This window comes from Puma concolor, chromosome C1 (assembly GCF_028749965.1).
Source record: "Puma concolor isolate L17-30 chromosome C1, mPumCon1.1.hap2, whole genome shotgun sequence".
Taxonomy (NCBI): Eukaryota; Metazoa; Chordata; class Mammalia; order Carnivora; family Felidae; genus Puma; species Puma concolor.
This window is the reverse complement of record NC_141674.1, coordinates 188,754,000-188,825,837: the sequence shown is the minus strand read 5'-3', so window position 1 is coordinate 188,825,837 and position 71,838 is coordinate 188,754,000. Positions and strand designations below refer to the sequence as shown.

At 37.3% G+C, this 71,838-nt stretch overlaps 2 protein-coding genes across 3 annotated transcripts; one reads left to right on the top strand and one right to left on the bottom strand.

Moving 5' to 3' along the window:
• Positions 1 to 11,931: 11,931 nt before the first annotated feature.
• On the bottom strand, positions 11,932 to 47,392 carry STRADB (STE20 related adaptor beta). 2 transcript variants are annotated; one of them, XM_025912638.2, is made up of 12 exons: positions 47,254 to 47,392; positions 43,890 to 43,987; positions 39,484 to 39,564; positions 23,546 to 23,645; positions 19,581 to 19,702; positions 17,164 to 17,272; positions 16,013 to 16,136; positions 14,659 to 14,830; positions 14,258 to 14,362; positions 13,862 to 14,106; positions 13,202 to 13,244; positions 11,932 to 12,731 (listed from the first exon to the last, which is right to left on the bottom strand). In XM_025912638.2, exons 2-12 carry the CDS (start codon positions 43,899 to 43,901, stop codon positions 12,597 to 12,599), a joined length of 1,248 nt encoding a protein of 415 aa, XP_025768423.2. In that variant the 5' UTR covers positions 43,902 to 43,987; positions 47,254 to 47,392; the 3' UTR covers positions 11,932 to 12,596. The 2 variants fall into 2 exon arrangements, with proteins under 2 accessions (XP_025768423.2, XP_086575398.1); XM_086719272.1 differs by lacking the exon at positions 47,254 to 47,392 and adding an exon at positions 45,774 to 45,988.
• LOC147578622 (uncharacterized) lies at positions 45,761 to 63,853 on the top strand. Its single transcript, XM_086715222.1, has 4 exons — positions 45,761 to 45,793; positions 46,808 to 47,879; positions 48,912 to 49,024; positions 54,916 to 63,853. The coding sequence occupies exons 1-3, from the start codon at positions 45,761 to 45,763 to the stop codon at positions 48,938 to 48,940; spliced, it is 1,134 nt and encodes a 377-aa protein (XP_086571348.1). The 3' UTR covers positions 48,941 to 49,024; positions 54,916 to 63,853.
• Positions 63,854 to 71,838: the final 7,985 nt, after the last annotated feature.

Genomic DNA, 71,838 nt, shown 5'->3' with positions numbered 1-71,838 from the left:
TTGAGAGGGTGGAGAGAGGTGGAGACATAATTTGAAGCAGGCTCCAGGCTCTGAGCTGTCAGCACAGAGCCTGATGTGGGGCTCAAACTCACAACCTGTGAGATCATGACCTGAGCTGAAGTCGGATGCTTAACTGATTGAACCACACAGGTGCCCCTTCTCGCTCTTTTCTTTAAACATAAGTTGGCTTTTTATAAGTGATATACTTGGATTCCTTTCTCTTTATTTTTTGCATATCTGTTACTCCTTTATTTGTGGTTACCATTAGGCTTGTAAATAATATCTGCATATAGCAGTCTATATTAAGCAGATGGTTGCTTAACTTTGAACCCATTCTTTACTCCTCTCCTCCCCACATTTTAGGTATATGGTATAGTGCTTCCTTTTATTTTGTGAGTCCCTTCACTGATTTTTACAGAAATACTTATTTTTTACTGCTTTTTTGCTTCCTTCTTTTCTTACCCTTACTTATGGTCTTTCCTTTCCACCCAAAAGGGTACCCTTTAACATTTCTTGCAGGGCTAGTTTAGTGACCATGAACTCTTTTTATATTCTGAATTATAGCCTTGCTGGATAGAGTATTCTTGGCTGCAGACTTTTCCCCTTTCAGACCTTTGAATACATCATGCCACTCCCTTCTGGCCTGCAAAGTTTTTGTTGAAAAAAACAGTGATAGCTGTATGGGGTTTCCGTTGTATGTAACTGTTTTCTTCTGCTTTTAAAATTCTTTATCATTGCCTTTTGCCATCTTAATTACTATGTGTTTTGGTGTGGACCTCTTTGGGTTGATTTTGTTGGGGGAGGGAGGTTCTGTGTTTCCTGGATCTGAATTTCTGTTTCCTTCCTGAAATTAGGTAAGTTTTCAGTTATTATTTCTTCAAATAAACTTTCTGTCCCCTTTTCTCTTTCTTCTTCTTCTGGGATCCCTATAATGCCAATGTTATTATGCATGAGGGAGTCTCTGAGTTCATTAGGTCTGTTCTTATGTTACATAATTTTTTCTCACCTGCTCAGCTTGATTTCTTTCCATTATTCTGTCCTCTGGGTCACTCACTTGTTCTTCTGCCTCTTTTAGCCTGCTATTCCATCTAGTGTATTTTTAATTTCAATTATTATGCTCTTCATTTCTGTATTTTAATCTAGGTGTTGTCTAATTGATGCCCTCCCCTCTTAAGTCCCATGAGTATCTTTATGATCATTACTTTAAATTATCTATGAAGCATATTACTTATATCTGTTTCACTTAGGTCTCTTGCTGTGATTTTGTCCTCTATTATTTCATTTGGGACTACTCCTCTGTCTCCTCCTTTTGTCTAACTCTGTGTGTTTTTGTGTGGTAGGAAAATTGGCTACGTCTCCTGCTCTTCAGAGTAGTGGGTTGGGTGTCACTTTTAACAAGGTGGCACTGGTCTTCTTCCACAGGAGAAATGCACTGCTGCGGAAGTTGGGGCACACAAGGCACCTCTGTAAAGCATGCTTGGGGAGGGAAAATGCAGTTTTAACAAGGTACAGGAATCTTCTTCAGGAGGTGACCAGCTGTTGCCACTGAGACCAAGGTGCCACAGAGTGCAGAGTCGAGAGACACAATGTTGGCAAGGTTTGCATGCTGGTCTTCTGGGGGAGGGCAGCTGCAGCACCAGGACTGAGGCAGGCTTGGCTAGAAGAGGCAGGACCCGTGGAAGCACTGGGGCAGGAGGGTGGCAGGGTACAGTATAAGCAAGTTAGGCAGTGAATGCTGGTGCCATGCTGGTTCCCATATTTATGCTGGAGGATGGGGGAGGGAAATGGTGCCTACCATCTCCTTTCTTTGTTCCTGGAAAAGTTCCTTGCTGTACTCTGACATTAGTCAATAACTTTCCTTCCTGTATGCCCCAGACATTTTTCAAACTATTGCTTCTAATCTGTGTCTCTACAAGCTGTTTGTCATGCTGTCTCTTTATGTATGGGGACTCAACTTTCTGTCACCCTCAGGGCTCCCCCACAGTTTGCTCTCTGATTTTTGTTTCTTATATTAAAAAAATTTTTTTAACTTAAATTCATGTCAATGAACATATAGTATAGTGTTGGTTTCAGGAGTAGAATTTAGGGACTCATCACTTAACATTTAACACCCAGTGCTCATCCCAACAAGTGCCCTTCTTAATGCCCATCATTCATTTAGCCCATCCCCCTACCCATTCCCCTACAGGAAACCTGTTTGTTCTCTGTATTTAAGAGTCTCCTATGGTTTGCTTCCTTCTCTGTTTTGATCTTATTTTTTTTCCTTCCCTTCCCCTATCTTCATCATTTTTGTTTCTTAAACTCCACGTATAAGTGAAATCATATATTTGTCTTTAACTTATTTCACTAAGTGTAATAGTAATACACTCTAGTTCCATTCACATTGTTGGAAATGGCAAGATTTCATTTTTTTTTTGATTGCTGAATAATATTCTACTGTAGACATATACATCTTCTTTATTCATCAGTCGATGGTCATTTGGGCTCTTTCCATAATTGGGTTATTATTGACAATGCCACTAATAAACATTGGCATGTGCTCCCTTTGAATCAGCATTTTGTATCCTTTGGGTAAATACCTAGTCTTGCAATTGCTGGTTGTAGGTTATTTCTATTTTTAATTTTTTGAGGAAACTCCAAACTGTTTTCCAGAGTGGCTGCACCAGTTTGCATTCCCACCAACAGTGCTAAAGTGTTCCCCTTTCTGCACATTCTTTCCAACATCTGTTGTTTCATGAGTTGTTCATTTTCACCATACAGGTGTGAGGTGGTATCTCATTGTGGTTTTGATTTGTAGTTCCCTGATGATGAGTAATGTTGAGCATCTTTTCATGTATCAGCCATCTGGATGTCTTCTTTCAAAAAAATGTCTATTTGTGTCTTCTGCCCATTTCTTCACTGGATTATTTGTTTTTTTGGGTGTTGAGTTTGCTGTTCTTTATAGACTTTGGATACTAACCCTTTATCAGATAAGTCATTTGCAAATATCTTTTCCCAATCCATTTGTTGCGTTTATTTTTGTTGATTGTTTCCTTTGCTGTGCAGAAGCTTTTGATCTTGATGAAGTCCCAATAGTTTTTTTTTGCTTTTGTTTCCCTTGCCTCTGGAGACATGCCTAGTAAGAAGTTGTTGTGCCCAAGGTCAAAGAGGTTGCTACTGTGTTCTCTAGGATTTTGATGAATTTCTGTCTTACATTTAGGTCTTTCATCCATTTAGATTTATTTTTATGTATGGTGTAAGAAAGTGGTCCAGTTTCATTCTTTTGCATGTTGCTGTCCAGTTTTCCCAACATAATTTTCTAAAGGGATTATCTTTTTTCCATTGGATATTCTTTCTGGCTTTGTCAAAGATTAATTGACCATAAGTTGTGGGTTCATTTATGGGTTCTCTATTCTTTTCCATTGATCTATGTGTCTATCTTTGTGCCAATACCATACTGTCTTAATGACTACAGCTTTGTAATACACCTTGAAGTCCAGAATTATGCCTCCAGCTTTGGTTTCCTTTTTCAAGGTGGCTTTGGCTATTGGGGTCTTTTCTGGTTTCATACAAAGTTTAGAATTGTTTGTTCTAGCTCTGTGAAGAACGGTGGTGTTATTTTGATAGGGATTCCATTGAATATGTAGATTTCTTTGTGTAGCATGGACGTTTTAACAATACTTGTTCTTCCAATCCATGAGCGTGGAATGTTTTTCTTTGTGTCTTCTTCAATTTCTTTCATAAGCTTTCCATAGTTTGCAGCAAGCAGATCTTTTACCTCTTTTATTAAGTTTATTCCTGGGTATCTTATGGGCTTTGGTGCAATTGTAAATGGGATCGATTTCTTGATTGCTCTTTCTGCTGCTTCAGTATTTGTGTATAGAAATGCAATATATTTCTGTACATTGATTTTATATCCTGACACTTTGCTGAATTCATGTATCAGCTCTAGCAGTTTTTCAGTGGAGTCTTTCAGGTTTTCCATGTAGATTATGATGTCTTCTCTGAAGAGTAAAAGTTTGACTTCTTCCTTGCCAGTTTGTATGTCTTTTATTTCTTTTTGTTGTCTGATTGCTGGAGCTAGGACTTCCAGTACTGTGTTGAACAACTGTGGTGACAGTGGACATCCCTGTCATGTGCCTGATCTAAGGAGGAAAGCTCTCAGTTCTTCCCCATTAAGGATGATATTAGCTGTTTGTCTTCCATATATGGTCTTTATGATGTTGAGATATGTTCCTTCTACCCCTACTTTCTTGAGGGTTTTTATCAAGAACGGATGCTGTATTTTGTCAAGTGCTTTTCCTGCATCTATTGAGAGGATCATGTGGTCCTTATCCTTTCTTTCATTAATGTGATGTATCACACTGATTTATTTGTGGATATTGAACCAACCCTGAAGCCCGGGAATAAATCCCACTTGATCATGGTGAAAATTTTTTTAATGTATTGTTGGATTTGATTTGCTAATAATTTGTGGAGAATTTTTGCATCCATGTTCATCAGGGAAATTGGTCTGTAATGCTCCTTTTTAGTGGGGTCTTTGTCTCATTTTGGCATCAAGGTAATGCTAGCCTCATATAATGATTTTATAAGTTTTCCTTTCATTTCTATTTTTTGGAACAGCTGCAAAAGAATAGTTATTAACTCTTCTTTAAATGTTTGGTAGAATTCTATCTGGCCCTGGACACTTGTTTGTTGGGAGATTTTTGATCACTGATTCAATTTCTTTACAGGTTATGGGTCTGTTAAAATTTTCTATTTCTTCCTGTTTCAGTTTTGGTAGTTTATATGTTCTAGGTATTTATCCATTTCTTCCAGATTGCCCACGTTGTTGGCATGTAATTGCTCACAATATTCTCTTATTATTGCTTGTATTTCTGTGGCATTGTGATCTCTCCTCTTTCATTCATGATTTTATTTATTTGGGTCCTTTCCTTTTTCTTTTTGATAAATCTGGCTAGAGGTTTATCAATTTTGTTAATTCTTTCAAAGATCCAGCTCCTAGTTTCATTGTTCTGTTTGTTTTTTTTTTTAAATTTCAGTATCACTGATTTCTCCTCTAATCTTTATTGTTTCTCTTCTTCTGCTAGCTTCAGGCTTTATTTGCTGTTCTTTTTCCAGCTCCTTTAGGTGTAAGGCTAGGTTGTGTATTTGAGACATTTCTTCCTTCTTTAGGAAGGCCTGGATTGCTATATGCCTCCCTCTCATGACCACCTTTGCTGCATCCCAAAGGTTTTGGACTGTCATATTTTCATTTTCATTGGCTTCCATGTACTTTTTAATTTCCTCTTTTAAATTTTTGGTTAACCCATTAATTTTTTTAATATGAAATTTATTGTCAAATTGGTTTTCATACAACACCCAGTGCTCATCCCAACAGGTGCCCTCCTCAATGCCCATTACCCACCCTCCCCTCCCTCCCACCCCCCAACAACCCTCAGTTTATTCTCAGTTTTTAAGAGTCTCTTATGGCTTGGCACTCTCCCTCTTTTTCTTTTTTTTTTTTAGTAGGATGTTCTTTATCCTCCAAATATTTGTGGTCTTTCCAAATTTTTTCTTGTGATTGATTTCAAGTTTCATAGCATTGTGGTCTGAAAATATGCACAGTACGATCTCAGTGGTTTTGTATTTGTTGAGGGCTGATTTGTGACCCAGTATGTGATCTATTCTGGAGAATACTTCTTGTGCACTAGAGAAGAATGTGTATTCTGCTTTAGGATGAAATGTTCTGAATATATCTGTGAAGTCCGTCAAGTCTGGTGTATCATTCAGAGCCATTGTTTTTGATTTTATGCTTAATCTCTTCATTGTTGTAATTGGGGTGTTAAAGTCCCCTACTATTATTGTATTGTTATGAATAAGTTTTTTATATTTGTGATTAATTGGTTTATATATTTGGGTGCCTCTGTCTTGGGGGCATAAATATTTACAGTTGTTAGATCTTGGTGGATAGACCCCTTAATTATGATATAATGCCCTTCATCTGTTGTTACAGTCTTTGTTTTAAATTCTAGTTTGCCTAAGTATGGCTACCCTAGCTTTCTTTTGACATATATTAGCATGAATGTTGGTTCTCCATTTCCTCACTTTCAATCTGCAGATGTCTTTAGGTCTAAAATGAGTCTCTTGTAGGCAACATATAGATGGATCTTTCTTTTTTATCCATTCTGATACCCTATGTCTTTTTATTGGAGCAATCAGTCCATTTACATTCAGAGTGATTATTGAAAGATATGAATTTAGTGCCATTGTGTTGCCTGTAGAGTTGGTGTTTCTGGTGATGTTCTCTGATCCTTTCTAGTCTTTGTTGCTTTTGGCCTTTTGGTCTTGTTTTTTCTCCAAAGACTCCCCCTTAAAATTTCTTGCAGGGCTGGTTTAGTGGTCATGAACTCCTTTAGATTTTGTCTGAGAAGCTCTTTTTTTCTCCTTCTCTTCTGAATAATGGCCTTGCTGGATAAAGAATTCTTGGTTGTATATTTTTCCCGTTCACCACATTAAATATATCCTGCCACTCCATTCTTTTTTTTTTTTTTTTTAAGTTTATGTTAAGAGAGAGAAAGTATGAGCATGAGACCTGGGGAGGGGCAGAGAGAGAGAATCCCAAACAGGTTCCACGCTGCCAGTATAGAGCCCAATGTGGGACTCAAACCCATGAGCTCTGAGATGACCCAAGCCAAAGTCAAGAATCAGATGCTTAACCAACCGAGTCACACAGGCGCCCCTATCCTACCACTCCTTTCTGGCCTGCCAGGCTTCTGTGGACGGATTTGTTGTGAACCTGATCTGTCTTCCTTTGGAGGTTAAGGACTTTTTTTCCCTTGTTGCTTTCAGGATACTTTCCTTGTCTGTGTATTTTGTGAATTTGACTATGATATGCCTTGGTAATTGTTGGGTTTTTTTTTTTGAAATTAACAGGAGTTCCCTGTACTTTTTGAATTTTGGTGTCTGTGTCCTCCAGATTAGGGAAGTTTTCAGTTATAAAAACCTTCTGTCCCTTTCTCTTTTCATCTTCTGGAACTCTATTACATGAATGGTTCCTCTTTAATAGTCACTGATTTATCTAAGTCTTGTATCATTACCTTTTGCCATTGTATCCCCTCTTTTTTTCAGCTTCATTATTTTCCATAATTTTATCTTCTATATCACTGATTTGCTGGTCTGCTTTGTCTATCCAAGCCATCATGGAATCCATTTGAGACTGTATCTCAGTTACAGCATTTTACATTTTGGCCTGACTAGATTTTAGTTCATTTAATCTCTGCAGAAAAGGATTCTCTGGTGTCTTCTATGCTTTTTTTCAACCCCAGCTGGTATTCTTATAATTGTGGTTTTCAATTCTAGTTTATACATCTTACATCTTTGTTGATTAAATCCCTGGCCATTTCTTCCTGTTCTTTCTCTAGGGGTAATTGCTTCATCTGCCAAGATCTCTCAAATTATACAGGTTGTTGCATTAATCCTCAGGTCAATTACCTGTGTGTTCAAAATGCTTTGATGCTGATATAGCTGTGTTTCAGGAATGAGACAAACTCAGGGTCCCCTTACTACTCTGCCATCTTAACTGCCTCTGCCAAGTTTGCTGATTCTTAAAGTTGCAGGTTTTAAGTCTTGCTGGTTGTAAGAATTCACAAAATTTGGCCCTCTAGTCTTCAAAGCCAAATTCTACGGTGATTTGTCTTTGCTGTGCAGCCTCCCTGATTTGATAGTTTGTTTTGTGCCCTTGTCTGCACCTGTCTCTCCTTCTGGCAGCCAGACCTGCAGGGTTTAGCTCCCCTCCATGTCTCTACCCTTTCTACCTTCTTCAATGTGGCCTCTTCTCTACATTTAGTTCTGGAGTTTATTCTTCCAGTCTTTGAGTCATTTTCTGGGTTACACTGATGTGTTATCTGGTTATATACACAGCACAGGTGAGTTTAGGGCCCTTCTACTCTGCCATCTTTGCCAAAAGTCCTCTCTACTGGTCTTATAAGTGATTTATCTACCTTTATTATGTTTGTATGTGCCTGTGGAATTTTTTTCCTTTTCTAATTTTCTTACTCCTGTTTATAGTTTTTCTTTCCACTGAAAGATTAATTCCCTTTAACATTTCTTACAAGGCTGGTTTAGTGATGATAATTCCTTTGGGAAATTCCTGATCTCTCCTATTCTGAGTGATAATCTTGCTGGGTAGAGTATTTTTGGTTGCAGGTTTTTTTCCTTTCAGCACTTTGCAGACCAGGAGTGGCATATTATATATTCAAAGTTTCTGCTGATATATCAGTAGATACCCTTATGAAGTTTCCCTTGTATGTAGCTGTTTTCTTTTCTCTTGCTGCTTTAAAAATTCTCTGTCATTACTTTGGAGTGGCACTGGTCACTGTGGGGGCTGCTTGCAGGATGTGAAATCACAGGAGCCACTTTGAAGGGACTCTTGGTAAGTGGGACAGATTGGATGGGGTGGAGCCACAGGAGAAAGCACAGGTAGAGTGTGGTGTCTTAGCAAGCTAGGTGGAGATTGGTCATGCTGTTTCCTGCAAGTGTCCAGTGATCTAAGCTGGGGGGCAGTAGAGAAATGGCTCCTGTCAGCTCTTTTGTTCTTGAACAACTCTCCTAAAGATCCCTTACCCTTCAGCACATGTTCTGAAATTAGTAAATCTTTTTGCTGTGTACCCAGGTACTTTTCAAACTGCTACTTCTATGCTGTTTCTCAGCAGGGCTTTTTGCTAAGGTGTCCCTATTGCTCCCTGGCTCTCCTAGAGCTAAGCCCTAAGATCTCCAAAGTACCAGGAGGTAAGCCCTGCTGATTGTAAAAACTTATGAAGTTAAGCCCCATTGGTTTTTAAAGTCAGATGTTGAGGTGATTCATCACTGTCTGGGGGGCCTGCTGTGTGGTTGGTCCTCTCCTTTCTCTGTGCTTGTGGAGTCCCTTTCTTTTGTGGTTACTCTCACCAAGAGTTTGGGTAATGACCCCATCTCTGCCCCTCCTACATTTTTCCTTGTGGCCTCCTCTTGTGGCAATTAACTGTGGAAAGCTTGTTCTACCAGTCTTTGGGTTGTTTTCTGGGTTATACTGATGTGGCTATTATCCATATGTATCTATGGGACAAGCTGAATTTAGGCTCTTCGTACTCAACCATCTTCTCAGGCTCCAATACAATATTTGGGTCTTGTCAAACTTTGGTTCACTCTTGAGAAAAACTTCAATTTATAGAATTTTTGTCAGTTTCAATTTTTTCTAACATAAATCATAAAGGCTATGGGGCTTAAATAGAATTGGCTAATAGAAAATAGATTCTTGATCACTCATTTAATGGTATAATCAACTTAGTAATTTTGGGCGGGGGGGGGGGGTGAGACCAAGAATTTCTAGTTATCCTCAAGGCTGTTAGTATGTGTATCAATCAGCATGCAACTGGGAAAGTAACTCTGGATCTTTCAAGTAGAAGGAACACAGGGAACTGGTTTCATGGGTGATGGAACCAAGGCTAAGAAACCAAAAGAGATGGTGAAGCAATCCAAAGATTAGCAAGAGCAGGAAATGATACCATCAGATGGAATTGACAGCAAGAAGTGGTGTTACCAGAGTCCTAAAGCCAAAAGACAAAGAAGATACACCTGCTACCAGAGACACCACAAGAAACAGAGAAGTGGGACAAAAGGTGAGAAATACCACATTTCTTCTGTCTCCTCTTATGCTCTGATCTGCCACTCCTGCCTCCTTGGAAACCAGAGAGTACGAGTGTGAGGAAATATTATTCCCAATGAAGCATAGCAGGGGAAGAGCGAATAAATGGATTTGAGAGCTGACAATTGACCAATAGTACTGACCTGGCTTGTAATAAAGGAACTATTTACTAAATGAAACTGAAATCCCTTTACCTCATTGAACTTATAATGGCAATACTGTAACATACCAAGAGTCAAAAATTTCCATAGAAATCAAAATTATAGACATCTCTCAAATTTTTTCAAGTCTTTTTTAAAAACAAAAAACCCTCTTATCCTTTATTCAAGGAAGAATTCCTTAAATATTAAATGTCTACAATATGCCAAATACTTGGCTAAACCCTAGGAATATACTAGTGAATAAGACCATATTCTCAAGGAGTTCACAGTCTACTGGGGACATAAATATACAAATACAGAGTTGTGTAAGTGCTGTTTGGGGAAAGTACTATAGAAGATCATAGGAGGGCATTTTAACTAAGGTGACTGTACTAGTTTGGTTCTTCAGAAAGCAGACACCAAGATGAGATTAGACATGTAAGACATTAGACACCAAGGTAGAATGATGACTCCCCTGTCCCCATCCCAAACATATCAACATCTTAATCTCAGGAACCTGTATTTTACCTTACATGGCAAAAGGGACTTTGAAGCTGTGATTAAGAATCTTGAGATGGGGTGAGATTATCTTGGATTTTCTGAGTAGGCCCAATAGAATCACAAGAGCCCTCAAAAGAGACAGGCAGAAGGGTCAGGTGATCACTGAACAGAAGCCAAATAATAATGCTGGTTCGTGAGGCAAAGGCAGGCAGGTAGGTAGTTGCTAGAAGTTGGAAAAAGCAGATTTCTCCCTATGGCCCCTAAAAGGAATGTAGCCCTGTCAACCCATTTGACATTTCTGACTTCTAGAACTGTAAGATAATAAGTTTATAATATTTTATGCCACTCAGTTTGTGGTAATTTGTTATATCAGAGATAGAAAATTAATACAGCAAGGAGTCTATGGTGCAAAATTTAAGGCACGTGATCTCAGGGTGATGCTATCAATATCTATTATGATGACTAATTTTATCTGTCAATTTGACTGGGCCACAGGGTGCCCATTTATTTGGTCAAACACTACTCTGGGTATTTCTGTGAGGGAGTTTTTTTGATGAAATTGGCACATAAATCTGTAGACTGAATAAAGATTGCCCTCTTGATGTGGGTGGGCCTCATCAGTTGAAGACCTGAACAGAACAAAAAGGTTGACTAGGCCGACCCTACCCTGAATAAGAGATCATTCCTTCTGCCTAACTGCCTTCAAACAGGGCATCAGCTTTTTCCTGCCTGTGGACTCTGAAACATCAGCTCTTCCTGGGTCTTCAGCCAACCAGTCTTTGAACTGGAACTGCATCATTAATTTTTCTGGGTCTCTAGGTTGCCCATTCATCTTGCAGATCTTGGGACTTGTTAGTCTCCATGATAGTGTAACCAATTCCTTATAATAAATATCCTATTTTTGTTTCTTGGAGAACTCTGATACACTCACAGGAGATCTGAGAGGCACTGCTTCAGGGCTTCCAGATTCCATCTCTTGCACTAACATCAACTCTCCACCCAGATTCAGAACCTCCTCTATAGTTCCTGTGAGCCTCTCTTACCTGGAGGAAACAGGAGGAGGTTAGTGGAATAACCTATAGCCCCCACAACTACCAGGGCCTGTGATCTCAGGGCCTCAACTGGTACTCATCTCCTTTCCCTCCTCTACCTTGGCAGGTCTTCATGGCTTACTTGATGGAGTAACCTAAACATTCTTGAGGTGATCTGGCCAATAAACCTAAAAAGGTTTGTGTTTCAAATTGTCTATTCATTTTTACATTATTTGTCTCATTGTTTTAATTCTTTAGTCTTAAGACAATCATCTTAATCTTATTTAACATTACAGTAAAAATTATTTTAAGAAAATCCATTAACTAAGGTAGGTCCCAGTTTACCACAAGGAGTACCACATACTCCTTGAGATACATCTCTTTTTTGCTAATAAGGTAAAACCATTAATTAAGATCTCTATGCCCTTAAATGTTGTATCCCCTACCGCAGCAAGAATAGTCCTATAAAGGGTCAGAACATCATCTGCCTCATTGAATAAATTCCAGGTCGTCTCCAATTCTTTACATTATGTAAATAATCTAGGGGCTTCCCTTGGCAACACAAATTAGAATCTGTGTTTTAGCTTTGTCAAATCACAAAGAAAAAACCATAAACTCAATTTAACAAATCTTTATTGAGCTCCCACAGGGTGCATGAATTTAGGATCTATAACTTACATAAGTAGAAAAGTGTCACTTTAGCCTCTTAAAAATGAAAAAAAAAGCACAAATTACAACTTCTTTATCATTTAATGTGAGGCTCAGTTTGATATTTAACAGAATAATATGGGAAGTATAAACATTTTCCCTTCTACCAAAAAAGGGTTTTGATACCAGGATAAACTAGCCTGTTGGTCTAACAATAGCTGATCAAAAAGGCTAGAGAATCTGGAAGTAAAAAGTTTACTTGGAAGCACTGTCCTCTGAGGGCTCATTCCCCTGAGGGCAACAAAATGCTGAAAAAATTAAATGGCTCAAAACTTAAATTCAAAGATCAAGAAGAGGAATTAGTCACAGCTTGGGGAAAAAAATGAGAACAGAGGACACTAAATGTAACTAGAGTCATAATTCTGAAGTTTTTCTGGAGTTGTAATAGAACTGTGAGTTAACCAAAGAGGATATAAACTCATGCTTCTTTGAACAGAGTGGTTTTAAACAATAGATTCTCCAGTGCAACAATGGTATTTTCAAGTATAATTCTAGTATTTGTACCTAGCAATACAGAAGAAAAGTAGCAGAGAGAAAGTGTCAAGTATCTAGGACATACAGGATTTGGCAGCCCTAGAATTCCCAGTTTGAGTCTTTTTCATCAGGAAAATCACATTCTGGCTCAGTCCAACGTGACACTGGAGACAGTGCTATTGATGGCTTAGGAGGCAACAGTGTAAGTATTGAGTCCTGGCTTTCTTCTTTCATCTGTTAAAGAAACTCAAAGCTATTGGTACATATGTCAGCAATAAATGATTTTTTAAAAAGTCATGTTAAGTGTGTAAAATATTTTTTAGGTATTTTCACTAATAATGCCTTTGATCATCTGAAAACAGGAAGAAGTAATAACCAAATAAACTGATTTTTATCAGAATTATTTTTCCCCTTCATCATTTCTAGCCAGTATAAAAAACTGTCTCTAATCAAAATATAAGCTGAGGGGATAGTAACATTTAATGACATTCTGTTTTTTATTCATTTTGTTTTGCAAAATGGAAATATTTTAGAAAGCCTATAATTGAACTACTACAAAAGTTTTCGTATTTTTAACTTTACTTTGGTAAGAAAGTCATTATTAAGAATCTTGGTTACCAAATTGTCCCCTTAAGCTAACAAGATTAAATGAATTTTTAATAGTAACTAAAAATATCTAGACAACAGAAGATATATCAGCTTACCTGTTTGAAGAACACATGGGACAATAAACTGCTTGCAGATGGTCTGATATTTTTTTTAATGTTATAAAAAAAAATAGAACGTCGTATTAGACTGTGTATTTTTAGGTGTAAAAAAGTATTAGAAATTAGATTCAGAGCTATAAAACTCAATACTAAAAAAAGAAAAAGAAATATCAGGAAGCCCAATTCTTAACTTTAACCTTGACTAATGGAAAGAATTGAGAGAGAACATTTATGGGGCACTTACTAGTTATAAGGAAGTGTGCTAGGCATTACGGGGCTAAAAAAAGATAAGACACATCTTAAAGTACTAACATTAATGTATAGTTATGTAATAATTTACACTATTGTTACACAGAAACAACATTTTTGTACAGCTTGGAGCTTTCTAAAATGTATTAACATAAATACAGTAATTAATGTCCAGAAAGATGAATTGATTTTTACAAGGTGACTTAGGAAATGATACAGCTGAGATTGGAGCCCAAGTCTTCTGACTTCAGTATTATTCCCATTTGCTCATTGCCTCTATTTGCTTTTAGTTTTGATATTTTCTAGATTATAGTTTTTTGATCAAAAGATTGAGAAAAGAGACTTGAAAAGCTTCTATAAAAAATAAAACATGTAAGTTTGATGCTATTTAGAAGTGGCCAATATTACCTTTTCTCAGGATCTTGTTGCAAACAGAGCTGTACCAAGCTAAAGAAGGCAGGAGAGAAAGTTTTTGAGGATGGAGTTTGCAATCTGTCACTATTTACTGTTTGAGTTCCACTGGAGACAAGTACACTTTCTCCAATCCCAGAGTCTACACCTGATCGGGAATTCTTCATTCTGGATTCTGATTGAGGGAAGATACTGACATCCAATGGGCTGTAAGGAGGACCTTTCAGCTTCTGTAACAACATCTAAAAGAAAGAAAAGTTTCTTTCACCCTTTTCAGGGAAAATGTTAAAACAATAATAAAGATTCTAACAGCAAAGACATTTTAACAGAAATTATCTAGAATATAAGGGATCTTATGAAGGGAAATTAGTTTGGGATTTTAGTAGCATTTACCTGAGTCCTATGCATGTCCTGGAAAGGTACCTTCCCACTGGCCAATTCACATGCTGTAATCCCAACACTGTAAATATCTGACTTTACATTATATCCATGTAAATCCTGTAGAACAATTAATTTGAAGTCCTTTAGTGAAAATAAAATACAAAGTTATATATCTGTGTTTTTTTGAGAAAGGATGTTGAACAATGGAAAAAACTCATTAGGTGAGAAATCAAGATATACCTAATATATGGTATATACATTTTAAAATCCCTAACAATAATTTTGACAAGAAAGAGGAAAAGTCTTGCAGTAGGCCATTCACCAAGCCAAATCTAAGGGCACAATTGTCCTTTAGTCAAGCTCAGAAGACACTCAAGATGCACAGACAACCCAATGCAAAGGCCACACCTGACCTGTCTCAGTAGTTCTGGGCTCAGCCACGGCTGCACTGATGTGCTGAACTGTGGGAAATCATACACAGCCCTATGCCTCTGTCCATGCTTAACCAAACTATGCAGGTGGGACAGGCCAGAGAGGGTCACTAGGCCATCACCAGAAATGAGGATATGGCTGGCTTTAATACTCCTAGAACAAAAAGAAACAATCCTAAATACTAGGAAATTGGCCAATGAAGAATAAAAATCTGGTCAGAACAAATCCATGTATTCTCTTGGAAATTAAATACTCTTTATAAAACAGCACGCTTATATGTAAGTGTGCTTATACACACACATATACATATATACATACACACATATAAAATATTCAGGGAATTAGGAATCCTTTCAACTATTTAATATAGCATTAGAACAAGGGAAAATACAACTGACAGCTACATGTTTGGAAGTGATAATATTTTTTTTCAAACTTGGAATGGAATCACATTACTAATTTCACTATTTTAGGATACTGCTGTAAAATACCCAAGGAGAAGTCTAAAAAAATCAAGTAATATTTGAAGCATAAAGTTAGAATATAAAGTTAAATGCAGCATTATCCAATAAAAGGCAGCCTCCCCTGGTATTAACATCATTTATAAATATATGTCTTACATAAAAATTTCTTTTTTTAAATAAATTGTAAAAGAGCCTTGTTCAGTAAAATACTGAATTTGGAAACTAAGGGAGTCTGGTTAACTGTAGTAAAACCTTGATTAATTAGAATACGGTCTGTTAGAACTCACAGTTAACCAGAATGTTCCTAAAAATGAATAGTAAGAAAACAAGCTTTAAAGAGACTGAAACGAACTTTAAAAATAATTTAAAAAGAAAAACGTCCCAGTATATCTTAAAACAGCATTGTTTTTAATGTTCAATTAGTTCTGCATCTATAGTTTAAAAACAAGAGAACTGATACTTAGCATGATAATCTCAAAGTGCTACAACATATTTAAGAAATTAACGAAAGGTTTAGTTCCAATTTGTACATAAATTTGTAAATATGACATAGAGCTATAAAGCAGATAAAGCAGCTCTTTATATGCTTAAGAAAAACAAACAAAAGAGACAGCAAGGATCCCATTACATAGAGTTTATACTCCACCAGGAAAGGCTCTCCACCAGAACACTAAGCACAGCATTTGGCAAAGAGGATGTGGTGTGAACATTTTTGGTGAATGACCATAAAATGTAATAAGCATTTACTACTACTGGCCCCTTCCTCTCTCAATTTTCACTTATGAGTTTCCTATCTCTCCTAACACTCAACTGCTCCTTCCTAAAAGCTCCTTAAATGATTTCATTCTTTAAAATACAAATAAATAAATACCTGTGAATGCAGCCATTTTGGTGCAGATAGCTCAACCCTCTCACTGCTCCAAAGAGAATGTTTCTTATTAAAGTTTCACTCATTCCTTCAGGAAAGTAAGTCTTCAAGAGCTGACTTGCTGAACCTGAAAGAAACACCTGAAATCTTTAACTGAACATTGGTTTTGCTTGTAGCTATGTTTTAAATGTTCAACTATAAATACACACACACACACACACACACACACACACACCCCTGTTTTAGAGTCTACCTACTTTCCTATGCAAAGGTAGTTTTCCTTCAAGAATCTTTAAAAAGACTTTTCTAATGATACTCTAGAGATTAGAAAAGAGAATTAACAATTTTCAGTATTACTTAAAAAAATACTGTATTTATATATTTTTAGACCCAGAGGCAATTCATCAAAGTTATCCTAAAGATCAAAGCTCTAACTCTTAAGTACGGAGAACAAACTGAGGGTTGATGGGGGGGTGGAAGAGGGGAAAATGGGTGATGGGCATTGAGGACAGCACTTGTTGGGATGAGCACTAGGTGTTTTATGTGAGCGATGAATCACAGGAATCTACCCCCAAAAACAAGAGCACACTGTATACACTGTATGTTAGCCAACTTGACAATAAATTATATTTTAAAAAATAAAAAATAAAAATAAAAGCTCTAGAATCCATTTGTTTATTTGTGCAATATAATTATTGAACACTTTATGCAAGGAACTGTATGAGCACCAAAATGAAAAATACATACATGATCCTGCCCTCAAGAAGCTGAAGTACAGTGAAAGGAGACAGGTACACACACAGATGTTTATACTATAATAAAGTAAGTTTACAATGAGAGAAATAGGGACAGAGATGGTGTGCACAGGTGAAAAAACATTCTGCTTAAAGACTTATAGTGGCTCTCCATTGACAGAAGGGCAGGGAACTGAAGGGAAGAGAGAGCTTGTTCAAAGGCACACACTTCTTGGAGAAGCAGTAGTTTCATTGATCATCAGGTCAACATGAACCAGATATGGAAATTTATCATGAAATCTAGAATTGGCCACCAGATTTATAAATTAAAAGTAGTGAATCATAAATCTAAGATCCCACTCATAAGTATGGCTTCCACGCTAAACTCTGAGTTATTTTATATAAGACAAGTTTTCTTACCATAGGCCATAAATGGAGAAATAACCCAAAGCCAGCTGCCAACAGTGAAAACAGTCCAATAGGTTGTAATATTGGGGTGCCGGAAAAAGTGGGACAAAATCACTGCTTTCTAGGATAAACACACAAGAGACAAGACATTTAAAACAACTTGTTTTTGCCTTGTGATGAAAATAACAGTAGAGGTGGCAGCTAACACTCAGCAGAATTTATTGATACCAAGCACTGTTCTTGGTGCTGCCATTTCTTTAAATCTCACCAACAAGACATTAAGTATGTCATATGATCATTCCTATTTTACAAGAGAGAAATAGGAAATAAGAAACGTAGAAATAAGTTAGAAAACTTGTCCGAGAGCATATAATCAACAAAAGAAATAGAAGTGAGACGTGATCTCAGTCTGACTTCTGAGGTCATACTCTCAACATCTATACTATGTTCTTAAAATAGAAACATTTAAAAATACATAAAACTGTGAAGATAATCACTTCTAACACTAAATCTCAGAGAGAACCACTGTTAACATTTCAGCATAATTTCTTTCAATCTTTTTTTCTGTGCAATATACATGTGCACATGTAAATACTTTAAAAATAAGGACTATCAAAAAATGCTTTCCCTCTTTATATCAAAAATGATTAGTGACACAGCATAGATGGAGATGAAGTGTATTATTTTAAGTGAAATAAGTCAGTGAAAGACAAATACCATATGATTTCACTCATATGTAGAATTAAAGAAACAAAGCACATTAACATAGGGGAAGGGGTAAAAAAAAGAGAGGGAGACAAACTCTCAACTATAGAGACTCTTAACTATAGAGAACTGAGGGTTGATGGAGGGGAGGGGTGGGCTAAATGGGCAATGGGCATTAAGGAGGACACTTGTGATGAGCACTGGCTGTTATATATAAGTGATGAACCACTAAATTCTACACCTGAAACCAATATGACACCATATGTTAACTAGAATTTATGTTCTTTAATGCTTATTTATTTTTGAGAGAAAGAGCATGAGCAGGGGAGAGGAAGAGAGACAGAATCTGAAGCAGGCTCCAGGCTCCACGGTGTCAGCACAGAGCCCAGAACAGGGCTCGAACCCACAAATCATGAGATCATGACCTGAGCTGAAGTCAGATGCTTAACCGACTGAGCTGCCCAGGCGCCCTAGTTAACTAACTAGAATTTAAATAAAAACTTGAAATTAGTGCCACTCTGGAAAACAGTATGGCAGCTCCTCAAAAAACTAAAAATAGAACTACCCTATGACCCAGCAATTGCACTACTATTTATCCAAACGATACAAAAATGCTGATTTGAAGGGGCACATGCACCTCAATGCTTATAGCAGAGCTTTCAACAATAGCCAAATTATGGAAAGAGCCCAAATGTCTGACTGATGAATAAAGAAGATGTGGTGTGTGTGTGTATATATATATATACATTTATATGTATATATACACAACATACATACATAAACACACACACACACACACACTTGCTCTTTCAAAAATTTTAATTTCAACAAATATGCAGAGGTGCCTGGGTACACACACACACCATGGAATACTACTTGGCAGTCAAAAAGAATGAAATCTTGTCATTTGCAGCAATGTGGATGGAACTGGAGAGAATTATGATAAGTGAAAGAAATCAGTCAGAAAAAGACAAATATATGATTTCATTCATATGTGGAATTTAAGAAACACAACAAATGAACATAGGGGAAGGGAAGGACAAATAAGATAAAAACAGAGAGGGAGGCAAACCATAAGAGACTCTTAAATATAGAGAACTGAGGGTTGTTGAAGGGGAGGTAGGTGGAGATGGGCCAAATGGGTGATGAGCTTTAAGGAGGGCACTTATTGGGATGAGCACTGGATGTTATATGTAAGTGATGAATCACTGGGTTCTACTCCTGAAACCAGTACTACACTGTATGTTAACTAACTTGAATTTAAATAAATTTGAAAATTTTTTTTTAATTTGAAATTGAAAAAAAATTAGTGACAATGAAAATGGTATTATAATATTCCTAAAATGCAATTCTGTTAAAATTTATTCATTCAGAAGTTAATTTTACTTACCTGGATGAAAAGGAAACTGTATGCTTTTGTTTTTTCTATTTCCTCATTTGACTATTTGTGATTGGACTAAGATTATTGTAAATCTCCAGACCAGCATTTTGAATATGATATTCGTTTGAAGGAATTTACAGTAATTACCAAAGTTTGAATATATTTGTTCTTCTGTGGATCTGGATTCCAAGTATTCCTTCCAATTCTGTACTTGCATATTCATTAGAAGAAAGAAATCTAACTTCCTCTAACAGAAAGAAATATTAATTTGGTAAAAAAAATTCTTACAGATGTAATCTCCTCAAATAGACATTAAATAAATCATTTTTTTTCATTTTGTTACCTGTAAAGCTTTCAGGCGTTCATCAGTGCAGTTTTCCAGATTTGTAATTTTTATAGTCACCAGTGTTCCTGTAGGAGTATGCCGGGCAAGATGAACAGAAGTCAAGTTGTCAAATCCTCTTCCTACAGTCAGATGTAAAACTCATGTTAGTAACCAAAGAAGAAAAAAACTGACAATTTGGACAACATCAAAATTTAAAACTGCTCTTCAAGAAAATACTGTTAAGAAAATGAAAAGATAAGCCACTGACTGAAAGTATTAACTATGCTTGCATCCAGTATATATAAAAAATTCTTACAACTCTATACCAACAGAATTTTTACAATTCTATACAAACTTATACTAAATTTTAAAATATGCATAAGATTTGGGGTGTCTGGGTGGCTCAGTTGGTTAAGTGTCAGACTCTTGATTTCAGCTCAGGTTATGATCTCATGGTCTTTTTAAAAAAATTTTTTTTTAATGTTTATTTATTTTTGAGAGAGATGGAGACAGAATGCGAGTGGGTTAGGGGCAGAGAGAGAGGGAGACATAGAATCCAAAGCAGACTCCAGGCTCTGAGCTGTCAGCACAGAGCCCAACGCAGGGTTCAAACTCACGAGCTGCAAGATCGTGACCTGAGCCGAAGTCAGATGCTCAACTGACTGAGCTACCCAGGCACCCTATGATCTCACAGTCTTGAGACTGAGCCTTATGTTGGGCTCTGTGCTGAGTGTGGAGCCTGCTTAAGATTCTCTTTACCTGCCCCTTCTCTGTGCTCACTCACTTGCTCTTTCAAAAATTGTATTTTAATTTCAATAAATATGCAGAGGTGCCTGGGTGGCTCAGTTGGTTAAGCATCTGACTCTTGATTTCAGCTCAGGTCACAATCTCATGGTTTGTGGGTTCGAGCCCCATGTTGGCCTCCGTGCTCACAGTGTGGAGTCTACTTGGGATTCTCTCTCTCTCTCTCTCTCTCTCTCTCTCTGTCCCCTCCCCCTCGTGAGCACACACTCTCTCAAAATAAACTTAAAAAAATCTTAAATAAACAAAAATATTCAGATGATTAAATAGGCAATCCACAAAAAAAGATATAGGAATGTCCAATAAACACATGAAAAGATGCTCAAGATAGAGAAATGCAAATAAAAAACCACAATGATACACCATTGCATATCTGTTATAATGGCTAAAATTGTGACCTGATAAACAAATTATGACAAATTCAAACAACAGGATACAATCAGCAATTCCTACACCACTGATGTCATTTCTGTCACATAAATGGTATCATAAAGAGTACAGTCTTTTGTGTCTAGTTTCTTTTACTTAGCATAATGCTTTTGAGTTTGTTCCATGTTGTTTTCATAGCTTCTTTCATTGCTGAGTAATAATCCATTACTATGGACAAGTCACAATTTATTTATCCATTCATAAGTTGATAAATATTTGGGTTGTTTTCAGTTTTTGGTGACTATTAAGCTGCGAAAACATTCTTTAAGTAGACATATGCTTTCATTTCTCTTTGGCAGATACTGGCAAGTGGGATTGCTGGGTCACCTATATTTAACCTTATAAGAAGTTGCAAAACTGGTTTTAAAAGTGGATGAACCATTTTTAATCCCACGAACAATCTATAAGAGCTATAGCTGCTTGACATACTGAACAGCATTTGGTATCATCAGTTTTTAAAATATAAAACACCTGGAGTGGCACCTATCAATAGGCATCTAATAAATGTTAGTTCCTCTCTCTTTCCACAGTCACCAAATTCTGCCACTTATCTTTGAAATGAAGTTAACCACAAATTCATCCCTTTCACTCCAGTGTCAGCATGACTGCCTTAGTTCAAGTCCTGTCCTCCTTTGCTGGTCAAATGTGGTGACTTCCTTATCATGTTCTACATTCTCAACTAAGACATGCTCCCAAATTACTGGGGGATCTACTTCAAAAGCCTATACCTAGGTCCAATTCACCAGAAATTTTGATTCGTTAGGTCTGTGATGGGATATAGGCATTGCAATTTTTAAAGACTCAGGTGATATGGATGATACTTCCAGTTGTAAATCACTGTCTACATCTTCCAGACTGCTGCCTGGAATTGCTGCCAGTTTTCCCTCTAGAACTCAGCATTTTATCACTAGAAGAGTACTACTGTGCAGCACCTGAGACCTTAGACCCTCCAGTCAGAAAGGTTTGCTTTAAAATCACTAGTCGTAGGATTGCTACTTGAATTCTCAGAGGCTCAGTATCTTCATCAGCCAAATAGGAGTGGTAAAAGGCTGACATGAAAAACTACACATGAAATGTTCAGCTCAGTGCCTGTTAGATGGTATTATTACCATTGTCACTGTTCCACAATGTATCTCAAGCACAGAGGGAATAAATTCCAAACTTGTGGCTTAAATGCTTTGAGCAATGAAGTGGGTAAGTTGTGAGGGATGAGAGTCTGAACTTGTAAATACACCATATGAGGTCTTTCACAGGTGTTCCAAACCTCCCTTTCTAGATTTGTCTCCGACCACTACCTACTCTTGTAGGCAACAAGTGGGGGGTTGTTTAGGTTCCCCACTAACCATTCTTCCTCAGTCATCTACTGAAGTAATTCTGTTTTTACCTTTTTTGAATTGACATCATCTGAATGTCCATTCTAATTTGGGGGCATTTTCCACTAGTGCTATTTTAGGAAAGGTCAGATCCTTATTTGCTCTTGGCTTCCTTGACCCTGCCATGTGAACATCAATGACCTATGCTTAGCTAACTAAAGGATGGAGTTAGTGACAAACAGAAGCAGAGGCAGTCAGAACTTCCTGCAGTGGGTTCCACTGTCTGGGACATAAGTACTCTAACAGGTAATACACTAACTAGGCTGTTCCTAGGCCATGGCCCTGGCTCTGGTTCTAGTTATGCAGCTTCGCTTAGCTTCTTCCAAGTCTATCTCTCTAGCCAATAATTCTGTCAGTTAACAATATTGTTCAAAAAATTCCTCTCTTAAGTTAGTCAGGATTGTTTTCTGTTGTTTGTAACAAAAACCCTGAATAGAACATTCAGCAAACTTTTCCTCATTTTTCAGAATCCAGCTCATTTTTGCGATCTTTCTTGCGACTTTCACAGTAGTCAAGATGGATGGTCAGATGTTTCATCTTTTCTGTTCCTGTAATACTTAACACATCTCTACTTCAGTACTCTCTAGTACATAAACAAGGCTATCTTATGTGTTCAACTTCCCAGAAAGAATATGGATTCCTCAAGTGTTTTATATCCCTAGCATCTAACAGAGTATCTGTTTGCAATGTTTAATAGATGTTTCTGAATATTCACCACAAAAATTTCACATGTATATGGCTATAAACAATAATTCATCTTGTTCCAAACTTAACTGAGAAAGGTGTTTACTATAAATGGGGTTTTAGGTAAGTTTTTGTTTTGTCTTGTCTTGTTTTTGAAAGAGAGTGCATGCAGGTGTGACTAGAGGAGGGGTATCAGCAGAGGGGGAGAGAGAGAATCTTAAGCAGACTCCATGCCCAGTGTGGAGCCCAACCTGGGGCTCAATCTCATGAACTGTGAGATCATGACCTGAGCTGAAATCTGAGCCATTAAGGTGACCCTAGGTAAGTTTTTAAGTTAAAAGAAACTTGGTTAAAAGACTGTGACTAAAAAGATTTACATGATTTTTCATACCGAGTATAAATTATAGACATAAAATCAGAAGATTCCTACAATAAAGACACAAATAATATTTAGATTACTTAGTGTCTTCCTTCTCTAAAAATACTTGAGTGAAAAAGTAAAAATTCTAGAAAGTAATCTTGAAAATTGGGGCTGCTATTTTAGGGAAGACATAAAATTAATAGATCCATCTGACTGATACAATTAACATGTAGCCTTATTAACATAGGTGACAACAGAGAAAAACCCACTCACAAAATAATCTTTGTGCCATCAATTTCATTTCTAACAATGAAGGATCAATTCAGGATAATTACCAATTTCCACTTGGAGTTCATAGTGAGAAACATTGGTGGAACAGATCACATCCTTGGCTCTAGTGGATGAAGGCAACTGGGAAAAGGGTAGCTCATCAACCTGCATTGTTTTAAAAAGAGGAAAACAAAATAAACTTTTTTGGTTCCCCATTTTAGTCCCCTACCCTAATATAAAATACTGATATTTTAGTTTCAAACACAATGCTCATTAGGAAAGCACTGGAGGGTGGCTTAAGACACTGTTTCAAAATCTAAGAAGAGTTTACAATTGCTAATAAGTGGTTAGTTAAAAAGCCATCAGCACGTAAAGGGGGACAGGGTGGGAAAAGCAGATTTATAGGTAGCAAAGAATAGTTTCCGGCACAATTTCCAGTAAGCACTTTTAGGAATTGCTAGAAATGGCTATTAATTCCTGAGGTTATCTAATAAACACATCAAGGGTAGAAATGCAGGGACCGGTCCAGAATATTCTATACTTTTACTCTTGCTTCAAGTGGTTGCCAGTTGTATCTATTACACATACAGGTACCTGACTCAGCTAGTGGAGGTATTAACAATTCAAGGAAAAATTTCCACATTGCAGCCTATTAAAATTGCTGAAGTTTTTCACAAGATTGAATAAATCAGAAGGGAGATCAGAAAGAAAAATAAACCCCAAGAGTTGGAAGAATAGGGTACAGACTTCCCGAATACCAATATGAGGTCTCATGGGGGTGCTTTAGGGTCAGAGTTCTAGGTTTGCACCAGATCCCAGTGGCAGTGAAAATGACATGCACACAGAAGAGAGAAGAGGCCAATACCACTCGTGTCATATGAGAGCGAAGAGGACCTCCCAAAAGACACAGTACTCCAAAAGACACTTGGAAGGATTTACAGGCATCGGTAGGTGGCAACAATTTTATTACTGCCTCCAAGATAGAGATAAGGAAATGTGGGATTAGAAATGATATTACTGTGTGTTAGGAATTGTACTGACCACTTTTTACATCCTTGATTCTACATGTTCCCTAAACTTCTAAAAGAGCACAAAAAATATAATTATAAGCTCACAGCTAAAGATGAATAAAGGTGAATACTGTTCAAGAGGAGTGAAAGACTAAAATTAGAATTAATCCTAATGAAGAAAAAAAATCTAAATAAATCAATTTTATTTCATTGTAACAGGTAACCTTCAAATAAACTCAGATTTAAAGAACACAAATAAGAGATAGAAAAACATATAACAATTTTTTTTAATTTTAAAGTAATAACCTGTAAGCCTGTCAGGAAGGCTAGATCACAGAATAAACTAAAGCTTACAGTTCACTGCTTGAAAAAAAATAGCAATAGGTTACCAGATAATGGACTAAAATCAGGCTAATCAACCTTTTCTTTGCTTCCATCTCATTGATTAAGGAAATAGTCTTCTTTAAAATAGAAGGGGCACATGTGTTATAAATAAGTAGCTGAAGTCTAAAACTGTTTTAAATAAGTTCAAAGCTACAGGCCAGACATAATTACATCTAGGATACTAAGTGTGCAAATATAGTAAAACTGAGAAGAATGAAAATAGTAAAACATTGACTCAATTTTCAAAAAAAGCGTGAAAACTACAAAGGGGTAATAAGCCTTGATGCAGTTGCCCAGTAAAGTCTAAAATCAAATTACTACATAGATGAATTATAGACACTTAAGAAAACAACATGGTAATCATAAGAAGACAGTATAGGTTTACTACGAGTAAATCATCCTAAACTAAGCTCACTTCTCTTTTTGATTTGATGACTAGAAAATTAGAAAGCAAAAATCATGGCATGGTCAGTGTTCAAGGGAAGATGATAAAAGTAGGAAGATCCTAAGCTCACTTCATCCCACAGATACAGCTAAATAACCCGTATCAGTGTAAATAACCCAGAAAATGACCTAAAGACTGGCAGAACGGACCTTCCACAGCTAATTGTACAGAAGAGACCACATCAAAAAAAAAAAAAAATGGTAGGATGTGCAGACATATGGTCTGGAACAAAACTGACCCACAAGACTATCTGCAGGAGGGAAAGACACCACAAGCACGGAGAAAGGAGAGAGGCACATGGGTGGCTCAGTTGGTTAAGCATCGAACTTCAGCTCAGGTTATGATCTCGAAATTCATGGGTTTCAGTCCTGCATTGGGCTCTGGGCTGACAGCTCAGAGCCTGGAGCCTGCTTCAAATTCTCTGTCTTCCTCTCTCTCTGCTCCCCCCCTGCTTGCACTCTGGTCTCTCTGTGTCTCTCAAAAATAAATAAATGTTAAATTATTTTTAATAAAAAAAAAGGAGACAAGCAGACCCCACACCAGGCATGGGTGACCAGCACTGGGAAAATGAATCCCCACATTATATGACTTTGAAAACCAGAGAGGCTTAACTTCATGAGTTTTGTCAATCAGTGGAGCTTGACACCTGATAATTTCAAAATCAGCAGACTCAGCTCTGGGAGAGCCAGAGCATAACAATCACACTGAGATAAGGCACTAAAGTAGTAGTTTGAAAAACACCTGTGCTATATAGAAAAATTTATTTTCTAATTTCTGAAGATGTTCTAGAGGGGCAGGAATTTTAGGAGACTTACCCAAGAACAAAAGAGCTGGAGGTGCCATTTCTCTCCCCAACCCCCAAACTAGAGACATGGGACACCCACAAGAACACTCTCCTATGAGCTCACTAACAGCGTGCCCCACCCCCATATTCTCCTGTAGACCTGACTTCAGCAGGAGTCCATCCAAGGCAGTGTCACAGGCATGGCATTGTGCAAGCAGCCCAGACAGTAGGCAGTACCACTCCAAAGTGACTCCTGCTGTAGGGAGAGGGGAAGAGAACCACACATACCACTCTGATTCTGACCCTAGCAGTGGGTGGGGGCAAACATCTGGTCTGACTGCAGGCCCCACCCACCCACAAAAGCTTCTCAAGGGACAACACTGGGATAGCACCCTGCAGTCTGGTATGACCATAGCCCTGACCCACCTTAAGTCCAAGGCATCCTCAAACTCACCATTCAAAATACAAGGACTAAAACCTGCCAACAACAGGAAAAGAGAACCACTGCAGATCACTGGACTAAAGGCAAACACAGCTTACCCACAAGAGGGAGCACAAAACACATATAGGAGACATCCCTAAAGCACCTGTTTCTAGTGAAGAGGGGACACTGCACTGCACAGCACTATAGAACCTCTTCTTCAGATGGCTACTACTTTCAAGAGCAGGAGACACAGCTAACTTTCCTAACACAGAGAGAGTTAGAAAAAATGAGAAGACAGAGAAATATGTTCCAAATGAAAAGGCAGGACAAAGTCAGCAAAAGAGCTAAACAAAGTGGGGATAAGTTATATGCCTGATAAATAATTTAAAGTAATGGCCATAAAGATACTCACTCGAGAAAAGAGAGGAGGATATCAGTGAGACCCTCAACAAAGAGATAGAAAATATAAAAAAGAACCAAACAGAGATGAAGAACATAATAATTCAAATTAAAAATACACTATAAAGAATAAACAGTAGACTAGAGAAGGCAGAACAGATCAGTGACCTATAAGACAGAGTAATAAAAAATAATCAAGCTGAACAGCAAAAAGATGAGAATAGATTAAGGGAACTCAGTGATACCATCAAGCCCAATAACATTTGCATTACAGGGATCCCAGAAAGAGAAGAAAAAGGGGGCAGAAAATTTATTTGAAGAAATAATAGATGAAAATGTCCCAAATCTGGGGAAGGAAACAGAAATCCAGGCAGGCACAGAGAGCTCCCCAACAAAATCAATCCAAGGAGGTCCACACCAAGACATAAAATTAAAATGGCAAAAGGCAGTGATAATAAGAAAATTTTATAAGGAGCAAGAAAACAGTTACATAAAAGAGAAACTCCATAAGACCATCAACTGATTTTTCAGCAGAAACTTTTCAAGCCAGAAGCAAGTGGCATGATATATTCCAAGTCCTAAAGGAATAAAACAAAAACAAAAACTGAAACCAAGAATACTCTATCCAGGAAGGCTATTTCTTCAGAATAGAAGAGATAAAGAGTTTTGCAAACAAAAGATAAAGGAATTTATCACCACTAAACCAGCATTACAAGAAATGTTAAAGGGTATTCTTTCAGTGGAAAGGAAAGACCATAAGCAGGAGTAAAAAAAAAAAAAAAAAAAAAAAAGGAGGCACAAATGTAGTAAAATTAACTATATCTATAAAAATTAGGGGCGCCTGGGTGGCGCAGTCGGTTAAGCGTCCGACTTCAGCCAGGTCACGATCTCGCGGTCCGTGAGTTCGAGCCCCGCGTCAGGCTCTGGGCTGATGGCTCAGAGCCTGGAGCCTGTTTCCGATTCTGTGTCTCCCTCTCTCTCTGCCCCTCCCCATTCATGCTCTGTCTCTCTCTGTCCCAAAAATAAATAAATGTTGAAAAAAAATTTTTTTTTAATTAGTTAAAGGACTCACAAAATAAAAAAAGATGCAAATTATAAGACCAAATACATAAAAGGTAGGGGTGAGAAGAGTGAAAATTTACTGCTTTTAGGAAGGATTCAAATTTAAGCGAGCATCAACTTAATATAGACTGCTATATATAAACCTAACAGTAACCACAAATCAAAAACCTATAATAAATAAGCAAAAAATAAAGGAATCTAACCATATAAAAAGAGCCATCAAACCATGAAAAAAAGCACAAGAACAGAGAACCATGAAATCAACAGTGAAACAAGTAACAAAATGGCAAAAAGTACATACTTACCAGTAATTACTTTGAATGTAAATGGGTTAACACTACAATCAAAAGACATAGGGTAGACAGGAGAGTTTTGCAGGGCCTCAGTTCCAGTGGAGGTGGTGACAGGTATCATTTCACAAGCAGACCAGAGTACACCTAGTTAAAAGTTGCCACATTCAGGCCAGAGACCAAACACTGCCCATACTAGGCAAGGAGAACCTCTGCAGATGACTGTCTTGAAGAATAGAGCAGCCAGGACACAACAGCAGAGCGCATGAAGCACATACTCGAGACATTTCCTGAAGTGGCAGGCCCTCGGCACTACGTGACCTCTTGTTCATGGCCATTACTTTAGGAGCAGGAGACATAACTTGCTTTTCTAACACACATGAGCAGGCAGAGATTTAGACAAAATGACAGTGGAATTTTTTCCAAATGAAAGAACAAGGTAAGGCCACAGCCAGAAACCTAAGCAAAACTGATATAAGTAACATGACTGATGGAAAATTTAAAGCAACTCTCATAAGGATATTCACTAGGCTTGAGGAAAGAGTGGAATACAAGAGTGAGACATCAGAGATGAAGAGTATAATCATCAAGATTTGAAATATGCTTGATGCACAATGAACACGAAGCTAGAAGAAGCAGAAAAACAAATTAACGACACAGAAGACAAAGTAATGGAAAACAATGAAGCTAAACAAAAGAGAGGAAGAATTATGTAATATGAGAATAGACTTAGGGAACTCAGTGACTCCATCAAATGGACTAACATTTATATTATAAGAATCCCAGAAGAAGGAGATATAGAAATGGGCATGAAATTTATTTGAAAAAATAATAGCTGAAAACTTTCCTAATCTGGGAAGGGAAATGGACATCCAGATCCAGAAAGCAGAGAATTCCCATCAAAATCAACAAAAGTTGGCCAACACCAACACATTGTAATTAACTTTGCAAAATACAGTGATTAAGAAAAAAATCTTAAAAGCAGCAAGACAAAGGAAGTCAGTAATTTACAAGGGAACACTCATAAGGCTAGCAGGAGATTTTTCAACAGAAACTTTTCAGGCCAGAGGGGAGTGGCATGATATATTCAAAGTGCTAAATGGGAAAAATGTGCAGCCAAAAATACTGTATCCAGCAAAGCTATAATTCACAATAGAAGGAGAGATAGAGTTTCCCAGACAAAGACTAAAGAGGTTCGCAACCACCCTCTTGCACTGTTGGTGGGAATGCAAACTGGTGTAGCCGCTCTGGAAAACAGTGTGGAGGTTCCTCAAAAAATTAAAAATACAACTACCCTACAACCCAGCAAGAACACTACTGGGATCTGTCCAAAGGATACAGGAGTACTGATTCACAGGGGCACATGTACCCCAGTGTTTACAGCAGCACTTTCAAAAGAGCCAAATTATGGAAAGAGCCTAAATGTCCATCAACTGATGGATAAAGAAGACTTTTTTTTTTTTTGCAGAGCCCCCTTCATTTTATTTTTTTTTCAATATATGAAATTTATTGTCAAATTGGTTTCCATACAACACCCAGTGCTCATCCCAAAAGGTGCCCTCCTCAATACCCATCACCCACCCTCCCTTCCCTCCCACCCCCCATCAACCCTCAGTTTGTTCTCAGTTTTTAACAGTCTCCTATGCTTTGGCTCTCTCCCACTCTAACCTCTTTTTTTTTTTTTCCTTCCCCTCCCCCCATGGGTTTCTGTTAAGTTTCTCAGGATCCACATAAGAGTGAAATCATATGGTATCTGTCTTTCTCTGTATGGCTTATTTCACTTAGCATCACACTCTCCAGTTCCATCCACGTTGCTACAAAGGGCCATATTTCGTTCTTTTCGTTCTTTCTCATTGCCCTGTAGTACTCCATTGTGTATATAAACCACAATTTCTTTATCCATTCATCAGTTGATGGACATTTAGGCTCTTTCCATCATTTGGCTATTGTTGAGAGTGCTGCTATAAACATTGGGGTACAAGTGCCCCTATGCATCAGTACTCCTGTATCCCTTGGGTAAATTCCTAGCAGTGCTATTGCTGGGTCATAGGGTAGGTCTATTTTTAATTTTTTGAGGAACCTCCACACTGTTTTCCAGAGTGGCTGCACCAGTTTGCATTCCCACCAACAGTGCAAGAGGGTTCCCGTTTCTCCACATCCTCTCCAGCATCTATAGTCTCCTGATTTGTTCATTTTGGCCACTCTGACTGGCGTGAGGTGATACCTGAGTGTGGTTTTGATTTGTATTTCCCTGATAAGGAGCGACGCTGAACATCTTTTCATGTGCCTGTTGGCCATCCAGATGTAGAAGACGTGGTTTATATATATAATACTATTTGGCAATGAGAAAGAATGAAATCATGCAATTTGCAGCAATGTGGATGGAACTGGAAGGTATTATACTAAGTGAAATAAGTCAGTCAGAGAAAGATAGATATATATTTTCACTCATGTGTGGAATTTGAGAAACTTAACAGAAGACCATGGGGGACAGGAAGGGGAAAAAATAGTTACAGACAGAAGGGGGGGAGGCAAACCATAAGACACTCTTAAATACATAGAACAAATTGAGGGTTGATGGAGAGGTGAGGGAGAGGGGAAAATGGGTGATGGGCACTGAGGAAGGCAGTTGTTTGGATGAGCACTGGGTGTTGTATATAAGCGATGAACCATGGGAATCTACCCCTAAAACCAAGAGCACACCGTACATACTGTATGTTAGCCAATTTGACAATAAATTATATTAAAAAAATAAATAAAAAATAAAGTAAAATACAACCTCCAAAAAAAAAAAAAAGGGGGGGTTTATGACTACTAAACCAGCCCTAATAGAAGTATTAAAGGGAACTCTTTGAGTGGAGTTGAGGGGAGACCAAAAGTGATGGTATAAAGGTAAGAAACACAAAAGAAGTAAAAATGAGTATCTCTGGAAAAAAATCAAAGAACTCACGCACACAAAGAATATAAAATAACACATACCTAAAATGAGGGGAGGAGAGGAGAAAAGAATGGGTTCACACTTAAATGACCAGCAACTTAATATACATGCTATATGAAGAAGAGGTTATAAACAAACCTAATGGTAACCATAAATCAGAAACCACATATATGGGCATTTGGGTGGCTCAGTTGCTTGAGCATCTGACTTGATTTCAGCTCAGATTATGGTCCGACGGTTCATGGGTTTGAGCCCCATGCTGGGCTCCACACTGACAACATGGAGCCTGCTTGGGATTCTCTCTCTCCTCCTATCTCTACTTCTCTCTCTCTCACTCTCTCAAAAATAAACATTTATTTAGATATTATTTTTTTTAATGTTTATTTAGTTTTGAAGGAGAGAGAGACAGAGAGTGAGTGAGGGAGGGACAGAGAGAGGTAGACACAGAATCTGAAGCAGGCTCCAAGCTCTGAGCTGTCAATGCAGAACCAGACACGGGGCTTGAACTCATGAAGTATGAGATCATGACCTGAGCCAAAGTCAGACGTCCAACTGACTGAGCCACCAAGGTGCCCCCAAAAATAAACATTTAAAAAAAAACCCCACAAATAAGTAAGCAAAGAATAAAGAAAAGACTTCTAATGTATCACTACAGAAAATCAGCAAACATGAAAAAGACAAGTAAGGATCAGAGGAAAGCTCCAGAAACAACCACAAAACAAGTAACAAAATAGCAATAAATTTATATCTATCAATAATTACTTTGAATGTAAATGGACTAAACATTCCAATCAAAAAATATAGGGTGTCAGGAGGGATAAGAAAACAAGACCCATCTTGCTGCCTGTAAGAGAAGAATTTTAGACCTAGAGTCACATGCAGAGTGAAAGTGAGGGGTTGGAGAAACATTTATCATGCAAATGGCCATCAAAAGAAAGCCAGAGTACCAATACATGTATTAGACAAAGTAGACTTTAGAACAAAGACTCTAAGGGGACAAAGAAGGATTCTACATAATAACATAAGGGATACTCCAACAAGAAAATATAACAATTGTAAATATTTATGCACCCATATGGAAGCACCCAAATACATAAAACAATTATTAACAAACATAAAGGAACGAATCAATAATAATACAGTAACAGTAGAGGACTTTAACTCCCCATTAACATCAGTGGACAGATCATCTAACAGAAAATAAATAAGGAAACAATGACTTTGAATGACATGCTGAACAGAGGGATTTACCAGATATATTCAGAACAATCCATCCTCAGACAGCAGAATATGCATTCTTTTCAAGTGTACATGGAACATTCTCCAGAAGACATCACATAATAGGCCACAAAATAAGTGTCAACAAATTCAATAATATCAAAGACACATCATGCACCTTTTCTAACCACAATTGTATGAAACAAGAAGTATAAGAAAGAACACAAATATATGGAGGTTAAATAACATGGTACTAAACAATGAGTGGTACTAAACAATGAATTCTTTATTGAATTCTTTCAATAAAGAAATCAAGGAGGAAATAAAAATATACATGGAGACAAATGAAAATGCAAACATAAAAATTTTGGGGATACATCAACAGTGGTCTGAGAGGGAAGTTTATAGCAATAAAGGTCTGCCTCAAGAAGCAAAAAAAATTCTCAAATAATGTAACCTTACACTTAAAGGAGCTAAAAGAAGAAGAAGAAGAAGAAGAAGAAGAAGAAGAAGAAGAAGAAGAAGAAAAAAAACAACCCAAACCTAACAGAAGGAAGGAAAGATTAGTATAGAAATAAATGATATAGAAACAAAAACAACAGAACAATGAAACCAGGAGCTGGTTCTTTGAAAAGTCAACAAAAATAAACCTTTAGTCAGATTTATCAAAAAGAAAAGAGAAAGGTCCCAAATAATAAAATCACAAATGAGAGAGTAGACATGACAAACAACATCAAAGAAATACAATTATAGGAGGATATTATGAAAAGCTATATGACAACAAATTGAACAACCTAGAAGAAATGGATAAATTCCTAGAAACAAATAAATTACCAAAATTGAAATCAGGAAGAAACAGAAAATTTGAGCAGATCGATTACCAGCAAAGCAACTGAATCAGTAATCAAAAAACTCTCAACCAAAGTCCAAGGCCAGACGGCTTCACAGGCAAATTCTAGCAAACATTTAAATAAGAGTTGATACCTATCCTCTCAAACTGTTCCACAAAAAGAAGAGCAAGGAAAACTTCCAAATTCATTCTATAAGGCCGGCATTACCCTCATACCAAAACCAGATAAAGACACCACAAAAAAAGAGAACTATTGACCACTATCTCCAATGAACATAGTTGCAAAAATTCTCAACAAAATAACAGCAACAGAATCCACCAATACCTTAAAAAAAATCACTCAGTACAATCAAATGGGATTTATTCCTGGGATGCAAGGGGAGTTCAATATTCACAAATCAATGTGATACATGGCATCAATAAGAAAGAGCAAGATTAAAAACCATATAACTTCAATAGATGCAGTAAAGCATTTGACAAAATACAACAATCATGGTAAAAACCCTCAACAAGGTAGTTTTAGAGAAACACATCCCAACATAGTAAAAGCCATATGTTAAAAACCCACAGCTAACATCATGCTCAATGGTGACAAACTGGGAACTTTTCCTGTAAGATCAGGACCAAGATAAGGATATCCATTTCCATTACTTTTATTCAACATAGTACTGGAAGTCCTAGCCACAACAATCAGACAACAAAAAGAAATAAAAGGCATCCAAATCGGTAAGGAAAAAGATAAACTTTCACTATTTGCAGATGACATAATACTACATACAAGAAACCCTAAAGACTCCAAAAAACTACTAGAAATGATGAAAGAATTCAGGAAGGTTACAGAACACAAAATCAACAGACAGAAATCTGTTGCATTTCTCTACACTAAAATGATATAGCAGAAACAGAAATTTAAAAAACAATCCCACTTACAGTTGCACCAAAAATAATAAAATATATAGGGGTGCTTGGGTGGCTCAGTTGGTTAAGCCCCTGACTCTTGGTTTCGGCTCAGGTCATGATCTCACGGTTTGTGAAACAGAGCCCTGAATCAGGCTCTGTGCCGACAGCATGGAGACTGCTTGGGATTCTCTCTCTCCCTCTCTCTCTGTCCCTCAACTGCTCACGTGTATGTGCTCTCTCAAAATAAATAAACATTAAAAAATATCTAGAAATAGACTTAACCAAAGAGGTGAAAGACGTGTACTCTGAAAACTATAAAAAAAACTGATGAAAGAAATTAAAGATGACAAAATGGAAAGATATTCCATACTAATGGACTGGGAAAACCAATACTGTTAAAATGTCCATACTACCAAAAGCAATCTACAGATTTAATTCAATTACTACCAAAATTCTAACAGCATTTTCCATAGAACTAGAACAAATAACCCTAAAATTTGTGTGGAAACACAAAAGACCTCAAATAGCTAAAGCAATCTTGAAAAGGAAAAACAAAACTGGAAGCATCACACTCTCAGCTACAGTAATTAAAACAGTATGGTACTAGTAGAATAACAGACACATAGATCAGTGGAACAGAATAGAGAGCCCAGAAATAAACTCATGATTAGTCAGTTAATCTATGACAAAGGAGGCAAGAATATGCAATGGGATAAATACAGTCTCTTCAACAGTGTTGGAAAAATTGGACAGCTACATGCAAAATAATGAAACTGGACCACTTTCTTATACCATACACAAAAATGAATTCAAAATGGATTAAGGACCTAAATGTGAGACCTGAAACTGTAAAAATCCTAGAAGAGTGCACAGGTAGTGCACTAATGTAACACTGTATTTACCTGATATTAACCCATAGAAACATTTTTCTGGATATGTCTCCCAAGGCAAGAGAAGCAAAAGCAAAAATAAACTGAGATTGTATCCAAATAAAAAGCTTCTGCATAGCAAAGGTAACAATCAGCAAAATTAAAAAGCAATCTACTGAATGGGAAAATATATTTGCAAAAGATATATCCATTAAAGGGTTCATCTCCAAATATATAAAGAATTTATATAACTCAACATTCAAAACACAAATAATCCTATTTAAAAATGGGCAGAGGACAGGAAGAGTCATTTCCCCAAAGAAGACATACAGATGGTCAACAAACACATGTAAAGATGCTCAACAGCACTAATCAGGGAACTGCAATTTAAAACCACAAAGAGATATCACCTCATACCTGTCAGAATGGCTAAAATCAAAAACACAAGAAACAAGTGTTAGCAAGGTTGTGGAGAAAAAGGAACCCCTTGCACTCTTGGTAGGAATACAAACTGGTACAGCCACTGTGGAAAGCACTATGGAGGTTCCTCAAGAAATTAAAACAAGAATTACCATATGATCCAGTAATGCCACTACTGCATATTTACCCAAAGAATATGAAAACACTAATTCAAAAAGGTATATGCATCCTTATGTTTACTGCAACATTATTTACGATAGACAAAATATGAAAGACACCCAAGTGTCCACTAATAGATGAATGGATAAAGAAGATGTGCTATATATACACCACAGAATATTATTCAGCCATAAGAAAGAATGAAATCTTGTCATTTCTAACAACATGGATGGATCTAGAGGGTATACTGCAAAGTAAAATAAATCAGTCAGAGAAAGACAAATACCATATTATTTCACTGAAATGTGGAATTTAAGAAACAAAAGAAATGAACAAAGAAAAAAAGACAAACAACAAACCAAACTCTCAAATATAGAGAACAAACATGTTTACCAGAGCGGGGTGGGTCAGGGGACTGGTGAAACAGGTAAAGGGGATTAAGAGCACATTTATCATGATGAACACTGAGTAAGGTATAGAATTGCTGGAGCACTATATTTTACACTTAAAAGTAATTAACACTGTATTTTAAGTACACTGGAATTAAAAAAAAAATCATGGCAGGTTCTTGTTCATGTTAAATTTTTTAGTAACTTCCTAAAAATTCAGAGGACCTGCTTAATGACTAATCTGCAAAGGAAATCATGAAATCAATTTCAATAAAATATTTAAAAATTAACTTAACCAAGAAGTGAAAGTTGTACAATGAAAACTACAAAACATTGCTAAAAGAAATTAAGGAAGACATAAATAAATAAATGGGAACACATTTCATGTTCATTGATTGGAAGACTTAATATTATTAAAACTTCAGGGACCCTGAATGATTCAAATAATCTTGAAAAGAAGAATAAAATCGGAGGACCAACTCTTCCTGATTTTGAAACTTATTATAAGGCAATAGTAACCAAAACAGCATGGTACTGAAATAAAGACAGAACTATAAACCAATGGAAGAAATAGAGAGCCCAGAAATAATCCCTCACATCTATGGTCAAATGGCATTCGGCAAGGGTTGCCAACACCATTCAATAAAGCAAGGATATTTTCAGCAAATCGGCTAGAAAAAGTGTATATCCACATGCAGAAGAATGAAGTTGGACCCTTATCTAACACCATACACAAAAATTAATTCAAAATCAATCAAGGCTTAAATTTAATACCTAAAACAATAAAACTCTTAGAAGACATAGGACAAAAGCTTCATGACACTGGATTTGGAGATGATTCCTTGGATATGAGAGCAAAGATATAAGGTTTAAGTAAAAAAAGAAAAGCAGACCAAGCGGACTTTGTGTAAATTTTTAAATTCTGTGCATCAAAAAACACACATCAACAAAGTTAAAAGGCAACCCATAGTGTGGGAGAAAACATTTGTAGACATCTTTTAATGTGTTAATATCCAGAATATATATAGAACTCCTAAAATTCAACAACAAAAAGCAAACAACCCAATTTAAAAAAGGGCAGAGGACTTGAATAGAGATTTCTTCACAGAAGACACACATGTGGCCAATAAGATGAAAAGGTGCTCAACATCACTAATCATTAGGGAAATGTAAATCAAAACTATGAGATACCACCTCACACCCATTACATTGGCTACTATCAAGAAACAGAAAATAAAGAGGTGTTGGTTAGAATGTAAAGAAATTGGAACTCTTATGCACTGTTGGTGAGAATGTAAAATGGTAGAACCAGCGATGAAAACAGTATGGTTTCCAAATTAAATTCCAAATTAAAATGGAATACCATATGTATGATGCAGTAGTTCCACTTCCGGGTATATACCGAACAGAACTGAAATTAGGGTCTTAAAGAGATATCTGCATATCTGTGTTCATAGCAGCATTATTCACAATAGCCACAAAGTGAAAGCAACCCAAGCGTCCATCAACAAATGAGTGGATAAGCAAAATGTAGTATATACACACAATGGAACATTTTCAGCCTTAAAGAATAAGGAAATTCTACAATTTGTTGCAACACAAATGAACCTTGAGGACATTAAATGAAATATAATTCAGTCACAAAAAGGCAAATACAGTATGATTCCACTTATATTAGGTACTCAGTGTAGTCAAAAATCATAGAAACAAAGCAGAATGGTGGTTGACGGGAGCTGGGGAGAGGGGAAATTGGGAGTTATTGTTTAATGGATACACAGTTTCAATTTTATAAGATTAAAAGAGTTATAAAGATGGATGGTGGCAATGGCTGTGCAACACTATGAATGTATTTGATACCACTGAACTGTACACTTAGAAATAGCTAAGATGATAAATTTTATGTAATACATATTTTAGCACCAGGCCAAAAAAAAGAAAAAAGAAAAAGGGCAGCAGCACCTGTGGAAGTATCCTGAGTGTAAGACCTCTCTCTTGGTAACAGCAAGGGCATAACAGCAGACACTGTACTCTGAACACTACTCAATCTGAAGGATAATACTTAAATGAAAATTAGGATTGGATACTATATCTTCTTTTATAAAAAGGCAGACTAAAAGACTTTAGAATATTAGTGACTAAAAAGCGAAATGAGGAAAATGAAGAGAACTGAAATAGGATCAAGATACATATATAAACAAGAATAACTGGGATAGCTTGATTTTGTAGGAAACATGGCATTTGCAAGGCCCGTTCCATTTTATAGTAAGAACTGCAGAATAAAGTAAGGATTAAGGAGGAAAGGACCCCAGAGAAATATTTATTCCCAAGCATGTTTTTAAAAATATTATTTAATATATCAGGCATTGCCCTGGGGAGATACAGATGAAAAAGACAGGATGCCTGTTTTATGGGAATCATGTTATACTTAGACATGTATATCAATCATTGTGAGACAATGTAATAAATATTTTCTGGGAATGTCTAAGGTTTGTAGAAGCATAATGGAATAAAAAGTACAAGAGGATAGGCTTCAAAGATGTGATACTTGCGCCCACCTGCACAAATGAGGAGGAATTTTGGAGGAAAAAAAAGGAAAGTATTTCAATCAGAAAAAAAAGAGTATGCACTAAGATTCAGTAGCAAGAAATAAAGCTCAAAAATTAGATATATTCCACAACATTAAGAGTCCTTAAACCATGCTAAAAAGTTTAGGCTTTATCCCATAGGTTTCAGGAAACCAATGAAAGTTTTAAAGTTGTAAAGTGCCCCTTACTGGTCACAGTGTTGAATACTGATCTGAGTGTGAGAGGAGGTTTATCTAGAAAACTAGGGGCAATGCATCTACCTGCAACTGTCCAGGTAAGAGACGATGAGATTCAAGTAGTAGCAGTGATGAGGTGAAGGAGGAGATGGACTCAAGGGCATCTCAGAGACAGACAGAAGAGACTGTATAACTAGATGTGAGGAAGAGGTAAGTGTCAGGATAACCTCAGTTTCTAGTTAGGGCGACTTAGTAGAAAGGTTTTCATTAGCCAAAGAAAGAAATCCAATGGATCAGAGAAGTTTGATATTCTAAGGGTTTACTCAAACTGCATAGAGAATGCCTATGAAAAGTCTAATTGGAGGCATTCTATAGACACATCTAGTGGCCAGGAAAGAGTGTGGGGTTGTAGGTAAAAATTTGAGAATCACCAGTCCTGCTTGATGCCAGAGTCCCTTGGTGACCTGAAGAAAAATCTGAGGTAGCAACTGAAGCCTATGAATAGGTGAGACTGCTTAGGGGGAGCCTATTTAGGGAAGAGGCCAACTGCAGACTTCTGGAGAATAACAGAAGTAGAGGAAGAAGAAACAGTAAAAGATACCATGAAGAAAAAGAGAATTGGAAAATAGGAATTACATTCTGTAATATGATATTACAGAAAGCAAAGGAGGAATATTAACTGTACTTAACTATTTTCTTACCAAGTGTTGATGGATACTGGTCTCAGACTGTTTTTCAGGTCTGAGTGATTCAACTTGTGTTCGTGAAGTGCAGAAACAATCCTGGAAATTTAGAAATGCATTATTTTAATAATGAAAATAATGAAAATAGTGAAAAATAAGTCATAAGATCAATAGGGGTGACATGTGAATATAAAGGTCTGATGACTAGGGCGAGGAGCAGAGACAAAGGGCAGCATGCAAGAACCTGGAATTGAAGTCAAGATCCATACCATAGAGGTCCTCAGTATGGGAGAGATGGGAAAGCAGCTGGGTATGCAGAAGACAAGTTATAATTTTACTTGGTGCTACCTCTGGGGGTCATAATATCAATTCATTTTTACTGCTGCTATTAATTTTTAACCCTTTCATCTTTGCAGTTTTGAACATTTAGCTAAAGGTTATACTGCTATACTCATTATAATCAATTTTATTTTAATCCTCAGATTCTTTCTTAAATGTAAGTACCATGTTTATCCACATTAAACTATACAATTAATGTATTTGAAACCAATTTTGTTTCTTAAGGTGATAAACATCTTACTTCAACTGAAATAAAATTAAAAGTAGAAGACTTAGAGCCTGGGTGGCTTAGTCGGTTGAGTCCGTTGGACTCTGGATTTTGGTTCAGGTCATGATCCCAGGGTCATGGGATGGAGCCTTGTGTCAGGCTCCATGCTGAACATGAATCCTGCTTAAGATTCTCTCTCTCCCTCTGCTCCTCCCCAGCTTGTGCATGCATGCAAGCTCTCTCTCCTTCTAAAAAAAAAAAAAAAAGTAGGAGACTTAGTTCTAGTTCCATTATCACAATTTACTTTTCTTGCATTTTAACCCATGGTCCTACCATCACATCTTGCCAATAAAGAAATGTAACACCTCTATATGATTTATCATCAGTTGGTGGCATAAAGCTGGCCTTATTTTATTTAGGAAGAAAAGATATGTCAAAAGAAAAATATAAACAAATTATATGAAAGAGACTTTACAATAAATTATTTTCTAGCATCTCATTAACATTTATTTGTACATGAACAGTAAAGTACTAATACCAAATGAGTCTTCAAGATAAGCTCTCCCATGTCTACCTAACACTTTGTAGTTACTTTTTTTTTGTAGTCACTTAAAAATAATCAAACTTCCTTTAAAATACACCAGAATTTCTCACTAATCAAACTAGTCATTTTCTCAGTTTTCTCAGTTTACTGATTATTTTAAGACAAATTCCTGAAGTTTGTATACCTTATCAATTTTATCACAATAATTTGATCTAAATCTCCAGTCTTAGGTAAAATTTGCCCCTGGAGAACAGGAGCTAACAATGTCAATTTTAACTATAGAAACATTTCCTTTAAAAATTTTCTATTGGATGGTCTAGAGTGAATACAATGGACAATAAAAGTTTTTGAACATAGTTATTACCAGTTAGGCCATATACATAATGTATTTGGTATTTACATATATTTTATAACATTTACTCTGAATTGTTCACAATAATCATTAACACCATTGTGAAGAAAAGAGTTAACATAGCAGACCTAAAACTGCTATCTTTAGAAAAGGCTTGTTTGCAAAGTTGATCCTTGGCTAGTATCTGGGAACAAGGAGGGTTCCCGCCATTCCTTGATAAGAATGGATCATGTGCTTAAACCATATAAACAATATGGTTTATGCTGAATATCTGCTTTTTTTTCCTGGAAGTCTGGAATTTTGTTAACCTGCTAGCAGAAGGTACCTACATGACCAACCCCCAATAAAAAGCCTGAGAATAAGTCTGTAATGAGCTTCCTTGGTAGGCAACACTTCACACATGTTGACATTACTCTGGGAGAATTAATAAGCACATCCTACGTGACTCCACTGGGAGAGGATTCCTAGAAGCCTGAGCCTGGTTTCCTTTGAACTTTACTCCTTGTACCTTTTTCCTTTGCTGACTTTGCTTGGTATCCTTTAGCTGTGATAAATCTTAATTATAAGTATGACTACATGACTTTCCAACTCCTTCTAGCAAATCACCAGACCTGAAGGTAGTCTTCGGAGCACATCTAACACAGTTATCAAAATATATTCAAACATAAAAAAGTCTCTCTAAAAAACCTCCATCACTTTTTTTTTTTTTTTGATGGAAGCTAATTTAGGACATATTGGGCATATTTTTTTAAAACTTATATTGACCCTAATTTATTTTCAAAATAAGAGTCATGATCTGTCTTTTTGGTTTATATATAGAAAACATTTTATAAAATAATATGGTAGACCTCCATTTAATTTTCTTTATATAGAATTTTCACAGCACAAGAAAATGATCACTATAAATGTGAAAATAGCTAAAACCAGCCAACATTACAAGGCAAAATGTTTTTGCTGACCTCTCCTAAAAAATATTAGCATGTTCATTAGCTGCCCAGGTTATAAAAATCATAAACCACTCATAGCTTATCCTTCAAAACATTTTTTATATCCACATTGACTCAAATGAATGCTAGTGAATATAATAGCTCATGAAAACTCTACATATTAAGGTCTTTTAGGCAGGAAAAATGATTGAAAAGCATCCAGAAGCTGCCCCAAAATATTTTTAATGTAAAATTTAATGTATTTTTAACCCACTACTATAATAGTAGTGAAAAGCAGTTATACCTAAAAGAGAAACTAAAGGAAAATATTTTAATTATGCTGCTCCTTTGAAAACACTGTTTCTTAGCTCTCAAACAGAGGGTAAAAATTGAATGGGGAGGAATCCTTCATAAGTAAAAACATCAACTTTATCCAGCCGCACAAATATCTCATTTAGGAAAATAACATGAATATTTTGATTCAAAGGATTCTAAATATTTCATCATTACAGGAAGAATAAATGTAAAATTATTAACCAATTGAACAAATTTAAACCACCCATTATTAAATTATATTAGTTTTCACAAAACCCATAATTATGGAATAATGGAATAACTAAGATATTCCTATTCCAAAATTTAGAAGCCCTGGGACACAGCCCTCTAAATCTCAGGATCTTCATCTATCAAATACCCTTTCACATCTCATCCAATTTACAAATCAATATAAAACTGTTAACCTTACGTAATCCTTTAGAGCAGGGGTCTGCAAATTATGGTCTACAAGTCAATCTGACCCACCACCTATTTTAGTGAATAAGGTTTTACTGAAACACTGACTCATTCATTTTTATTCATCTACATATTGCCTATGACTGCTTTCACACTATAACAGAAAAGTAATTTGTAACAGAGACCTTATAGCATACAAATACTATCTGGCCCTTTACAGAAAAACTTTGCCAATCCCTGCGTTAGAAAATGAGGTTAGGTATCTAACCCCATGTACTTCCTAGATAAAGTTCCCTGTTAAGTAGAAAAGCTTAACTTTAAAAATAAAGTAAATGCATTCCGTATTTTCCATATAACAAAAAAAATCATACAATAAATTCAACAAATGCATTCTGTATTTCCTCATAGTTCTGCCTCTCAGACTTGGCAAATGATGGAGTGGATTAGCAGATATGAGTTTGAGCCTTGGCTCTAATTCTATACAATCTTGGGCCAGACTCAAAATGAGGATTATACCACCTGCCCTGCCAATCACTCACAATTTTGAAGAGTGAAAGAGATATAATATATGAAAGTATTTATATACTACAAGTAATCATACAAATGCATCCATCACTTTTTAAAAAGATCACTGCTTTAATATAATCAAATACTGTATTATGTTCTATATAAGATGTGATGAAAGACCTAAAACTAATCCAAATAATCCAAATAATATTTTCTGTAGGTTGAATATTTTTTACCTTATGATTCTTGGTTTTCAATCTAGATACCATGGATCTACTATAAACAAAAACAAGTCGGAATCTATATACATCACATACATTGATCCAAATGGTTTTGTCTTGTTAAGAGGCTTATTTTAATTACTATTTTGCTTGCCTTTGGTCTAATGGAAATTTATAAAAGGGATTTTTGAAATATTTAAAGGATAAGGCATAGCTAAGTGAATGGGAGAGGCATATCTAAGTACAGTAAAAAAGTACATGAAAAAAGTGGGTATGAGACAAAGGAAAAGAATAATATATTAGCAAAGTATATAAGCAAAGTATTAGTAAAGTATAAGCAAAGTACAGTAAAAAAGTACATGAGAAAAATGGATATGAGACAAAGGAAAAGAATAATGAATATATAAGCAAAGTATTAGCAACAAAAACTCAATGGGAATTTAACTCATTTCTTAAGACCAGAAGCCATTCTGGTCAAAATAACATCTCAGGGCATAATAATATCCAATATCCCATTAGAACATGCCTTCTGTTATGGCTGTGCATCTAACTACTCTGATAGCACAAAATTAGAGCTACGTTAATACAAACTTACCAAAAGAGACATTGAATCGTTTTAGTTCACAGGAAGTGACAAAAATCCATCTATTTCAGAAAAAGATTTTTGCTTTATCTTCAAGGTGAAGAGATATCCTATTATAAAAACAAAAGCAAAATAATTTAGATGTACATAAAAGATCCTTAAGAACTAGTTGTTATAATCCCACATGAAAGGCAGCTATTCTTTGACACAAGGACTACAGACATTCCTGAAAAGTGTCTTTAAAATTTTTTTTTTTTTCAACGTTTTTTATTTATTTTTGGGACAGAGAGAGACAGAGCATGAACGGGGGAGGGGCAGAGAGAGAGGGAGACACAGAATCGGAAACAGGCTCCAGGCTCTGAGCCATCAGCCCACAGCCCGACGCGGGGCTCGAACTCACGGACCGCGAGATCATGACCTGGCTGAAGTCGGACGCTTAACCGACTGCGCCACCCAGGCGCCCCCTGAAAAGTGTCTTTAAAGAGCATTTCTGTTTACAGAACACTACAGTATTTGGGATCTGACATCACAACAGAAAGGCAGAGTGAAGTTGAAGGGAAATTCTGAATATTTCCATTGACCAATATACCTGTATCTCTCCTCACCTATATTTTCTGTACTACTTTTTTGTTTAAGAACCCGAAGCAAATGTGAAAGCAATATGGAAAGTCAATGTTGGACCCACATTTGACATAAATGGTGCCACTTACAAATACACCCCAAGAATTTCCAATGGTTCCACTTAAAAGTAAATGTTGACAGTTCCAAAGCTTCCTGATTGGATTAATTACCTATTAAATCATTTGGGGTCTATGACAAGCAAATTTGGGAAAGGATGTGGATTAGTAATACACTACGAATCAGTAACATTTTTTCGTTGCCATGTCTTTAAAAAAGAAATTTCAATTTTCAGGTAAAAATAATATTTTCTTTAGGTTGAATATTTTTTACCTTATGATTCTTAGTTTTCAATTCTATTTTTCCTGGAATTTGACAAATATGATATGCAGATTATTACACAAATAATTCCTGTCCACTTTCTTTAGTAGAGTATTAATCTCAATAGTTTATGAAGACTCTACAACAGATTCAGAAGTTTAAAATAGTAACTTCTTTGGATTCAAGGAGCTTTAAAGAAACCACCAAAACTTTCCAGATTTTTCCGAATAGAAAGGGTGGCAATATTCTAAACTTCCTAGTGCTAGGTGTTCTTTACACCTAACTAATATCACCTCTTTTTTCTAAATCATGGTTCGTTATTTCATTTTAATAAAGTCCCCAAGTTTACTCAGGGTATCTGCAACTATCTGAGCAAAATTAAAAAGAAAAATAAGATTTTATAAACAATAGATATAGTGGAGCAGTATCCAATTTAATTGCTAAGGAAAGATATGAATTTATTCAGGATATTCACTACAAACCAAAAGCAGAGAACAGGAGGAAGAAAAACCTGAAAGGGTAGGATTATTTTGTCACCTGCCATTCATTATCATCAATTTAAGGCAGTGGCATTTGCTGTATTACAAAAGGGGGAAAGCAGTATCTACCCTGCCCAATTTCCAGGGTGATGGAGATCAAATGACTGAAAGGGCTCCTAACCACCAAACACTACCAATATAAGAGCTTGAATGGATGCTCCAAAAAGTACAATCAAATATTACTGGTGGTGGTTCAAAAAGGCTTATTTGCAAAGCAAGTTGGCAATGTTTCAATAACCATGATAATACTCCTACCTTTTGATCCAATAAAATTCTCACTTCTAGTAATCAACTCTAAGGAAACATCCAAATAAATGAAGAAACCATACATATGTAGAAAGTCATTACACTGTTACTCTGAAACAGACAAGTATTCATTCCACAAGTGTTTAATGAATGGCTGCCATGGGTCAGGCACTGGGGACAAGGGCAGACAAGGTCCTGACCACTTGCAGTTTACATTCCCACTAGCAGGAAGATTAAGGATGTCGTGATTAACTGAATTTTCTGGTTATCAGGATTTTGTTTCTTGCTTTTTCCACTTCATGTCAGTAAGTTCTAAATAATAAAAAAAAAATTTAATCCATTACATTATCTATATTTCAGAAAAACACAGAAGAAACTGACACAATCTAAGAGAACAGTTAGTACTAAAGGAGTTGCCCTTTGGGGTGGTTTAATCTCACTGGCTTCTGCTTTAGATATGCAGACGATTAAGAGATAATTTTACAAGACATTTTGAGGTCAAGGCAGCAGCTGCACCTAGTAAAGGGGAGTGGGGAATAGATTTGCTGTCATAATTTTCCCCTGCATGCTCTTTCACTAGATATGAATATAAATCCTTCTTAAAGAAATACTTGAGACCTGTATTTCCAAACGTATTACAAGTACATCAATGTGGTCCCTTGCATTTGTATCTAACAAGCTAATCAGGGGAACGTTTTATAAGTAATTTAAACCTGCTCCATTATAAAATCACTTGAAGGCTTTCATATCTAAGGTTAACAATTTGTTAGAATCATAGGTCACATTTATTTACAGAACTTGGATTTTGGGTTAATTTAGGCATCCAACAGAGGCCATTGTTACAGGGGATGCAAAAAAAAAAACAAAACAAAACAAAAAAAAACACCAGATTTAACTCTGAGCCTTAAAATTACTGTAATTTTCAGAGGGATCTTGAGAACCCATAAAATCTTAAAAATTATAGCAACGCACACACAACTCTGTAAAATTTTCCAAACTTAGTACCGTGACTCATGCTTTCAAAAAATATTTACTGAGCGCCTACTGTGCGCCAGACAGACTCTGTACCAGGGAGACGCTGTGTCACAAATCCTGACCAAGTTTTGAGGAAAAAGGTATTTGACACAACAAACCGACGAGGGAAAAATACAACGTTGGATTTAAATTCTGAGACCCAAACGAAGCTTGAGCATTTAATTTTCCAAGAGGTTCCTTCCGAGTCCTGCTTTGGGGGATCTTGACAGAGAACTCGTAGAAGGTGGTGCACAAACCCGGGCCAAAGGCTGTCTACAGTTTGGAAACTCCTCCAGGCTCCTGAGCGCGGCCAAAGGTGAGAGGCGGGGGCGGGGGCGGAGGTTGGAAGAGTACACTTCGCGCAGCTCGCGCAGTGCGCACCTGGAGCGGCCAAATCCGGCAAGCACCGCCTACCCCACACGCAGGTGCCTCCGCCAGCGGGCGGCCGGGGGCTCAGGGGCCGCTCGCGCAAGCCGGATCCAGCCACGGCTCCGCCGGCTGCCCGGGCTTCGATTCGAAGCGGGGCGGCGAGTTCTAGCCTCCGGCTTCCCAAGGCGTGCGCGGACCAAGCCGCGCTCCCTCACGTCCCCGACCGGGCCTTACACCCTCCCCTCCCCGGCCCAGCCTCCCCTTATTACCCTGGCGGCGACCACAACCAGCGATTCTCCTCAGGCGGCCAGCGGTGCGAGGCCTGCTGGCCCCGGGAGCCCAGCTGGCCGAGGGGCACGGCGAGCGCACAAGACCCGCTCCCAGCGCGGGCGGCGGGGCGCAGCAAGGCGGCGCGACCCGGACTGGGGCTGCGGGCCTGGAACTCTGCCCCAGTCCCCGGCAGTCCGCCCGGACTGGACTCGCCCCAGGGTCGCGGCCCCGCCTCCCGCCCCAGGGCTGGGCAGCCAGGGGGCGGGGTCTTGTAGCTTTGAGGGCGGGGCCGAAGCGCAACAACTTGGAAGGGTGCAGGGGCGGGCGGACACGAAACCACAATTCCCGACAGGTCGTGCGCTGGAGCCGTGGAGGCTGCTGGGAGAATGGGTCTCCTTCGCTCTTCCCCAATTGTGTGGGGCAGTTAGGGACCCGGGCGTCGCTGCAAAACCGAAGTCGCCGAGTGATGATGTTGTGAAGTCGCTCGCCTGTCTCTGCCACGCCCGGGCGGTTACTGGCAGCGGCGGCCGCTTCGGCTGCAGCTCTCAGGCTGCTACCGGTTTAGATCCTTTCCCTGAGGGAGCGCGGGCGGAGGACGGAGGACGGAGGACGTCGGGGCATTCCTGTGAGTAACATTCCCGCGCATGACTGGAACTTGCCCTTGCCAACTTCCCCTGAAAACGCAGGAGCCTCCCAGCCCCGAGCTCCTCTCTGTCCTCTGAGGTCACGCGCGGACAGAACAGGAGGCTGGATATCGGAGGCCTGGGTCTTCGCCGGGTCCCCGCCCCGCGGTGGGAAGTGGTTTGTTTCCTAAGTGTGGGTACGAAGTGATGGGTGCTGGGCTCTGGTCTCTGGGTTCACCCCAGCTGCACCTCTTGAGGATTGGCAGCATCTATCATTCTCTGTCAGAGAGCATCCAGCTGGAGCCCCATCCCTGAGTGATGAGCGGCTTTAGTGCCTGGACGTTAAACCTTAAGCCTCGGTCACCATCTGTGATGTGAGCGAAAGGAGAGGATATTGCAAAGAGCTCTTTTCTGTGTTGATTTGGGCTTTTCTTGAGATTGATTTTGAGCCAGATACCACATATCTTTGAAAAGAAATGGTTAACTTTAGTTTCAAGCATAGATAATAGATATTGGCAGATGTCGTTTTTAGTACCAGCATAATCTAAACAGTTAAAAGAGTTCTGGGTCATAATAATAATAGTGATCTCAGTTAATTGCCCACGAACCTTTTATTAAAACCTGCAGTTTCTACGCCGGGGTGGGGTGGGGGGGGGGGAAGCAGTAACTTTTCACTGGAAATTCACCAAGCTAGAATGGATCATAGGAATAAAATGATATGGACTCTTCCAGTTTTTTTAAAAAAATAGGTATTTCAGCAAAAATTGTCCTGACCTTCAAATCTTTACCATAGAATTGGAAGTCTGAGTTACAGTGATCTCCAAATAGCCTGTTAATAGCCTTGACGTGACACCTCAGAACAAACAGAACAAATTGTGAAGGACATTTGGTGGTGAGAAAGGGCAGGGATAAAGACACTTTATCATCTCAGCAGTTTTTCCAGCTTTCTGTTCTTAAAATTAATGTTCAACAAGTCTCAGGCATTCAGCAATCACATGTATGAAAGACAGTGTTGTTTTTTTTTTTTTTTACAGATTTTTATTCATTGTTGAAGGAGCCATAAAAAAGAACAAACATTTGAGTATAGTTGACCCTTGAACAACATGGAGGATAGGAGTGCCTATCCCCTGCACAGTCAGAAATCCAGGTATAACTTTTGACTCCCCGAAAACCTAATTACTAACAGCCTGTTGACCAGAACATAACATAAACAGTTGATTAGCATGTTTTGTGTTATATGTATTACATGCTGTATTCTTACAATAAAGTAAGCTAGAAAAAAGAAAACGTTGGGGCGCCTGGGTTGCCCAGTTGGTTGAGCATCCGGCTCAAGTCATGCTCTCATGGTTAGTGGGTTAGACCCCGAGTTGGGTTCTGTGCTGACAGCTCAGAGCCTGGAGCCTGCTTCAGATTCCGTGTCTCCCTCTCTCTGCCCCTCCTCCGCCTGCGCGCTTGCACTCCCTCTCTCTCTCTCTCTCTCTCAAATATAAACATTAAAAAGCAAAAAGAAAATGTTTTTAAAAATCACAAGGAAAAGAAAATATGTTTACTGTGCTGTATTAAAAAAAAAAAATCTGTATATAAGTGGACCCTTGCAGTTAAAACCTGTGTTTGAGGCAGCTGTCCTGTCAATCAGCCAGGCACACCAGTCATAAGTTCTACATACATTCACTCACTTAATCTATAATAACCTTATTGTGCTACTCTGAGGCTCAAAGATTTTGCTTATGTAACAAGCGAAGATTCAAACCTGAATCTGCCTTGCTTCAAAGTTACAGGTCAGGTAAGTTGTACCTACTTCAGAAATTACTCGCCTTAAAGGTTGGATGATCAAAAACTATTTTCCAGCATTATTTCCTAATACTGGTTCCTTACATACCTGGAATATCTAGAATAGGTTCTGAACCCCTGCTTTACTAGTTTTGAACAAAGTGTTCTCTCTGTTTACCATTCCTGTCCCCCGAAGAGCTGTTCATTAAGACCCTAAAAGCCCATTCCAAATCCAGCGCAGTTTACTTGTGTAAGGCATGATAGGACTGGATTTTCATCTCAGAGGTTCTTTCCAGTTCAAAGGTTTAGTGATTCTACATTTGAAAATATGAGCCAGAGCGTTATTCTGTACTGAAAATCATCGTTAACATCAGTAGCCACAAAGAATAGAAAAACTAGTTTCCTAAAAATTTCACATCAATACCGAAAATGTTAAACACCAATATAAGAAATGAAACAGATAGTAATATGTATTTTTTTTTATTATTTTGAGCTCTTTATATCATCTGTACCAGTTTTCTACCCTCTTTAGTTACCATCCTCTTGAGTTAAGAAATCTGAGGCATTAAAATAATACATTTAAAATGACTTAGTGAATGAAGGGACTAAATTATTCATGGTTTCCAGTCATGTTTTTTCAGATCTGCAGTGCTCATGTAATAATAGGAAACATTTTTATAATACTGTGTGTTAGATATCGGTCAACATTTTACCTCTATTATCCTCACAATAGCATTATGCGGTGTTCTTGTAGATAGGCAATTGAAGCAGAGGATAAGTTAACATACCCAAGGTCATTCATCTACTAAGTGATAGAACTGGATATCAAACCAGGCATGCTCAGAAATCTTTAACATTTACTGAGCACCTTCCGTGAACCAACCCCACAACTGGGTGTTTTTATTATAATTAGATCATTTATCTGTACAACTACCTTAGATAGAATGTAAGTTCAGCATTTAGTGACTTGCCCAAAGATATAAGAATAAATGGTTCAGTTGAGATTTGAACCCACTCTTGCCTTTCTTCAAAGTCCTTATTCTTTCTTCTACTTTCCCTCAATAATCTAATCTTTATTAAATATCTTCAATGGGCCAGACACTGTGCTAGGGATTTAGCCCCTGCTCTTAATAAACACAGTCTGAAGAGGGAAAGACAAAATTGTGATAGTGTATTAATAGGATAGCAGTATACAGAAGGCAACATGCAGAGGTCCTATAGGAACAGAGAGGAAGGGAGTGAAATCTACCTGGGGTGGGAAGGCTTGGGCCCGTGTTGGAAAAACAAATGGGAATAAGCCTGGACAAAGAAAAGGAGAAGGGGTTGTTGTGGGCTGAATGGTGCCCCACCAAAATTTATATGTTAAAGTCTTAACCTCCAAAACCTCAGAATGTGACTGTATTTGGAGATAGGGCCTTTAAGGAGGTGATTGAGTTAAATGGAGCCTTTAGGGTGGGTCGTATTTCATTCTGACTGGTGTCTATAAGAAGAAGAACTTTGGAAACAAAAAGAGACACCAAGGATGTGTGCACAGAGGAAAAAAAATTATATGAGAACACATTCACAAGGCAGGGATCTGCAAGTGTCAGGAGAAAGCAACCTGCCAATACTTTGATATACGACTTCTAGCCTCCAGAACTGTGAGGAAATAAATTTCTCTCATTTAAGCTACCCGGTCTATGGTATTTTGTTATGGCAGTCCTAGCAAACTACTGCAGGGATGTTCTAGCAAAAGGAATGACATACAAAAAGCCTTTGAGGTGTGCCAGGTGATTAGATTTCATGGTAAGAAGTGTTGAGAGATGAAGCTGGAGATTAGGCTGGGGCCATATTAAGACGATTTTGTATGAAATGCTAAGGAGCTGAACTTTATCCTAAGGAGGATGGAATGGAGAGGGTTTGTAGCAGAGGAAAAACATTAGATCTGCATTTTAGAAAGACTACTCTGAACTTTGTGGAGGATGGATTAAAGAGGATAAGACTGGAAGCAAGGAGATCAATTAGGTGGAAGCTGAACTAAATATTTTCTTGCAGTATTGAAGTGTCAAACTAAAGCAGAACTATTGTTAAGGAAGATTTTAAAGGCCACAGCTAACCCTTAGGGCAAACATGGGAGGATTTAGGAAGAATTTGTATCTAGAGACCAGCTTTACTTTTGACATTTTGCTTTCCGTAAATAAATAAAACTTTATACCACAGAATGTTCAGTATTTGCCCACTGCATTTAATAGACAGTTTTATGGGGCTTACACTGTTTTAAGCCAACTCCTCTGATGACCTTATAAAATATCTACCATTATTATCTCCGTTTTATACGTAAAGATATTGAAGCACAAAAGAGTAACTTACCCATCATCACATAGCAAATGTTAGAATCAAACTCAGCCTGTCCTCACAGTCTGTGCTCCTAGCCATTATACTACATGTTACCATATGTTATTTATCAAGATCTTCAAGTACCTATGAAAGGAGGGAGTAATAAAAAAAATAAATTGGGTTATGTGTGCTATAGGAAGTATATAGTTTATCAGAGGAGATAAGGAATAATTATATGGTTAAAATGTTTTAGAGAAAAGTGGAGAGTATTCAGAAGTAATCTTATTTCAAGTTGAGGCTTCTGGGAAAACTGGCACTGGGAAAAAGTGGCGTTTGAACTGGGGTATGAAGAATGGCTAGACTTTGAATATGTACAAGGAGAAGAGATATTAAAGGTAGAAGAAATTGCATGAACAAAGTTACAGGATTGAGGGTTTCTTGGTGTGTCTAGGGAGCTGGTAAAGAGAATCCTTTGTTTTGTCTGGGCTATATTATGTTGGTGGAGAATCCAGTTTGGGGATTGGGGGGACACCAACTGCCTGGGAAGGAGAGCTCTTAGGGAATGAAGGGCAATGAAAATTGTGAGGTTTGAAGTCAAATGATTGAGGTATATGCTAGATGTAATTATTTTTTAGGAGAGGATAAAGCTCATCTAGTCCCAACTCATAAGTTAAATCCTGTCTTCAGTGTCTCACAAATCCCTCTTATTGTTCCCATTCACCTCATTTATGCCTTTATTACAATAATCCAGGCATAATTTGATAACATTTAAAATGATTCTTATCTCAAATTTTTCTATCCTTGAAATTTATTCTGTATTCTGATTCCAGATTTATTTCTGAAATGTCATTTTTTTTTTTAAGATTTATTTTTCGGTAATCTCTACACCCAGCATGGGGCTCGAAATCACAACTCTGAGATCAAGAGTTGCATGCTGTACCGACTGAGCCAACCAAGCACCCCTCAGTCGTCACTTTCATTTAGAAACTTGTTCCTTATAGGATCAAGTTCAGACTTCTTAATCTGAACTTGCCAAATTTAAGGTTCCAAGTACTTTCCCCATAATCAGTCTTACTTAAATTGGTCTATACACTGCTGCCCAACTGGCTCCGTCTTCTGTTTGCTTTGGGGCTTCTTCGTCTTTTTTTTTTTTCTTTGTCTTTTACCTACTGGACACTCCCCTTCTCACTGTTCAAATCCTTCCATCTTTGAGGAACCTACTTAAATCTTACTCCTGTGTGAAACCAGATCACTTCAGCCAAAAAGACCTTTCCTCCCACTGACTCGTATGTAGAACAGTTCTGTTCTAATACTCATTAGATATTTATTATCTGGTGGTGTTATCTTCTTTTCTTAGCTATCTTAGATCATGAAATCTTAGATTTAATCTAGATCATGGAGCTCATTAGAGCTCTCCCTGATAGATCTTAGATTTCTTTAGATCTTTAAACTCCCTTAGGTCAGAGGCTGTCATATACCACTTTTTTTCTCTTGTCTTTTAGTTTAATTCAAGAGGCATTTGTTGAAAACTGTCCAATAAGCAGCTGATTGACCAGTTGTTAGTTCAGGTCATTTTACTGAAATTTCTTCTATAACTAGCTTCTTTTTTTTTAAATATTTTTAATTTTTTTTTCAACGTTTTTATTTATTTTTGGGACAGAGAGAGACAGAGCATGAACGGGGGAGGGGCAGAGAGAGAGGGAGACACAGATATGGAAACAGGCTCCAGGCTCCGAGCCATCAGCCCAGAGCCTGACGCGGGGCTCGAACTCATGGACCGCGAGATCGTGACCTGGCTGAAGTCGGACGCTTAACCGACTGCGCCACCCAGGCGCCCCTATAACTAGCTTCTTAATATGTAATGTTCCTGGCTTTGTTACTGATTCATATAACCTTGGGATATCCTGTTTAAACACCCTGGATTATGATTTATTTGTGCTAGAAAATGAGCATACAAAGTTAACTCGTGGTATAGAAGTGGAACTAATTCATGTTGTAAGGATCATTGAGGTCTTTGAAGCTTATCCATGTCTATATCCATTAGCGTTTGCCAAACTTCAAGTTCTTTCTCTTTAGAAAGCTTTCTGACAATAAGGAAGGAATAGTTAAGGGTCTAATTTAAGAGTGTTACACTATGTGTGTAAGAAAAAAATTGATATGTGTGTTCATGGTGAAAGAATTCACCCACTAGTTCAGTTAATAGTTCATTTCAACTACAAATTAGTATTGAGTTGCTTAAGCTCCTACCATTATCTACTCATTCTGATCATCAAGAGAGAAGAAAGGGAGAAGGTAGCCCCTCCCCCTTCCTTCCTGGAAGACTACTTCCTGAAAGTAAATTGTAATATATGTTGTGAAAGAAACAAATTAGATGCTGAATTAGAAAATAAAGATGGCAGGGGAGGCTGGCTACTTTAGATGAGGTAGACTGGCAACTTCTCCCTGAGGATGATTTTTCTGGAAGAGTGAGAAGTAGTTACCATATAAACAATAAGAGGAAAGGGTATTACAGGTACAGTGAACAGTTACAAAGGCCCAGAGATAGGAGAGAATGTGATGAGGAAAAAAAAAAAAAAAAAAAAAATGACAAGGTTGTGTCTCTGTGGCTGAGTATAAGCAAGGAGAGTGGTGCAAGATGAGTGAAGAGAAGTAGTCAGGGGGCCAGACTAGGCCAGACCCTGTAGACTGTGATTTGATGTATGGATCTTATCCTAGGTTTTGTTTTTTTTTAAAGGAGTTTAGGGTGTTTTTTTTTTTCTTTTAATGTTTATTTATATTTGAGACAGAGACAGAATCCAAAGCAAGGTCCAGGCTCTGAGCTGTCAGCACAGGGCTCGAACCCACAAGCCGTGAGATCATGACCTGGGCTAAAGTCAGATGCTTAACTGACTGAGCCACACAGGCACCCCAAAGGAGTTTAGTTTTTAACACATTTTTCTTGTTGCCTTACAGAGACAAAGAGCAAGAAGTTGAGCATGGAGTCCTGTTATAAGAGGCTGGTTCATAGACTAAGAGCTAATGATGGGTAGAATTAGGATGACAGAAGAGGGGATGAAGAAAAGTGGGCAAATTTGAGGCATATATTGGTATTAGACTGTATAGGATTTGGTAATGGATTGGATGTGGAAGATGAGAGAAAGAAGGCATCTACTACTGTTCAGTGGATCAATTCAAGGGAATATAATCAGCCTGTGAGAAATTTGAGTGGAGCTGAGGAAGTCTAGTCTGAAGAGCCAGATTTGGAGTTATTAACACTGCAGAGGTAGTGGTTGGTTTGCACAAAGGTAAATGAACAAGAGCAGCAATAAAGAATGCAGTCACATTTGGAACTTTGGGGAACACCAGCATTTAAGGATCAAGGGGAGGGAGCTGGGTGATCCAATGAAGGGATTTGAGAAAGTGCATTCATTTTAAGATGTAGACTTCAGGAAAGTCATAGGAAAGCTTAAGTAGGGAGTGGTCAACACTACTGAACAAGAGATACTAAGATAACAACTAAGAAATCATGACTGGATGGGTAAGCAGGGCCTATTGGTAACGGAAGAGAATGCAGTTTCAGGAAAAATCAGATTATAGTGGGGTTGAGGTGTGAATAAAAGATAAGGAAGAGAGTAAATACTCTTTGAAGAAACTTGACTGAGAACAGAGAGCAATAGCTAGAGGGGAACCCAGAGTCTTGAAGAAGAGAAATATTAAATTTTAAATTTTACCTGTTTTTTTTTAAAGGTTTTGAGCAAAGTGGAAGGTTTTGAGCATGATAATTGACCAAGGAGGATGTTGCTATTGAATAGGGATAACTAGTGGAGCAAAGTTTAGAGAAGGCAGGAGTAGAGACTTTTAAGTAACATATGTTTCAATATTTTATACCTGGGTGAGCATATACATATGGTAGACAAATTGTAAGGTAATTGTAAAATAAGTTTCTCTCCCACTTCTGTCTTCCAGCCACCCAGTTCTTCTAAGAGAATTGCTAATTTATACTCTGATTAACAAGTGTACAAGTGCATGATTGAGGTTATGCTTGTGTTTAATTCTCAGAGTTTGGAGAGAAATCTAGCTATAGATGATATAGATTTATTGGTGGCAGGAATAAAAGTAAGAAGGATGGAGAACAGATGGGTTCAGAGATGAATGTCAAAGATGTGGTATGGAGCTGTCTCAGAAAAGGACATTTAAGAGGATAATGAAGGGCATGCCTATGATGTGAGATCCATGGTTGATGACTAAATTTACAGCAGCCCCATTACACGTGGTTTTGTGACTTTTCCAGGAGCACTTAACTGCTTCTTTATATTTAAAATGCATGTCAACTTAGAAAAGACTTCTCAAAAATTCATCACTTAAGTAAATGCATGTTTGGTGTCCCAAGTGCCAAAGCTCTGCTTTCTACTCTTACTGCTTTCAGTCTAGGCATGTTGTGTCTGGTGCTTTGAGGTTATTCAGGCCAGTGATATAAATCAAAACAAAGACAAGTTTGTTGGTTAAGAAAGAGCATTCTCTGTCTGAAGGAAGAAAAGAAGAGATGGAGACTAGAAACCAACTAAACTGTCCCTAAGATGGTACTACTGTTTCTAAAGCACATAACAACTTAAAAATTTTTTTCTTTTCAATCATTTTTAGCTCTTTAGCTAGTACTAGGCTAAACCACTAACTTCCTTTGTTTTATTTTAGTCACAAATTCAAGACTACAAACAAGACTTAGATTAGCAGTTGTGCGTTTAAGAAGATATTTGATCATTTTCATTTGATGTGGGGCTTATTTTAAATGTATCCATAAACAGCTGCAAATGTTATTAGTGGAAAACATAATAAATCTAAGCAAGAAGCCAAAGATTCCATTTTAGCTTCCCTTGAAACTGACAACTAGTTCTTTTTCGTTATTACAAGAAAAGTGGGTACTGCATTATTGCTATAAAAATGATAAATCAGCCTTTTAACAGCAAACTCTTATATAGAGGTGTTTTTTGTTGTTGTTTTGTTTTGTCTTGTTTTGTTTTTGAGAGAGAGGGAGGAGTAGGGGGAATGGCAGAGGAAGAGGGAGAGAGAGCATCTTAAGCAGGCTCCAAGCCCAGTGTGGAGCTGAAGCAGGGGCTCAATCACATGACACTGAGATCATGATCTGAGCTGAAATCAATAGTCTCTTAACCTACTGAGCCACCCAAGCACCCCTCATATAGTTTTTCATAAAGCAAATACAGTGTTTTCTTTCAAATGTTCAATCTTTGCTTAATTTTTCAAGGCAGTTCATTTAATTGACGTTGGACTGAAATGTATTAATCAGTTTTGTTCGTTAAATTACTTCTGTAATTCAGTGTGTTGGCATTTTTAATCTTTAAGCTTATAGCTAGGTATGTATTGTGAGCCTACTATGTGTCTGTTGCTTTTAGCTTTGGGGCATACAAAAATAAAATACCGTCATTCAAAAAGCTCACAGTGTTATAGTGAGGAAGATAGTGAGCACATAGTCTGGTAACATCCAAGAAGAGCAGTCAATAAATACTGATTAAAGAGTAAAATAATAATTGGGGCACCTGGGCGGCTCAGTCGGTTGGACATCCAACTTTGGCTCAGGTCATGATCTCACAGTCCGTGAGTTCAAGCCCCGCATTGGGCTCTGTGCTGACAGCTCAGCCTGCTTTGGATTCTGTGTCTCCCTCTCTCTCTGCTCCTTCCCTACTCATGCTCTGTTTCTCTCGTCTCAAAAATAAGTAAAAACATTAGAAAAAATTTTTTTTAAAAAAAGAGTAAAATAATCATGAAAAATTTTAAGAATTCTTAAACCATTTTTTCCATGTTTGTAATCCACTATGTACTTCTCAATAGCAATTAACAGTAAAATTCTCACAAAAGAGAGAAGAACCTATATTTTTCTTGGGGTTCAATAAAGAAGGGACAGAGTGTATTCATAGCCAGCCTATAGAAAAGAAAAAAGGACACCAAGATGAGAAAAGCACTTGACAATAGTGCTAAAGGAAGAGAAGCAAGCCAACTAAATCCCAGTGCTGGAGGGATGAAAGAAAGAGGTAATTGAGGAGCTAGCCAAGGGCAGAAAAACAGGTCCTAGGGTTCAGTCTCAAGGAGACACCTTCTGGGTTCTCTGATAACCTGGTTGTCTGGTTTCTCAGCCAACAGCCAGTTAGAAAGCAGAGAGGCACCCTGCAATGGCAAAGTGTAATAGCCTCACAGTGAGGGGGAAAAGAGAATGAGAAGTGGACTTACAATCTCCAAAAAATTAGCATTTTCTGATGATTTATTGTAGGAAGAAAGAGCTTTTTAAAAGCTTATAATCCTGGAGGGTACAGCTGTAGTCATTATACTATAATATAGTGATTGCTAGACATAGTAATGACCCTGAGTCATCAAATTCTTTTTAGTCTGTTCTAAGGACTTTTTTCCCCCACTCCCATAGCAGTTGGACTTTCTCATTACCATGCCTTAACTTTAGGGGAAAAATATTTTACTACCAATGTTTTTAAAATAAGAAAGCTTGGGGAGAGGGTCATTATTAAAGGTTTTGTGGGTTTTGCCACAGTGTTGTCAAACTCATCTCTAGGGACTTTGCAACTTCACTGTAACTGGTGGGCTTAATTGATAGAGCCCTGTCCATAGCTAACATCTCTTACTGAAACTCATGAGAAACCTTTATAGACTTTGTAAATTGTACTAAGAAAGCTCTCAGTTTTCAAATGCTCTGACAGTCTTAGGTTTCTCATGTAGTTTCGTTTTTGTCCCTACTACAGAAGGCAAGGATATAACTTGACTAGAGATTGAGTCATTCATTTCAATAAATATTTATTGAATGCCTGGCATATGCAAGATATCAAGATATAGGTAGACTTAATTTATTGGAATAAGGATTTATTTTGGTCTATATTCCACTAATTTTAGTGGAGTGGAGAAGGAGAATTTCTCAAACTACACATGCTCACTGTCCCCCACACTCCCAGTCTCTTGATAGTAGAGCTCAAGAGTTTGGATGACCCAGCTTTGGAAAACATAGTCTTGGGTTTGATTCTGACATTATCCTAGTTTGGGCAAGTTAATTAACCTCTAAGCTTCAGTTTTCTTGCTTATGAAATGGTGACAATAATAATGTTCACATCTTGGGGTTCTGAGGATTAAAAGGGGTCATGTGCATAAAGCCTTTATTCCAATGCTTAGCACATAGTAAGTACTCCATCAGTATTATCTATTATTATTAGGAATGACTGAATGTGGTTCAAAATTGAGAATATATTTCTTTATCATGTGTTTCTCATTTGAAACACAGAAGGTTCTTGTGTCTTTATTATCAATTGTTTAACATTATCAGCTGATCTTAGAAAACTTTTATACTGCTAGTTTCACTTGTTGTTTTCTACAGCAAATTCATGAATTTAACATAGAAGTTGGTTTGTTTTCACTGTCAAAAGAAGATAGTATCTGCTCAGGAAAAGTCTCACAGGGCAGTGATGTCTCCTATTCAATTGTTGAAGTCTAGAAACTGAAGTTTTCTCAGTGTACTCTGAGTTGATAGATCTGGAGGAAAAGACACACTAAGCAAACTCACTCAAGAAGAATAAACAAGCCAGAATGTCTGCCATTAATGTACAGTAGAACTATCAAGTGAACTGTATGTTTTGGTTTACAAACTGTATTTTTCTCTTATAGGAAAATTTGTAGGAGAAGCCAGGTTCACATAAGTTTTGTGTTTTTGTGTGCTTTTAGACATGGAGGACATCTGAAGCATACGGAACAATCTGCTTAGGGAATGGGGAGGGGTGGGCTGAGTAGCAGTAGGCCACACTAGCTCACAGTAGAAGGGGCTGAGGCTGGAGGACCAGGTGGAAAGCTATTGCAGTAGCCAGAGGAGAGAAGGGCTTGAACTAAGGCCATGGCAACAGGCTTGGAGAATAAGTAGACAGGGACAGGTGACTACATGAAAAGAAGGAATTGAAGAGAAGAAAGATGACTCTTAGATTTTTGGCTCTGCTGATCAGTTAAACTGATAATATTAACTAATTAGTAAAGCAGGAAAAAACAGGTTTCATGGGAGAAGGATATAAGTTCATTTTGGAATGTGATGAATTTATGGTATTGATTACAAGTTGATGTTTAGAGTTGTGGTTTAAAGTCCTATGCGAATTTGGGCTAAAGATAGAGACTTGGGAAGTAATTATAATATAATTCGAAATTAAGGCCTTTGAAGTAGATGAGATTCCTTAGGAGAGAAAGGAGAGGGGCTTGATAAAATCCTGAAGAACAGGGGCTACTAGCTATTAGTAAGGCATGTAGAGAAAGACGGTTCTGAAATCTTCTCAGCTGCCTACTTACTGTGCCTGTCAGGCTCAGAATCTCATTGTCTCCTGAGTGGCAGATAATAGCCATAGCTCAAAAAACTTACCTGAACTTCATTGGCAAACCAGAGTCATCCATTGCATGTCAGTTCTCCCTCAAAAGATAACCTTATTTTGAAGTCCTAGAGTTAATTGTGGCAACTGGTTTGGAAAATGATGACTAATATCTAAACTACAATGTAATTTGAACATCTCCTTGCTTAGCAGAATTACATTACTGAAAAAGTTATATGTCTTAGATATGTAGAATTCTAGAAATCATTCTAGAAATAGATATGTTTATAAATATGTTTATAATATTCTGTTCTGACCACTCCCATTTTAAGTTACACCCTGTTCCTGGTCATATAAGATTGCATGTCCTGGTGCCACTGATTACTTTGTTGATCTGAAGAACTGTAGTACCTACAGTTTTTTCTTTTGGCATCTTTTGGAAACGGCTACCTTATTATAAGTTTAAAATAACTGAAGGATTTAGGATCATCTTAAGTCACCAAGAGCAAGTTTACATTTGATTGTTAGAGGAGACAAAGAGAAATGAAGACACAGGTTTCTACCTCTTATTGAATTAATTCTGTTTTTAAAATTTGTATTTACCTTACTGCTATGCTAAAGTGGTGTTTAAGGGGTCTTCTTAGCTATTTTATTTGAAAATAAGTCCTGAAGAGCAGATTATACAATAATACTCTTAAGTCTGCCAGCATGATTACATCTGTTCAGTTCATTTCTTAATCTTCTGTGAACTGTTTGTAGGTTTTCAGATGATGATATCTCTTGATTTAATCTACAGCTTAAATATTGCCAATCAACATTGAAAGAATATACTTTCTGATTTGTTGGGTAAGGATGTATTTGGTTCTAGAAATATAGTATATATATACTTTTGTGGTATAGTACCAATGGAATCTGGAAGCTGTTGTATAAAATGTCTCTGCTCGAGGTGTTTCCCCCATTTTTGGTTAAGAGAACAGAAATCCCAAATTCTATGCCATTTACTCTGCATTACTCATTTTTGAATCAAAAATCATGATTTGAATCATGATTTGAATCAAAAGGACACAAATTTCTGTTAAAAAAAAGACTTTAAAATATTATAGCTATGATGATTTTATTAAAATCCCAGAATATAAATTCTTGACACCAACTGCTCTTGTGAATAAATATTTTATTTTATTGTATTGTATTGTATTGTATTGTATTTATTATTTTGGGGGGCTATAAAAGTTTATTTCAGGAACATGTATTTTCTTTTTTTCTTTTTAAAATGTTTATTTAAATTCTAGTTAGCTAACATACAGTGCAATATTGGTTTCAGCAGTAAAATTCAGTGATTCATCACTTACATACAACACCCAGTGCTCATCATACCAAGTGCCCTCCTTAATATCCATCACCCATCTTGCCATCCCCTACCCACCCTGCTCCATCAACCTTCAGTTTGTTCTCTGTCTTTAAGAGTCTCTCATGGTTTGTTTCCTTCTCTGTTTTTATCTCCCCTCCCATATGTTCATCTGTTTTGTTTCTTAAATTCCACACATGAATAAAATTATGGTATTTGCCTCTCTGACTATAGCATAATACTCTCTAGCTCCATCCACATTGTTGCAAATGGCAAGGTTTCATTTTTTTTGATGTTTGAGTAATGTTCCATTATACACACACACACACACACACACACACACACACACACACACACACCCACACCACCTCTTCTTTAGCCATTCATCATTCGATGGACATTTGAGCTGTCTCCATAGCTTGGCCATTGTTGATTATGCTGCTGTAAACATCAGGGTTCATGTACCCCTTTGAATCTGTATTTTTGTATCCTTTGGGTAAATACCTAGTGTAATTGCTGGATCCTAGGGTAGTTCTATTTTTAACTTTTTGAGGACCCTCCATACTGTTCACCAGAGTAGCTGCACCAGTTTAGATTCCCACCAGGAGTGTAAGAGGGTTCCCTTTTCTCCGCATCCTTGCAAACCCCTGTTGTTTCTTGGGTTGTGAACAAATATTTTAATGTATCTATAATCCAAATGTCAGCTGAGTGTCCAGACAGACCCTTTAAAAGCTAAATAGTTGTCTTGAACCTTTAATTTCATGTGATGGGGAAGCAAAACCCTCCCTAAGATATCTGCAAATTCCTGGTGTTCTTGTGGCCTCTGAGCTACTGCCATCTGGCTTCTGTCTCCCTCTCCAGAGGAAGAAAAAACAGTTATTTCCCTAATCTTATGTAGAGCATCTTAGCCTTTCTTTTGATGCTGCAAGGCCTCACCTTCCACAAGTGGCTTTTCCATGTATTTTTCCCAAACAAAAGCCATTTGTTTCCTAAGAGGAGCTCTGCTATCATATGGTAAGATGATGAAATGTGTACCTTATTAGGTGTAATGTGATAATATTAACCCTTTTAGTAAATCTTATTTTCTCCATTTATGAAACTTTTAAATATTTATTTTTTTAAATACAAGTTTATTTTTGAGACAGAGAGAGAGAGAGCGAACAGGGGAGGGGCAGAGAGAGGGAGAGAATCCCAAGCAGGCTCTACACTGTCAGTGCAGAGCCTGATGCAGGGCCCAATCCCATGAACCATGAGATCATGACCTGAGCTGAAATTGTGAGTCAGACACTTAACCAATGGAGCCACCCAGGGGTCCCAAACTTTTAAATATTTAACTAATTCATACTAAACTCAGTCTCCACACCTTAGAAATTATAAGAAAACCCTGTCTTGAAAAAGCTTTTGCAATATTGGAATTGGATATATTGTCTAACATTGTGTAGCTCTTTGCCAGATCAGACAGAGAAAATAGTGCTCTCTTGAAAGGACATAGGATTTCAGATAGAGTTTGAAGAGACATGATTATAATTATATGAGAAGTAGTCTGCCTTCTGAAAGAACAGTAGGGCTTCCTTGGGTTTTAAATTTTTTCCCTTTTATCTCCTACCTTGCTCCAAGTTTCCCTCACTTTCTAACCCACAGGCAAGCATTTTAATGTGTTTATAAGTTTAATGCAGAAAAAAATTAATTTATTGTGTAAATGTCATTATGGTATATCTCTAATTTTGTTTATAGCCATTTGTTTGAATGGCTGTACTCCCACCGTGCATTCCCACCATGAGCATTTTATTCAGGGAAATTTTTATAAGAGTTTCCCTAACACTAGTAGTTAGTAACAAGAAAGGATTACCTTAGGTAAGAGTAATTGTTAGAACTCCTGAATTATTGCTAGGTGGCAGTTCCAGGTGAGATATATAGCCATGCTTTTTATAAGAGCATGTACTTTTTGAGAATAGAGCTGTCAACAATGTGGAAGGGTAGGAATTGATCTGAATTCTGTATCTTCTACATCCAGATGACCAGGTATCATGAAATGGTATTGTTTGTATTTTATAATTCTACCTCCCCATCAATTTAACTTCTAAATTATATTTAACATATAAATAATTCTTAGTGTGTATCAAGTACAATATAACATTGGATTGTGAGTAACTTGTTCTACCAATGTTCCATAAGACTGGCAAACATTTCTAATAAATTTTAATTTGATAAACAAGCAATGTCTTGCAATATGAGAAGTATGTGATGCTGAACATCACATGATCACAACTGAACCAATGGTTCTTGAAATTCACTTTGATTTTTGAGTGCTTTGGATTACAAGCATGTTTCTGGAACCAATTATGCTTGCAAACCTAAGTTTGTTAACATATGCTTTAATAAATATTAACTCATTTAATCCACATAACAACTCAATAAGATAGGTACTGTTATTGTGCCAGTTTTATAAATGAGGAAACTGAGGCATAGAGGAATTATCTAAGTATAGATTCAGTTTTAATAAAAATCTGTAAAAATAAATGGGTTATGTAGTATATGTTATTTCATAGTCCGTTACAAATATAAAGGTGCTGTTTAACTTTTGAATACCAACGTATGTAATTCATCCTAAGGCCAATAGGAAAGGGAAACACGTCTACTAACATGTTTAATATTATACTTCTCAGAATTTGAAAATAATATCTGACAATAGCAATAACTTTTATTAGATGCCATAGTTGGTACTCCAGCACATTGGATGTGTGAATTTTCCAGATGGGTAAACTTTAATTATTTAAGCATCATAAAATATTCTCTTTTAATGCTTTCTTTTAAATCATGTTTTTATGACTTGTTAAAGAGTATGTTTGGAAGCATGATTTAACATTTTCCTCATGATTGGTTTCATATTTTGATAACTGTCATTGTACTTTGATGAGCTATTATGATTAGCTATGAGGATGAGGATATAGATGTGAAATATGAAACAAAATGGCTCTGATAATGACTAGACCTTGATTTCTTGAAAAAGCCCCTACTATTTTTTTGCTTTTGGATCATTTGCCTAACTTTATAAAAGGTAAAGTATGCAGTGTGCAACCACAATTGTATAGTGTGGCTGCTCTTCTGTAAAATTGATCATTGACTCACAAGTGGTTCCTTGTCTAGGAAACCTTCAGTGTTGCTGTGGTGGTTTTAGCTCTTAGTGATTTAAAGACCTTGATGAATCACAGATACTTATGAGCAGTTACCCATTCACTATTCATTATTCACTATTCACTATTTGTTGAGGAAAGTACAGAGAAATAGTATTCCTTTCCACTTCAGTAGTTTGGGCTAGCTTACTTCAAAGAATATAAATTCATTATCTTTTGCAAACAAGATATCAGGCTCAGGTTTCCTTCAGACCTTTAATATTTGGCTTGAAATGAAATGCCAAGCATGAGTAACATCTCAAATTACATGTCTAAATGTACAGGACAGAAAACCCTGTTCTTGCATGGTAGATTTACTTTCTTCTACATTTTTTAAACACAAACTCATCTGTTTAAAATGTATAATTCAAGAACTTTCTGGCTAGAGACAGAGTATGCCCCAGAGCAGATTCAGTTCTGCTGATCACCAACAGATGGTCATTTCAACTCAGCCATTATTGTTATTTTTAGCATGTTTGTTTTATATAGATACTTTTGAGGTATCTCAAAAGTAGATACAAACTCCATTTTGTCCCTAAAAGCAGTGCTAGTGGTAGATTGATGGACACAAAAGTAGAAATGGTGTAAAAAAAATTGAAAGTGCAAAAATTACACATATTAAACATATGATTAGACAATAAGAATGATTCTGAAAGACAATTCCATGAAAAAAGATGGGCCTGTGCTATTGACAGCAAAAGGTGAAGAAATGTGAATGTTTGAAATGGTTTTGCATTAGAAAAAAAATTTTTTTTTGAAATGGGGTGCCTGGGTGGCTCAGTCAGTTAAGCATCTGACTTCAGCTCAGGTCATGACCCCATGGTTTGTGTGTTCAAGCCCTGCATCGGGCTCTGTGCTGACAGCTCAGTGCCTGGAGCCTGCTTTGGATTCTGTGTCTCCCTCTCTCTCTGCCCCTCCCCTGCTCATGCTCTGTCTCTCTCTCTCTCTTAAAAATAAACATTAAAAAAAATTAGAAATTGTTTTGGCAGAGGATGATTGCTAAAGTGGGATGCCTTTTTAGTTATTTATTCAAAGATTAATTCATTTAAAGTTAGTAATTTAAGAATTTAAAGGCTAAGCATGGTGAATGCAAGTGCTTCTGTGGAAACTTATCAGAAACCACAGGTGGCACCATGGGTTTTTCCTTATCTGCAGGTGAAGGTCTGGTGCGGATTCCTTAGCTGCCAGAAGTTCCCTCCCTTCTGCTGTTGGTAGAGATTGTGGCGGGGGTTTGTCTGCCTCAGCAAATATTTATTGTAAACAAAACAGAGAAGTTTTTACAAAATGCCCAAAATGTATCATATCAGGTAGAAAGGAATGCAGAGCCCATAAACCTGAATCTCACTTATGGTTTTGGGCTTTTAAACCAATGGATTTAACAGCCTTTGGAATCCAACCTGTTTGTAAGTAGAGCTGCCTCCATATATTTCATATTCTGAAAATCCTACTGATCTTTAAATCTAAAAAAGATCTCTAAAAAGGGGGGGGGATACAAAAAAAAGAGATGATACCAAAAAAGGGGGATACAAAATATTTGCTGGGCACAATTCCTGTTTCCTAAGGGTGAACTTTACAACTGCTGGTAGGATAGCTATGCTGAATATAGCCGATTGTAATATACTGGGGCACATCAGTCCAGCTAGACGTGGTGTTGATGTGTGGTCTCTGCCTTTGTGAGGTCTGCTACTCACTCTTCAGGATGGATTGTGGTGGTGACACCCCACCCCTTTTTTCAACTGTTATACTAAAGCAATCATACTGTCTTTTTTGTGATTTAAGAGCTGGTTTTAAAATTAATGGTTTTTTTGGTAAATCTTACCTTTGATGTAGCTGGACAACATTAAAATTAGTGCATATCTGCATCAAAAATCTATTTAATGTATAAATATAGTAAATTTATTTTATTTTTTAAATTATACAGGTTATCTTTAGACCGGATTAGGGTTGTTGCTGCCTAAAAGAGCTCCTGCTGATGGTGATTGGCACTCTTCCCATTTCTCCATGCAAATAAGCAGACAACATGTACTCTAATTTAATCCCCAAAGTATTATTTGTATAGTAAAGTTTTAAAGTGTATTTCTAACTTAAGTATTTGTTAAATCTTTTTTTTTTTTTTTTTTTTTTTTTTTAATGTTTAGTTTAAGGGTGGGAAGGAGCAGAGAGAAAGGGAGAGAAAGAATCCCATGCAGGCTCCTCACTGTCAGCATGGAGCCTGATTTAGGGCTTGATCTCACAGTTTCTGAGATCATGACCTGAGCCAAATTCAAGAGTCGGATGCTTAACTGACTAGGCCACCCAATAGCCCCTATGTGTTTGTTAAATCTTTTGTTTACTTTAATTGTAGGCTCTGTGCTTTTGTTGAGATGAGGTTTCTCTGAATTGTTTTAGTCTTTTCTGTAAGCCTATTTTGGCCAGTGTATCCTGTTTTAAGGAAGTAGCAAGATTTTTTTTAAGGCACAGAACCTATATTTAGGCACACACTGTTGACCATTTAGTTTCCATGGCTAGGCTAAACTAAGTCATTAGCCATCATGTGTTCTTCCAATAATATCCCCATCAATGACATGTTTTGGTTGTTCTTCTTAAGTCGTATTCTTGTTTAAGTCACTTGGCTATTTTACTTTATTTTCTCCTAGATGTGCATGATTTATAAAGGTTGGCTTCTTGTTAAATAATGCATGTTTGGTTGATCAAAGAAAAGCATTGAAGTTGTTCCTGAAAAGAGTGAATAAAAATGGAGCATAAAAAATAGTTGGTGCTCAAGGAGATACTAAGAATATGTTGTACGAACGAGGAAGGGCACTGAAAATGTGTTGTTTGTGCTTGCCAGAGTTTGCCAGCAGTTTCTACTACATTTAGAACTCTGATTCTGCAGTCTTTCTTAGAAAGGAAAATGATAAATGTCACTAAACTGACATCATTTGTTAGAGGGCAGGCAGTAAATGGGATTTCTTATGTTAAGAGAAAAATGCCATTAAGTGTCACAAGTACGGTTTACATTGTTCCCAACTTTGTGTAAGGCACAATAACAATAATATTATTAATGATACTAAAGTAGTACCATTTAGTAATGATAGAAATAGTAACTAATATTTGCATAGAATTTACTCTATTCTAAAGCATTGTTCTATTACATGTATTAACTTGTGTAATTCCCCCAACCGATTCTCTGAGGTGGGTGTTAATACTATCCTCTCCTAACTCACTTAATCCCCATAGCCACCAAATAAATAGAGCCTGTTATTAGGTCCATTTTTAGATGAAAAAAATGAGATTAAGTAATTTGTCCAAGGTCGTACAACTAGTAAGTGGTGGAACTGGGGTTCAAATATAGGCAGCCTAGGTCCAGAATCCATGTTCTCAACTGCTGTCAGTAGGCTGGATAATGGCTGTCAAAGAGACCCAGATCCTAATACTCTGGAACCTGTGAATATTACCTTATATGGCATAAGGGATTTTGCAGAAGGGACTAAATTAAAGATTTTGAGATGGGGAAGTTATCCTGGATTTTCTAGTTGGGTCCTAAATGTAATCATAGGTGTCCATATTTATACAAGGGAGGTAGAGAGTGATTTGATGAAGGTTTTGTAGCAGTAGAAGCAGAGAGATTTGAAGATGCTTTGCTACTACTGGCTCTGAAGGTGGAGGAAAGTGTCCTGAGTCAAGGAATGCAGACTTAGAAGCTAGAAAAGACAAGGAAATGGATTCTTCCCTAGAGCCTTCAGAAGAAGCACAGACCTTCCAATACCTTGGTTTTGGCCCATTGAAACCACTTCATCCTTTGATGTCCAGAACTGTAAGATAACAAACTGGTGTCGTTTCAAGCCACTAAATTCTTGGTAATTTGTTGCAGCAGCAGTAGGAAACCAATATAGCTTCTATGCTATGAATAAAGGTACTAGTTATAGTTAAGACTTTTATTGTAACATCCCTTCCCCAGAATCCTTGAAGGAATGAACTTCAGTAAAAATCTTCTTCAGTTGTCCTGCTTTATAAGGCACCTGTCACTTTATTGCTCAGTCCTTTTCTCTTTATATATGAAGATTATTCAATCGTTAGACTATAGAGTAGTCTAAACAGGGTAGCTATTCTGAACTCAGAGTTGGCTGTTGAGCCAGAAATTTAAGAAATACTAGGCAGAAGACATCATCTTTTCTTTAGGCCCAAACAAAAGGGGAAGCTGAAGGGAATGAGCATTTTAGTGTCTACTGTATGTCAGGTACCAAACTAGGAATTTCTATTTTTTTATGTAGTTCTCATACCTGACCCTCCCTATAAAGAGTAAATTATTACTCCCACCTTGACAATGAGGAACTGTTAAATAATGTGCTCAGGGTCAGAAGACCAGTAAATAAGATAAAAATTCAGGTTTGTCTGATGCCAAGGTGCATACATTGTTTTATGCTCAACATTGCTACTCCAAACTAATCCTACTGAGGCACTCAGATCTAGACTAGGGCACATCCAAAGGGTCTATTTCCTTAGCTCTAAAGAGTCATCGGAAAGAACATATCATTTCCAGATCATCTCTGACCTGGTACACAGTCTTCTGGTTAGGCAGGTTCCTGGATTGCCCTGGAAGTCTAGATTCTTCCTGCACGACTCTGAAGATGGACTTAGTTCTGTATTCAACTTGGTGTTCTTTATTCTTATATAGAAGAGTTAAGGCTAAACAATTAACACCACCTCCAAAACTAATTAAAAAGCAATCCTCCAGAGCAAAGATCTGGAGTCCATAGTTGAACTTTATACACAGTTTTTTTGTGTCTGTGTTTCTATGTGATACATGTAAATATAAAAAACAGAAAAAGTAGGAATGCTATAATAAGAGTAAACCACCTAGTAGGTAAGAGTGGCAGGCAGAAGGTCCCAAGGTTATCATTAGATTTTCACAATGGTCTTTGATTAAAATATGTTTAAGAACCATAGTTCTGTTTAAAAACCAATTTGGCCCAGTATGAGAGGCACTTGGCTTCTATTCTCTCCTTTTTCATCTCCCTCCTGCTCCCTCTGTTTCTTCCTTTTTTATCTTCCTTTCCTCTCTACTTCTTTCTTCACATGCAAATTTGTAACTTACTACTTTTTAAAAAATGCTTTCTTATAAATTGAAATAACTTTAGGGGCGCCTGGGTGGCGCAGTCGGTTAAGCGTCTGACTTCAGCCAGGTCACGATCTCACGGTCCGTGAGTTCGAGCCCCGCGTCGGGCTCTGGGCTGATGGCTCGGAGCCTGGAGCCTGTTTCCGATTCTGTGTCTCCCTCTCTCTCTGCCCCTCCCCCGTTCATGCTCTGTCTCTCTCTGTCCCAAAAATAAATAAACGTTGAAAAAAAAATTAAAAAAAAAAATAAATTGAAATAACTTTAAATACACTTGTAAGTGTAGGAAATAAAAGTCTATTCTTTACTGAAATTCTTCAAAAAGTAGTGATCTAATTATAAGTATCTAAATGTAGGGTGGAACCCTGTTTAAGAAGTTGATCTAGGAAATCATTGATTTAGACAGATGATTATTTAATACCTGAATTATTTTACTACTAGATCGGGAGTTGGCAAACTTTTTCTGTAAAGGGTCAGAGAGTAAATATGTTAGTTAGGTGTTGCCTGACTTATAAGGTCTCTGTCACAATTACTAAGCTCTCCCACTGAGGCATGAAAGCCCAATCACTTATCAATAAGTGAGTGTGGCTGTGTTCCAGTAAAACTTCATTTATGGCACTGAAATTTGAATTACATATAATTGTCACACATTTTGAATCATTTTAACTTTGATTTTTTTCAACTATTTAAAAATGCAAAAACTATTCTTTAAAAAAATTTTTTTTAAGGTTTATTTATTATTGAGAGACAGACACAGAGTGTGAGCAGGGGAGGGGTAGAGAGAGGGGGAGACACAGAATCCGAAGTAGGCTCCAGGCTCTGAGCTGTCAGCACAGAGCCCGACATGGGGCTCAAACTCACAAACTGTGAGATCATGACCTGAGCCGAAGTCGGTCGCCCAATCAACTGAGCCACCCAGGCATCCCAAAAATGTAAAAACTATTTTTATCTCAGGGGCAGGCCAAATTCATCTTTCAGGCAATAGTTTGCTTACCCTGCACTAGATAGCCTGTTATACACTAGCATGCTTATTCTTATATTTGCATTACCATTCTATTTTTAAAAATACATTGCCGGGTTAATAATTATAAATTTAGGTCTCTGGAGTATTATAATTTAAAAGACCTTGGTAAAGATTATATGTAACATAAAGACTTAAGAAAGTTTTTGTTTGCCTACTGATGAATCATTATCCCCTCCCCCACTTCTTTGTTGGCAGAACCCCTAATTAAGATTTTGTTCAAATACCTGATGGTCATATATTTCAGAGTTTGCTTTCTTCTTCCTCCCAGTTTCAGGGTATGGGAGTGGGCAAATCTTTATTGGTTTGATCCAATTTTCATTCCTTTTCCTTTGTGGTGATTGATTTAGGAATGGCAATTTGGACAATAAGGTACATGGGGAAGAATTCAATTGCATACAATAGACTGATCTTGCATATGAAAATGAATTTTTGACAGCTGGAGTTGAAATCAAAATACCTAAAGAAATACTTTTGAATTTTACTTCATTTTGCACTGGCCACTGCAGATTGCTGTCTTAAGTTTTTTTATTTTTTTGTTTTTGATTTTTTTAAGTCAAGTTAGTTAACATACAGTGTAGTATTGGTTTCAGGAGTAGAACCCATTGATTCATGACTTTCATGTAACACCCAGTGCTCATCCCAACAAGTGTCCTCCTTAATGCCCTTCACCCCTTCGGCCCATCCCCCTGCCCACCTCCCCTTCAGCAACCCTCGGTTCATTCTGTATATTTAAGAGTCTATTATGGTTTGCCTCCCTCTCTGTTTTTATCTTATATGTCCTTCCTTTCCCCTATGTTCATCTGTTGTGTTTCTTAAATTCCACATATGAGTGATTTTCTGATATTTGTCATTCTCTGACTTCTTTCACTTATCATAATTCCCTCCAGTTCCATCCATGTTGTTGCAAG

What these genes read in the sequence shown, in the direction of transcription:
- STRADB (XM_025912638.2), bottom strand. An exon ending in CCAGTATCCATCAACACTTG is followed by an intron (nt 23,646 to 39,483) that starts GTAAGAAAATAG and finishes AAAACAATGCAG; the next exon opens with GTTGATGAGCTACCCTTTTC. An exon ending in AGGACATGCATAGGACTCAG is followed by an intron (nt 14,107 to 14,257) that starts GTAAATGCTACT and finishes TCTTTCTTTTAG; the next exon opens with ATGTTGTTACAGAAGCTGAA.
- LOC147578622 (XM_086715222.1), top strand. Translation starts at nt 45,761, where the DNA reads ATGGGTCAGGCACTGGGGACAAGGGCAGACAAG. An exon ending in TGGGGACAAGGGCAGACAAG is followed by an intron (nt 45,794 to 46,807) that starts GTCCTGACCACT and finishes TAATTTTCCAAG; the next exon opens with AGGTTCCTTCCGAGTCCTGC. An exon ending in GAGGACGTCGGGGCATTCCT is followed by an intron (nt 47,880 to 48,911) that starts GTGAGTAACATT and finishes TTTTTTTTACAG; the next exon opens with ATTTTTATTCATTGTTGAAG.